The 72089-nt window shown below is 41.4% G+C and overlaps 2 protein-coding genes across 6 annotated transcripts in view; one reads left to right on the forward strand and one right to left on the reverse strand.

Moving 5' to 3' along the window:
* LOC149869362 (uncharacterized) overlaps positions 1-7423 on the reverse strand; it is an 8613-nt gene extending 1190 nt beyond the window's left edge. Inside the window, exons 1-5 of one of the 5 annotated variants that reach the window (XR_016441096.1) lie at positions 7322-7423; positions 6631-6758; positions 6384-6539; positions 6053-6211; positions 4051-4122 (exon numbers count right to left, since the gene is read on the reverse strand). Coding sequence is in view for 3 of the 5 variants with exons in the window: in XM_090037344.1 (XP_089893470.1) it covers positions 4051-4122; positions 6053-6190 (210 nt within the window). In the remaining 2 variants the exon portion in view is untranslated. Of the gene's footprint in view, positions 1-776; positions 868-4050; positions 4123-6052; positions 6540-6630 lie in introns of all 5 variants that reach the window. The other 4 variants (XR_016441095.1, XM_090037344.1, XM_090037341.1 and 1 more) reach the window with 4 other exon arrangements.
* Positions 7424-30817: 23394 nt separating this feature from the next.
* On the forward strand, positions 30818-59333 carry HNF4G (hepatocyte nuclear factor 4 gamma). Its single transcript, XM_090040200.1, has 10 exons — positions 30818-30968; positions 34198-34369; positions 36619-36713; positions 39577-39683; positions 45040-45195; positions 48717-48804; positions 54331-54483; positions 54638-54874; positions 55328-55450; positions 56664-59333. The coding sequence occupies exons 1-10, from the start codon at positions 30854-30856 to the stop codon at positions 56780-56782; spliced, it is 1365 nt and encodes a 454-aa protein (XP_089896326.1). The 5' UTR covers positions 30818-30853; the 3' UTR covers positions 56783-59333.
* Positions 59334-72089: the final 12756 nt, after the last annotated feature.

Genomic DNA, 72089 nt, shown 5'->3' on the forward strand with positions numbered 1-72089 from the left:
AACGACTCATCTTTGGTATTGTGTCCAGTTTTAGGCACTATGCTTAAAGATGTGAACAGACTGAAGAGTCCAGTGGAGAATAACAAAAATGACCCCAGGTCTAAAAATCATGATCTGTAGGGAAAGATTGAAAGAACTGGGTTTGTTTGTTTGAGAAAAGCCTGAGGGTAGACATTATAAATAAGAAAAAGATTACCACAAAGAGAAAGGATATAAATTGCTCTCCATGTCCACTGTTAATAGGACAAGAAGTAATGGTTGATCGTAGCCTGAGGTAGAGAAATGGATTAGATTACTTTTTTGATTCTTCTTCCCTCCATATTTTCTATGATTTTTACGATCATAAATTTCATAGTAGCTCCATGATTTTTAATTGTTTTTAAATGTGGGCTTTTGTAAGTAAAAAGACAGAAAAAGGGACAGGGAACATGAGAGAAGGAAGGTAAAAGAAACAGGAGCAAGGATTACCAATACGAGAAGAAAAGGGAAGGCTGGAATATGAAACTACTCAGGAATATTCAGTCTGGAAATAAGGTGAAAACTTTCTGCTGTTGTAGTAATTAACCATAGAAACAAATAGTTGTTGGGATGTAGTGTTTTTTGGTAAGCTATTTATTACTTGAAATTTCTAAAACAAGTGAAACTACCAATTACTGAGATCTGCATGGTGACATATCTTTAATTCATTATGCATTAAGTACATTATGGTTCTTTCTGGCATTACAATGTATTAATCTATTGACTAATTTTTAAAGTAATAATTGATGAGAAAGTACCTTTCTTTTAAAGCTCCTTAGGTGGTGCTATAAACAATGAAGCAGGGCTTCAGGCAATTACATAGTAAATAGCCCTTTATGTAATGTGGCCCTTTAAAGGGAAAAATTGATAGTAGAGTTACAATAGATTTTAGATCAACATTACAGTGAACATAACAGTATCTTCTATTCCTCTTTCCAAATTAACTTCAACTTCCCTTAAAATATTCTGAGCAAGGAGAAAATAACTGTTAATGCAATTCAAAATTACACCTTGGGATTTTAAGTAGAATCCTTGCCATTTAATTTACCTCCTTCCTCCCACCCCCACATGCAAAAAAAAGCCTTAAGTAGTTTTTTAAAGAAAAATTTTCATTGTTTGAAAATCCAAGTCCTACCACACGCACACAATCCTCCTGCCTATGAGTCATCCCATTTGTCTGCTTTATGTGAGTACAGATTTGAAGCTTTGGACACTTAATGACATTTGTAAGTCATAGCATAGCATAGCCTGGATTTTGAAGTAGAGGAAAATTAGTTGTGCTGCTGCTGAGCTCCAGGTATTGCCAGGTACAAAGGTCTCTATCATTAAGCACCACAACTAAACAAACATACTGGGATATGATTGCTTTATTGCTGTTCACTCATTTTATGTCATTTTATTACCCTGCTAATGGCTATAGGATTAGGTGTGTGAGAGAGTTCTGAAAATGTAGAAACAAAATAGGTATATAAAAACGTTTGTGCTTCCCACACAGAGTCTAACTTTTCCTAATCATAGATGATGGAGAGACTAACTTACTTTCCATAGATAAGAGAAGGTGAGGGACGGAGGCACAGAAGGACCTAAAGAGCAAAACCATTTCTGGGTTTTATCTTCACTTTGGTAAAGCTGACAATTTTTTATGCAATTTTATAGTGGCCCCAGTGGGAGAGGTAGTGTTATTACAACTACTGCATTTTCTTCCTCACAGTTGCCCAAATGGTGATCCATGGTTCATGTATGAAAATATGCAGTCAAGAATTAACTTTGTATTTTAACTCTTGAATAAGTCCCCCTCATCTCTGATATTGTCAAAATTAATCTGGGATATTGGTGTAGCAGTTTCACTGCTGAGAACAGAGAGTACTGATGGGCTAATAATTTTACTGCTTTCTATTTTGCATGCACTGCAGTTTACCAGATCCATAAAGAATATAGGGCCTCAGCAGACCTACAATTTAGACAATAAGAATCTCTGTTCCAGACTAAAGTCCTGTCCTATCTAAGTAAAGAAAGCTGTTTTCATCCCTAGTGACCAGAATGATTTTCTATGTTGTCATTATTTCCAAAAGAAAGAAAATGATCCATAAGATTTTCAGTGAGGAATGCTTAATTTACGTGAGGAATGCTGTCCTTGCTAAACCTACTGGATTATTATAACTTGGGAAACTTGAAGTTGATGGGCATGTCCCCATGAGCAGGCACGTGCATTTCCCTGGGGACAAACAGCAGTGGCACATATTGTCCCCGGGAAACACTTGTGCACCTATGCGGCATGTTGCCCCAGGTGGAGTAGGGGAGGCTGCGGCCAGCACCTTACCTGGGGTCCTGAGAGATTCTGGGGGCTGCAGCTGCCACAATCCAGCAGCATGGAGTCTGGCCAGAAGCTGGAGTGTGGTTCTGGTCTGCCATGCTCCTGTTTTCAACAGTGTATGCTGCTGTCATATGTGCCATCCTGCTTTTTTAAGGTGCAGGTTTTTTTGACACTCCTGGTGTCAAAAAACACCCCTGTGCTGCTAATTAGCAGCACGGGGAATACCTGCATGTATGGCATATGTGGTGTGCAGTACTGCATATGGTTCTGCGGTGCCGCATGTCTGCATTTGGCTGGACATGCCTGATCTGTTTTGATTTGTTTACTAATAAAAAGGATAGCATTTGTAATCAAAATGTGGAAGAGAATTCATCATTTGGAAACAGAGAAGTGCTTTGTCTGTCTCTGGTCTTTGTTCAAGAGCTGTTCATATACACATTGAACCCTCAAAGTGTTCTCCCCACATAGGACAAGATTGTAATGCCTATGCTTATGTCAAATAGTATCTTCCACCAGGAGCGGTCCCATTGAAATCACCAGGACTACAGAATGTATAAAGTACTCCTCAAGGGTATCAAGGACTGGTCATAGATTCATAGATTCATAGATGCTAGGGTCGGAAGGGACCTCAATAGATCATCGAGTCTGACCCCCTGCATAAGCAGGAAAGAGTGCCGGGCCTACATTACCCCAGCTAGATACACATCCAACCTTCTCTTGAATACCCCCAGGGTAGGGGAGAGCACCACCTCCCTTGGGAGCCCGTTCCAGACCTTGGCCACTCGAACTGTGAAGAAGTTCCTCCTAATATCTAATCTAAATCTGCTCTCCTCCAGCTTGTGGCCATTATTTCTTGTAACCCCCAGGGGCGCCTTGGTGAATAAATACTCACCAATTCCCTTCTGTGCCCCCCTGACGAACTTATAGGCAGCCACCAGGTCGCCTCTCAACCTTCTCTTGCGGAGGCTGAAAAGGTCCAGTTCCTCTAATCTCTCCTCATAGGGCTTGGCCTGCAGGCCCTTAACCATACGAGTGGCCCTTCTCTGGACCCTCTCCAGGTTATCCGCATCTTTCTTGAAGTGCGGCGCCCAGAACTGCACGCAGTACTCCAGCTGCGGTCTGACCAGCGCCCGATAGAGGGGAAGCATCACCTCCTTGGACCTATTTGTCATGCATCTGCTGATGCACGATAAAGTGCCATTGGCTTTTCTGATGGTTTTGTCACACTGCCGACTCATGTTCATCTTGGAGTCTACTAGGACTCCAAGATCCCTTTCCACTTCCGTGCCACCCAGCAGGTCATTTCCTAGGCTGTAGGTGTGCTGGACATTTTTCCTCCCTAGATGCAGCACTTTGCATTTCTCCTTGTTGAACTGCATTCTGTTGTTTTCTGCCCACTTGTCTAACCTGTCCAGGTCTGCTTGCAGCTGTTCCCTGCCCTCCGGCGTGTCCACTTCGCCCCATAGCTTAGTGTCATCTGCAAACTTGGACAGAGTACATTTCACCCCCTCGTCCAAGTCGCTGATGAAGACATTAAAGAGTATCGGTCCAAGCACCGAGCCCTGCGGGACCCCACTGCCCACACTCTTCCAGGTCGAAACCGACCCATCCACCACAACTCTCTGGGTGCGACCCTCCAGCCAATTCTCCACCCACCGGACTGTGCAGTCATCCAAGTCACAGCCCCTTAACTTGTTCACCAGTATGGGGTGGGATACCGTGTGAAAGGCCTTCCTGAAGTCCAAGTATACGACATCCACCCCTCCTCCTGCGTCGAGGCGTTTTGTGACCTGGTCATAAAAAGAGACTAGATTGGTCAGGCACGATCTACCTGCCACGAACCCGTGCTGGTTTCCCCTCAGCATAATTTGTCCTGCCGGGCTCTCACAAATGTGAGCCTTGATAATTTTCTCAAAGATTTTGCCAAGGATGGAGGTGAGACTGACTGGCCTGTAGTTACCCGGGTCCTCCTTCCTCCCCTTCTTGAAAATGGGAACCACATTGGCCCTTTTCCAGTCCTCCGGGACTTGACCCGTGCGCCACGAGCGTTCAAATATTCCCGCCAGTGGCTCTGCAATGATGTCGGCCAGTGCCTTCAGTACCCTCGGATGGAGCTCATCCGGGCCTGCCGACTTAAAGGCATCCAGTTCCTCCAAGTGACCCTGCACCACCTCAGGGTCCACGCATGGAAGTCTGGTGCCTTGCTGCTGCCTCCCTACACTCCCAGTGAGAGACTTGTCATGCCTCTCACTTAGGAACACTGAGGCGAAGAACTCGTTGAGGAGTTCAGCCTTGTCCCCTCTGTCCGTCACCAATTGTTTCTGCCCATTTAGCAGGGGTCCTATTCCTCCCTGGGCCTTCTTTTTACTCCCTATATATCTAAAAAACAATTTCTTATTGTCTTTTACTTGGGTTGCCATCCTCAGCTCCATGGTAGCTTTGGCCTGTCTAACTGCCTCCCTACAAGCACGAGCAGAAGAGGTATATTCCTCTTTGGTGATCTCTCCCTGTTTCCACTTTTTATGTGCTCCCCTTTTGGCCCTTAGTCTGCCCAGGATTTCTCTGGTCAGCCAGGGAAGCCTCCTGGCCCCTTTCCCTCTTTTACCTCGCACGGGGATCATCTCGCTTTGTGCGAGAAGGATAGCTTCCTTAAGGCACAGCCACCCTTCTTGGGCTCCCATCGTTTCAAAACTACTACTCTGCAGTGCATCCTTCACTAATCGCCTGAGTTTGCTGAAATCAGCTTTCCTAAAGTCCAGCACGTTCACCCTACTGGTTACCTTACCCACTCGACGCCTTATGTTGAATTGTACTTTTAGGTGATCACTGTCCCCCAGATGGCTACCGATCTGTAGGTCCCCTACTATGTCATCCCCCGTTGCCAATACCAGATCCAGTAAGGCATTCCCCCTAGTGGGACCATGTACCTCCTGCGTCAGGTGGAGGTCCTGTACACAGGTTAGAAACCTGCGTGAGCGGTGGGACTTTGCTGTCTGTGTCTCCCAGCAGATGTCCGGGTAGTTTAGGTCCCCCATGACCACCGCCTCTTTAGCTTTTATGGTCTCTGAGAGTTGCCTCAGGAGCCCCAAATCTATTTCTTCCCCTTGATGTGGGGGTCTGTAGCAGACCCCTACCACCAAATCCTTTTCTCCTTGCCCCCCATGTAGCCTAACCCACAGTCCTTCTACTTCCTCATCCTTTGATTCTGTCTTGATGAGGGTTGATGTATATTGCTCCTTAACATAGAGCGCAACCCCTCCCCCCCTTTTCCCCACTCTGTCCTTTCTGTACAATCTATAGCCCTCAATATGTACCGCCCAGTCGTGGGATGGATCCCACCAGGTTTCCGTCAGCCCCACTAAGTCGTAGTCGTTTAGTGCAACCAGGAGCGCTAGTTCATCCTGCTTGTTCCCCATGCTCCTAGCATTAGTATATAGGCACTTGAGCCCTGTGACTGGTGCTTTTGCTACCCCCTCGCTCCAAGTCCTAAAGGGCTTTTTGTCTCTAACCTTCCCGTTCCTTACCTGTGCCGTATTGCTGTCCACCCCCTGCCTTTCACGTTCCCAAAGCTCTCTTTCTTCAGGCTGGGCTGTCCTTGTGGGTGCCACCTGGTTTGGTGGTCCACAGCCTCCCCCACCCTCATCTTTCCCTCCCCCCGACGAGCCTAGTTTAAAGCCCGCCGGAGGAGATCCGCCAACCTGGAAGAAAACACACGCTTACCTTTGGGGGACAGGTGAAGCCCATCCCAGCTGAGCATGTCCCTCGTTGTAATGTGTGGGTCATTGTCCAGGAAGCCGAAGCCTGCCCCGAGACACCACTACCGAAGCCGCCAGTTGGTCTCTCGGATGCAGTTCTCATGCCGTCTTCCACGTCCGTTCACTGGTAGGATGGAAGAGAATACCACCTGTGCACCAAATTCCCTCAGCACGCTGCCGAGAGCCTGGTAGTCCGCCATCAGGTGATCGGGGGTTCTCCTGGCCGCATCATTAGTACCCACATGGACAAGGACCATGGGGTAGTAATCGGTGGGCTTGATCCTGGCCTGGATTACCTCTGTCACATCCTGAATCTTAGCTCCAGGCAGGCAGTAGACCTCTCGTGCTGAAGGGTCCTGGCGACAAATGGGCCCTTCCATACCTCTCAGGATGGAATCGCCTATAACGAGCACGCGTCTCCTCCTCTTCTGGGTCCTCTCGGATCTCTTGATCTGTTTGGAATGTGAAGAATGTGGCATTTCCTCCTGCCCAAGGGTTTCCTCCTCCCTTTCCATCTCCTGCAGAGTCGCCAAGGCCTCGTACCTGTTCTCCAGTCGGACTGGAGAAGCTTGTACCTGCTCGCTGCGAGCCGCTCCGGTCCTGGCTGTGACCATCTGCCACTCTGCCGTGGAGGTCCTTCCCTGGGCTGCTTCTTCCTTGGGTGCCTGGTCCTGCAGGGAAAGGAAATAACTGTCAATTGCCTCCTCCGCCTCCCTGATCCCCCTCAGCCTGCTAACCTCCTCCCGGAGCTCCCTCACCTGTGCCTCCAGAGCCCTAAGCCGGGCACCTGCCGGACAGGTGTGGGGGCTCCCAATCTCTGCCCCCCCCGGCCCTGCTGGGGATCCCCCGCAGGCCGGGAGGTAGGGGGACATCAGCTTCCCCATGGGCTCGGTCTGGGTGGAGGCCTCAGACCAGCCCTGGTTAGCCTTGTCCCCCTGGGCAGAGGCCCTAGCAGCACTCCTCGTAGACACCATTCTAAGCTGCTGTTTGTAGACCTGTGTGGTGTCTACGTCCTACCCGTACAGGAGTCCCACTCCTGGCCCTCCCAGCCCGCCCGCCGGCGCGAACGCCTGCGCAAACGCCGGCGCGCTCTTACAGAGCGCGCCTGTTTGCGCGCTCTGTTCGCGCTGCGCGGCTCGGGAGTGCGGCTCCCTACCGGCTCAGCTATATGGGACCCGGAGGGCTTCCCCTCCGGATCCGGCTCAGCTGTGCCGAGGCCCTCCGCCCCACTTACCTTTGGGGGATCAGCTGCTGCTGCCCCCGCTGCCGATTCCTCTGCTGCTGCTGCTGCCGCCGCCGCCGCTGCCTCGGGTCAAAAGTTAGTTATGGGGCACACGACATGGTCCTTTGTCTTTGGAATGAACAGGAATGGTTTTATTTTCTAACCTGCTAACTTTATCCATCTTGAAACTCTCTGTACATTGTCTAAATTAAACCTATATTTCTTTCAGGGTTTAGTACTACAAATCCTATTTCAGAATGTAGATTACCCAGCACCTACGCATTAGAGCCTCAAAAGAGCTGAGGATCTTTTATTCATACCCTTCTCTGTGCCAACAGTTCTATGGTTCTGAAAATATTTTCTGTTTACTTTCATATATGTAATTTTTCCAGATAGTATTTCAAGACATGACAGACATTCTGTGATGCTTCTCCTCCCAGTAGAAGAAAATTTGACAACACTGTATGATGACTTCAGCATTTTCTTTAAGTTTTTTAAATCTTCAAGCTTTTATAACTTGATAAAAGAGCGAAAACAATGCATTCTTAACTTTTATATTCCAAATGAGATGGCAGGATTTTCGTTTAGCTGCACAGTTGCTTGGTCTGACGTGAGGAAACTGTAGTTTAACATTAAGTTACTCTTAATTGGCTACAAATGTTAGCTAACAAGATGGGCCTTAGAAAACTGACACACATAAATGCTGAATAAAATTTAGTGTCCTCTCCTGTTTTGTTGTTAAATATATTTATTTATTTCCTGTACTTGTTAATAACCTACTTGTTTACTAATAACTTTACAACTTACCGTCATTCTGTGCTATGATTTTGTGTGTCACTCTCACTGAAGATGACTGTTAAGTATAAAAGCTGACATCAGGATGTTGTTGTGAACAACATTTATCTGTTTTCCTGGCCTCTCTCCCTCTTCTCAGCTTTATAAAAAATGATATTTTGTCCCAGTTTTTGGAAAATACTCAGGTGTGGGAAGGAGCTGCTGGCTTGTTGAACTAATGAAACTGGTAATAGACTGCCTGAAACCATATCTACCTCAGTGAGGTCATCCCAACTGCTCCCTCAGCTTGAGTCCCTCCTTTCAGTCATTGCCAAAATGATACAATTTCCTTCCTTGAATACACAACCCAGGAATGATGAGCTGCTTCTCTAAAATGCAGCCTTCAGTACTTATCTACATTGGTTTATTTCTGTTGTTTTCAAGTTGCTAAGGACTTTGCAACCATAAATTGCACTGCACTCTCTCTGTCCTTTCCTAATGCCCAATCCTGAGAGGCAGTGAGTTTCTACAGAGCTAAGTGATCAAAACCTTTCTGGTCCTCAGCCTTAAATTTACTTCTAATGTCATCAACAAAGCTGCACTTAGTCATGTTGTGATATATGCCTCCCATACATTTTCAGTTGAAATATGCCAGGTAATGTTCAAATGAGAATGTAATTCTTTATCTGAGTTTGTATAACACCCTTTAGACTTGTTGCAGTTTGACTTTCTTTTAAGCTCAGTTTGAAAGATGAAGAAATGATGGACAGGGGAAGTGGTGCTTGTTTATATTTTATTTGAAATTCTAATACAAATTTTATGAAGTTGAATTTTTCAAATAAAGTATACTCCATTGAAGTGCTCATTGCTTAATTGAAGAATCAGCTAAATGTGCATGAGAATAATGCAACCCGAATCTGGTCTCATTAGATAACATAGCTTGCTACACTGGTTAATTACATATCAGCTACAATAACAGCATAATTTGGTTAATTGCATGTCAAACTGAGGTTAAAACGCTGCCATTTATAGTAATTGTTCTTGACTCACTGGAATACGAATTCACAACATTTTGGTCAGTAACCATTATTCAAAATCAAGATCCCATTGTGCCGTTCCTTGCATATCTGGCAGGGGCCACACATACACGATAAGGAGAAACTTAAGTGGAAAGAAACATACCAAATGCATCATTTACATCTACACCACCCTACCCAAACAGGAAAATAACTATATAATTTATTGTTGTTTTACATAAATCCAAAAAACAAATACTGGATTCCTTCCTATATGTGCTCTGTCTGGACACACAACACTTTAATTTTTGTGCACTAGGCAGCTGACAAACATTTGACTTCATCCAAGATTTAGGATGACAGCAGGGGCCTAGAACTCCAAGAAAGACTGCTTGACCACTAACCTCTCTCTCTGAATACTAAATTCCAGTGTCATAGCTTAAAAAAAATCAGATTTTCAAGTCACTAGGAAAACATATGTTGCATACAACCATCAAATAACTGAGGCGAGGGCATGCAGCACATAGCAGAAACCAGGGGACAGAAAGGGAGCCCTGAGATCCTGGCTACTGCTGTTGTCAGAGCAATATGTGCAGCCATGGCTGGGTGGCAGCGTGGGGGCTGCATGTTAACCCCCTGTGGCCTGCATGCAGTTAAACAGTTTTGTAATAGAGCACAATCAGTCCTTACAGTATTTTCTTCTCTTGAACTTTGAAGCTCAGAAGAGAACATTAAGGTAGCCCCACCAAAGATTTCTTTGTTCACTTGTCTTAACAAAGAAAAAATTACTTCACTTAACCTTAATCTTAGAAATTAAGTCTTACAGGTCAGGGCTTGTGTCTTCATGTCTTCTTTAAAAGCCTGGAATTCCTACTTATGAACCTGATTGGTGTCTCTGGAACTCAATTTAAGGTAAATATTTCTCATAAAAATAATTTAGGGATCACCATCTCTTACATTTTGTACATTTCTGTTCTCAACATTCAAAAGAATGTTGTACATTTCTGTTCTAAACAGCAAAAGAAGCATTGTATTTGTATTTCCTTTTCATAAATTCATAGATGCTAGAGTTAGAAGGGAACTCAACAGATCATGGAGTCTGACCCTCTGCCTAGGCAGGAGAGAGCACTGGGTCAGATGACCCCAGCCAGATGTCTATCCAGCCTTCTCTTAAAGACACCCAGGGTAGGGGACAGCACTACCTCCCTTGGAAGTCCATTTGAAATTTTGGTCACCCTTACCGTGAAGAAGTTTTTCTACATGTTCCTGCAAGCTGATGTTGGCGACCAGCATGGACAGCTAGAGACCCTCTGGGTAAAAATTCGTGGGGAATACGGCACAGGGGACACAATGGTGGGAGTCTACTACAGACCTCCCACTCAAAGTCCTGAGCTTGACCAGGAGTTCGCCCGGGAACTGACTGAAGCCACTTGCTCCAGGACCTTGGTTGTCATGGGTGACTTCAATTACCCGGACAGCTCGTGGGAAGATCACTCAGCAAAATCCGAGTGGTTGCAAAGCTGTCTCTTGTGCATGGATGACCTCTACCTAACTCAAGAAGTCTATGGGCCGACGAGAGGCAAAGCGCTGCTTGACCTGGTACTGGCTACGGGGGACGACCTAATCGGCGACCTAGTGATCGATGGGAAGCTGGGTGACAGCGACCACGAGCTGATCACCTTCACCATCTGCTGTAAAGCTGGCAAGTCAGTCAGCAACACAGAAGTCCTTGACTTCAGAAAAGCCGACTTTGATAAGCTCAAGAGGCTTGTCAATCAGGCCCTTAGGGACCATGACCCCACGGAGATGGGAGTTCAAGAAGAGTGGTTGCTTCTCAAGGAAGCGATCCTCAATGCACAAGCTAAATCTATTCCAACACGGAAGAAAGGCAGCAAGAAGGCACAGCAGCCCTCCTGGCTCTCCAGGGACCTAGCGGACCTCCTGCGGCTAAAAAGAAAAGCCTACAAAGGGTGGAGGACGGGATTCACCTCCAAGGAGGATTATTCTGCGCTGGTCTGGTCCTGCAGGGAGCAAACCAGGAAAGCCAAGGCTTCAACTGAACTCCAACTAGCTTCAAGCATCAAGGACAACAAAAAGTCCTTTTTCAGATATGTGGGGAGCCGGAGGAAAAGCAAGGGCAATGTTGGACCCCTGCTAAACCAGATGGGGAAACTGACAACTGATGCCCAGGAAAAAGCCAACCTATTAAATAGGTACTTTGCATCAGTCTTTCATCAGTCCCATGGGACGCCCCTGCCTGCTATGGGACAGGGAGAGCCGGGTGATGAGGATCCCCTACCCTCCATAAATGCTGACCTCGTGAAGGAACACCTTGAGAAGCTGGATACCTTCAAGTCAGCCGGCCCTGACAATCTGCACCCCAGGGTACTCAAGGAGCTGGCGAGCGTCATAGCCCAGCCCCTGGCACGGATCTTTGAAAACTCCTGGCGCTCTGGTGTAGTGCCAGAAGACTGGAAGAAGGCCAATGTGGTGCCGATCTTCAAGAAAGGGAGGAGAGTGGATCCGGTTAACTACAGGCCCATTAGCCTGACTTCTATCCTGGGGAAGATCTTAGAAAAGTTTATTAAGGAGGCCATCCTTGAGGGACTGGCCCTGGCTAACATTCTAAGGGACAGCCAGCACGGGTTTGTTGCGGGTAGGTCTTGTTTGACCAATCTCATTTCCTTCTATGACCAGGTGACCTATCACCTGGACGAGGGAGAAGAGATTGATGTCATATATCTTGACTTCAAAAAAGCCTTTGATCTGGTATCCCATGATCACCTCTTGGCCAAACTGGCCAGTTGTGGCCTTGGCTCCACCACGATCTGCTGGCTGGGAAATTGGCTTTGTGGTCAGACCCAGAGGGCTGTGATTGATGGCAGTCACTCATCATGGTGCCCGTGACCAGTGGGGTCCCTCAAGGCTCTGTCCTGGGACCCATCCTGTTCAACATCTTCATTAATGATGTGGACATTGGAGTCAGGAGTGGACTGGCCAAGTTTGCCGATGACACCAAACTTTGGGGCAAAGCATCCACGCCAGAAGATAGGCGGGTGATCCAGGCTGACCTGGACAAGCTCAGCAAATGGGCAGATGAGAACCTGATGGTGTTTAACACCGAAAAATGAAAGGTTCTCCACTTTGGGAGGAAAAACCTGCAGCTTCCTTATAGGCTCGGCAGTGCTACGTTGGATAGCACTACAGAAGAAAGAGACTTGGGGGTCATCATTGACCACAAGATGAACATGAGCCTGCAATGCAATGCTGTGGCTAGTAAAATGACCAAAACGCTGGCTTGCATCCATAGATGCTTCTCGAGCAAATCCCGGGACGTCATTCTCCCCTTGTACTCGGCCTTAGTGAGGCTGCAGCTGGAGTACTGCGTCCATTTTTGGGCTCCACAATTCAAAAAGGATGTGGAGAAGCTTGAGAGAGTCCAGAGGAGAGCCATGTGCATAATCAGAGGTCAGGAAAACAGATCTTACAATGACAGGCTGAGAGCCATGGGACTCTTTAGCCTGGAAAAGCGTAGGCTCAGGGGTGATCTGATGGCCACCTATAAGTTTATCAGGAGTGACCAGCAGGATCTGGGGAAACGTTTGTTCACCAGAGCGCCCCAAGGGATGACGAGGTCGGACGGTCACAAATTCCTGCAAGACCGTTTCAGGCTGGACATAAGGAAGAATTTCTTTACTGTCCGAGCCCCCAAGGTCTGGAACAGTCTGCCAGCGGAGGTGGTTCAAGCACCTACACTGAACACCTTCAAGAGTAAATTGGATGCTTATCTTGCTGGGATCCTATGACCCCAGCTGACTTCCTGCCCTTTGGGCAGGGGGCTCGACTCGATGATCTCCTGAGGTCCCTTCCAGCCCTAATGTATATGAATCTATGAAAAAATTGATATCTAGCCTAAATCTGTCAGTTTGTGACCACTGTTCCTTGTCACCACAAGAAGCGCCCTGGTGAACAGAGCATCTCCAATCCCTTGCTGCGTCCCCGTAATTAATTTGTAGACAGCCACAATATCACCTCTCAGCCTTCTCTTGTGGAGGCTGAAGAGGTCCAGGTTCCTCAGTGTATCCTTATAGGGTTTGTCCTATAAGCCCCTAACCATATGATTGGCCCTCCTCTGGACCCTTTCAAGTCTATCAACAACTTTCCTGAAGTACAGTGCCCAAAAATAGATGCAGTACTCTAACTGTGGTCTTACCAATGCCGCATAGAGGGGAAGGATCATCTCCTTGGTTCTATTTGTCATGCATCTGCTGATGCATGATAAAGTGCGGTTAGCTTTGCTGATGATTTTGTCACACTGACGACTCATGTTCATCTTGGAGTCCACTATGACTCTGAGATTACTTTCCACTTCTGTGCTGCTGAGAAGGTCACTTCCCAGCCAGTAGGTGTCCTGGATATTTTTTCTCCCTAAGTACAGCACTCTGCACTTGTCCTTGTTGTACTGCATCTTATTGTGTACTGTCCACTTTTCTAACCTGTCCAGGTCTGCCTGCAATTGTTCCCTACCCTCCAGAGTGTGCACTTCATCCCACAATTTAGTATTGTCTGCAAACTTGGACAGAGTACACTTCACACCCACATCCAAGTCACTGATGAAGATATTGAAGAGTACAAGTCCAAGTACCGAACCCTGCAGGACTCCACTACCCACATCCTTCCAGGTCAATACTGACCTGTCGACTACCACCCTCTGGGTTCAACTGCTAAGCCAATTTGCCACCTACTGGACTGTGTAAACATCTATGTCACAGCCTCTTAATTTATTAATGAGAATAGGATGAGATACCGTCTTGAAGGCCTTGCTAAAATTGAAGAAAACAATATCTACCTCTTCTCATGTGTCTAAACATTTTGTGACCCTGTCATAAAATGAAACCAAATTGGTCAGGCATGATCTACCCGCTATGAATCCATGCTGGTTTCTCTGCTGCATTATTTTTCCTGCTGGACTCCCACAAATATGATCCTTCATAATTTTTTCAAAGACCTTTCCAAGGATGGAGGTGAGACTGACTGGCCTATAATTATTCCGAACCTCCTTCCTCCCCTTCCTGAAAATAAGGGCCACTTTGGCCCTTTTCCAGTCAACTGAGACCTGACCTGAGTTCCACGAGCTCTCGAACAGCTGTGCCAGTGGTTCTGGTATGACACCGGCCAATTCCTTCAGTACCCTCAGAGGCAGCTCATCTGGGCCTTCTGACTTGAACACATCTAGTCCATCCAAGTGACTCTGCACCGAGTCAGCATTGACAGTTGGTGGGCTAGTGTCCCTCTGATACCCATCTAGAAACCCATTAGGAGACTTATCTTGAGCCCTGTTCAAGAACACCAAGGCAAAAAACTCATTGAATAGCTCAGCCTTGTCCCCCTCATCTGTCACTAATTGCTCCTTCTTGTTCAATAGGGGTCCTATGCTGCCCTGCACCTTCCTTTTACTCCCTACATACCTAAAAAAAGACTTTTTGTTATCTTTAATTTGCATTGCCAGCCTCAGCTCTGTAGTTGCTTTGGCTTTTCTAACTGCCTCCCTGCAAGTGTGGGCCAAGTAGGTATACTCCTCCTTAGTAGTTTCCCCCTGCTTCCACCACCTATATTCCTTCTTTTTTGCCCTTAGGCTCTCCTGGATTTCCCTGTTTAGCCAAGGAAGTTTTTTGGCTCTTTTCCCCCTTTTCCCTTGTACTGTGATCATCTCCCACTGCACCTGATGGATTGCTTCCTTTAGAAATGACCACCCTTCCTGGAATCCCATCTCACTAATACTCTTATCCTGTAGTATGTCATTAACTAGACTCCTAACCACACTGTAGTTAGCCTTGCTAAAGTCAAGCATTTCTACCCTACTAATTATCTTACCCACCCTATACTGTATGGTGAATTCGACTGATTGATGGTCACTGCCCCCAAGGAGAGACCTTGTTTCCCCTAGCACCCCCTGGCATAACAAGGAATAACCGCCACAAGTTGTTGGAGAGAAGGTTTAGATTAGACATCCATAAGAACTACTTCATAGTCAGGGCAGCTAGGATCTGGAACCAACTTCCAAGAGAAGTGGTGCTGGCTCCTACTCTGGGGATCTTTAAAAGGAAGCTTGATGCCTACCTAGCTGGGATCATTTGAGCCCAGTTTTTTCTTCTGCCCAGGCAGGGGATCGGACTTGAATATCTACAAAGTCCCTTCCAACCCTACTTCTATGATTCTATGACCATGAATCTGCAGCTCCCCTACCAGGTCCTCCCCAATAGCCAATACCAAGTCCAGTAAGGCATTCCCCCTAGTGGGACCGTATACCTCCTGCATTAGATGAAGATCCTGCACACAGGTTAAGAATCTACGTGAACAGTTGGATTTGTCTGACTGTGCCTCCCAGCTGGATTTGGCTGACTGGGATTTGGCTGCTCCTCCCAGTTGGATTTGGCTGACCGCTCCTTTCCTTACGGCTGTCTTTTTGTGAAGCTGGATAAATGACTGATGCTACCATCCTTTAACTGTTTTCTAGTTTACCAAGAAAGCCATCTTGGAGAAGCCAAACCAAGTCTAGCTTCCATCCTTTTTAACATCACTTCAATGTTTTTCACTTCATATTGTCCATACTGTTCCTGGACAATTGATAAGAAAACAGTTCCTGTTGCTCCTGCTTTTTCTTTCTCCAGATATAGCTCCTACGAGCTGAAAGATTACAATGTTATTTTTGTAATAAAATATCAGCATAAATTAACCCACCCAATTGTGACCCTTCCTTCACCTAAGTGATCTCAGTTTCCTTGCACTCAAGCTCTCCTGACTCAATTCTTCCTGATTGCTAAGCAAACAGTTTAGTTTTTCTGTTCTTGCTGATTAGATGATTATTTGCCACTGTTCTTTTTCTTGGTTTTGTGTGTTGAAACACAGACTTTTCAAAGTAGGCTCTTTACAGTTCCCCAAAACAATTTATACACAGAATTAATTATCTTTGTATGTTTTTTTACAGCGGGTATTAGTTCTGATATCAAGTTAAAGTGGAGTGTTGTTATTTAGGGGAAATGATAATTTTTAGTTAGAAAAGGTTAAAGAGGTACCTGATTGGCTGAAAATACTGCTCTCAGTTGCCTCTTCTCTTAAGTGGATGGCCTCTGTACACCATACAGGACTTGTGTGTGTGTGAATTTATATTTATATACACACACCTCTTTCTCTCTCTCTCTGACACACATGTGCATGCGCGTGCGCGTGCACGCACACACACACACACACACACTTTCCTGGGCCATTTATATAAGTTACCAAAAATCTGGTTTGCTTTAAATTTGAAGTGTCTGGCCCAATGCACATTAAACTGTTAGAAGTGACATTTTCCTTTTGTTCAATGTGGAACATATGATTCACTTCTAGATAAAAGCAGGTCCTGTTAAATATATTCTTTATTGTGTCTCCACTTCAGTCTGCATGTGCACCATCTCTTGTTTTTTACTAAGGATTTCATCACCTCGCTTCTCTTGGATTAAATTACACAGAGGTGTATCAAATTCTGATTTTATTGCAAATCCCTTAGCACTGTGCTCGTTACTTGTTGCCCTGAAGCAACATATTTGTTAGCAAGTTTTTTCTGAATCTCAGGTTTTCTGTAACATGCCCAATTATGGAAAAGAAAAGCCATTTTTTATGACCAGATGTGTGAAAGTTTTGGATTTATATTAAACTGATAATGAACATAGATTCAAATTTCTCATGGTAAGATGGGCCTAGAACCCAAGTCTCTCATTTCTGTGGTAAGTTCTCTTTCTTGCCTGTAGGCTAAGGGTGGGCAAAATGGCAGATCTGGCTGGCAGCCAAACTCCATTTCCCAGCAGCCCTTGCCTGCATGGAGGGCCAGTCTCCATGGAAACCCTAGCTGCAGCTGTGCTTGTGATAGCATAAGACTATCACACTGCTGGCTGGATCCATGGGCTGGTCTTTGCCAACCCCTACTCCAGGCCCTTATAAAAAAAAAAGTTGGTAGCATTACCACTGCACCTCCTTTGAGCTGAATTCCATGCTGTTGATGTTGGGCACTTAATGGGGTCTTTTTGGCTACTGAAACAGGTGAATTTGATTTGTCTTTTAGAACTTAAGCAGATAAGGAATCACTTTGAATCCTCTCCTAACTCTCTCTCTGTCATGATTCTTCCTGCATAAAATGAGGATTATAACCCTATGTCACAGAGGTATTATAAAGATAACTACATTAATGTTAGGTACAGACATTACATTTATATTGGTATAAGTACTTGAAAACTGGTCTACATACATAACCGTACCAAAGTTCAGCACACACAGACCAGTTTAAAAATGGTGGACACCAGTCTGAGATAGACTTGGATGGATGTAGTATCAGACATAAACAATTTAGGTTACACTGGTCTATCAAATTTCTGTAGGAGATCCCCTAACATCTCAAGTTAGGTAACATCCCAGGTGCCTTGGTGCCCCCTGCTTCCTCCCGCCCATGGAAATGTGCTGGAATTTGGCTCAAACTCAGCAGCTTTGGCTGAGCGCCTAGCTGGCCCCACCCCCAGGCTGTCACAGTACCAGGGCAGCAAAGCCTCTGTCTCCAGCTCTGCATCCTACTTGCACCTGTCAGTTGGGTCAGACAACAGGTAGGGGCGGAGACTGGAGAGAAGGGCTATGCTGGGCAATCGGGGGTGGCATTCTCTGACAGCTTGCTTTGAGGCATGCAAGAGAAGCACCAACCTGCTGGCCTTTGCCAGTGCAAGCAGCTTGCATGTGTGTCCCTCCTCCCCAACCACAAGGTGAATGTATGTTCTGTTTGGTCCCAACCTAACCTAAAGTAAAGCATGAAACTTAGCTTCTGCCTTGGGTTTTTTGAATGTCTGCACCTGGCCTAAAGACTTTAAGGTGCTGAAATACTATGGCAACAAGAGCTATATGAATATGACCCAGGGTATCGTATGACCCAAGGTATAGTGTTGGCATCTGAATATACCCCCTTTTGTAGTCCAAAAAAACCATCAAAATGAAGGGCTACCTGGAAGAAGAAATTAATTTTCAGCCTATGGTTTTGAAAGTCTAAGCCTAGCTCTTAGAAAGTCTATTTAGACCAGGGCTAGCAGATACATGGTCTGCAGGCTGGATCTGGATATGATCTGGCCCTTAAGTCTCTGGACCTACGCCACACTCTAGCATTGGCCCTGCCTGCTGTATGTGGGCTGGACCGGGCACTGTGTGCACAGGGGGTTCGTTCAGGATGTGGGCTGCATGTACTGTGCCAGAGCCAGCACACAGGACCAGTTTGGTGGGACACCTCATGCAGCAAGTGTTCTGTGCTGGGTGCAGCATGCCCAGCCAGGCCAACCCAGCTGGTGCAGCTGGGCAGTAGCCACTGGTCCTGGGGCTTACTGAGTATGTGGCATTCAAGGCTGGCATAGAGTGCATGCTGTCCATTGTTCATGAGCTGGACCTGGTACTGCATATGGCTTGGAAGGTTTGTGTCATAGGCTGCATGCCATATCTTGCTGGCCTGGCCTGGCACACTGGCTCCACCATGGCCCAATCTAGACTGGCCCTAGAGCTAGAAGTTCTAGCAAGGTACTACATGCAGCCCTTGTCCCAGACTGACCCCCCTGTACTGCCTTCAGCACTGGGTGCAGCCTGTACACTGAGGAGAGCTCATGTCCCATGCTGCACGCACAAAGAGCCCTGGGATTGTATATGCTGTGTGCAGCCTGGACCTGGTGCTGCAGGACTCGGCACTGTACAGGGGGTTGGTTCCAGTCCAGCTCACAGACTGGCCCAGTGATTGTCATCCACCCTGCAGGGGGAGGTGAATTTGACAGCCCTGATTTAGATAGTTACTCACTTTCCTTATTAAAGCTTTGACAAGTTCCCTTGAATAGATTTTGATCCACTATTCTCCCAACAGTTTTCACAAAAAGCTCCCATGCTTGCAACTCATTATGCAGTTATCTTACTGATAATGTAGACCCCAGCATTTTCAGAGAAACTTATTTATTTTGAACTAACAAAAATGAACAATAACACCTATAGTAAGATTAGCTAAATGTATACATATATTCAGAGTTATCCAAATATGCGTTTTGAAGTTGAGCATTATACAATCTTGATATTTCAGATTTTCAGCAATTCTAAGTCCCTTGTTCTCACTGGGGTAAAAAACAGTTGAAAATCAGTCCACCTTATTTTTATGCCTACCTGAGAAATGAGCAATTTTGAAAATCTGCATATCAGTTTAGGGCCTAAATTAAACTTATTGGGTACTTTGAAGATCTGGCTCTAAATGTCTATTAAATTTATGTTTATATTATTATCTGCTTTCAGGTTTCTGAATTTAAGTGACAAAGTTTTGGATTTCCTATCAGATTATGGCATCTCCAGCTTAAAATTATATTATCAGTTGCATGGTAAACTTCTGATTATTACTCTTAATAAAAAATGAGAGAAGCTGTCCAGCTAAGTTTAAGCTCTGAATTTTTTGATATATGCATTTCAATTGGGCATTGTAAGAGTTAAATGGTTAGTGGTGACATAAATTTCTTTAAACAAGAATGCGATGACTCAGTTTAGACACTAGTTAAACTTTAAAATTTTCTGAGTAGAGTAACCGAAAATAATAGATTCTGGTGACTACTTAGTGAATTAAGTAGACTGTCCTATAAGAGCCAGAGTTATAGAGTTACTAACATTGGATAGGATTGTATTGAATTTGTGCTGAAACTTTGCTAAGAACATATTTTAATTTACTCTGCAAGGGATGAATTATAGAAATCATACAATTTGATATAACTAATACATTACAAAGGAAAGAAATCTAGGGAGGCTAGTAAGATCACTGTTGTCCTGTTTTCATCTTTTTGGGCTGCTTAGTTTTGTATAGCCAAAGCTAGTTGTTTTACTTATCTGTGGGAAAAATAAAATATTAATCCCTGTATGATACTAGATATTTAAAAGTTACCTAGCAAGCTATATAAAACATTTTTTATGAGTAAGTTTAAGTAAAACCCTGCCAAGATGAACTATTAAGAAACAGCTAATTACCCAAGTATTCTTTTAAATAAGAGTGTTTTATCTTGCTTATCAGTACTATGAGGTAGTTGTTTTTATCTTATACTTGAACTTTCTCCTCTTTTTCTCCCTTTTCATTTTACTCTCCAGAACAAGCCTCTGATTAATTTTTCAATGTAGATCAGGAAAAAAATAAGTTACCTGATATAAGCAAATAATTAACAAGCTGCACCAGTCACATGTCATTTAACTATAACTCAGCAAATCTTACAACAAAATCCTACCACACACAAAAATTGACCCCTACTAGGTAGTGAGAACTTCTTGGATGACATGAATATATAAGGACAAGAGAACTAAAGAATATTTTTTTAAATAAATATTTGTAACCAAGTCCTTTCCAACTTTGTTATCTATTGTCATATAAACAGGAAAAATTCAACTTATTTCTCTGTACAATTATCAAGTAGTCTCTGATGGAAAAGATAGGATTAGTAAATATAAACTGAACAGGGCACGCATGAGCATAAAGGCAAGAGATGGCCTCAAGAGACAGAGTGCAACTTTATTAATTTTAACTGCTAACAGGAGGAAATGTACACACTTCATAGGATATTGGGAAACAACTGGGTCTGCTGCAGAATAAAGTATCCAAACTGATTCGGAAAGCAGGGGTAACTTCCCAATCTAACGACCTTTCTACACTTATACATAAGTTTTAACACTGCTGCCAAATTTTGGTGCACTTCCCAACAGTACGTAAGAAAAATGTAACTACAGAATATAGGTCTCTGCATGATATTTAAAACTAACTCTTGGAACTTTGCTTGTCTTGTCCTAATGGAAAAAAGTCTTCCTTAACCCTCCCCACCCCCTCCCTTCCCCACAATGATTTGGTGAAACCCATAGAAAGCTTGGAAATCCATTACAAGAACCACAGGGAGAGGTGGGGCAGAGCTGCAGGTACCTAAGATGGTGGACACAGCTTGAAATGGCTGTAAGCAGAGAGATGGAAAAGGAATTTCCTAACATGTCTGTGAACAGCTGCAGGAGAGGGGGAGACTCTTGTCTTGCCCTTCCACTTGCTCCTAAATATAAGGTGTCCCTACAAAAAGGGGTAGGGATGGAGGTGGAGGTTGAGTGTTTGCAGGCAAAATCTGTAAGTCTTAATTGCTGAACTATAATCATCTGACTTTGTCTCCCACAATCCTTTCTTACCATAGTCTTAAAATACTAAATCTCTTTTTTGAATGTTGCTTGCCAAGCTTATCAAAATGTACTGTAGACAACAATCTATTACTATTTTCAAGAGAAGCCAGTCTTATCTTTATGTTGAGACACAAAAAATGATGCGATCGCTTAAAGTCTGCAATCCACATGTTAAATAAAACACAAAAATGAAAACACAAAAATGATGTGCTGTTGTAACAGGCAATGCAGTAGCAAAATAAACTATCAGAGAATGATGATCCCTCATTAGCCTTTAAAAGTCATGGATATATTATATATATATTATATATATATATTCATCTCTAAGGGAATTCACTTTACTTTATACAACAGAAAGAGTCCATAGCATAACTAAAGCAGGAGACCAGGGCAGGAGCCATAGGCATCAACCTGCTGGAGAGGAGCAGAAAAATAACTGCTGTTGCAGCTGCACAACCACAGCAGTGGCATAGCAGCAGGCAAAAGTCACCGATGGCCCCAGGAATCACTGCTACGTTGGGTGCCCAGCTGTCCTGTTATGCCTACGGGAAGAGTAGCATTTAGTGCATAATTGTATTAAAATCTGAATAGAGCATGAAACCCAAGCTGGTCCAGTGCTCCAGTAGATTCAGGTGAACTTGGTCCCTTCATCTCAGTCCTTGAAAAGAGAGAGCACTTTGTACCCCTCACAACGTGTTCTCCTCTTGCATTTACTTGGATACAGCCTGGCATTTCCAGACCTAGCTTTAGCAAGACAAGAGTGAAGAATAAAATAAATAACGACAAATATATAAAATCCTGCTGACTCAAATTGTTGGGGATGTTTCTAACCAGTCCTTACCATAATGACAGTATAGATGCATCTCTTAATATACAATATCTGCTGAAGTAAGCTCTTGCTTATGAAAGCTTATGCAACTAATTCGGTTAGTGTGTAGGGTGCGTCTTTGCCTTGCCTTCTGCCTGACTTCAGACTAACACAGCTAACTACCTCTCTCTTAATTCTTAAATGCAGATCATTGTAATACTACATGTGTTATTCCTTTAGAAAAAGAAGTTTCTGGGGAATAAATGCTACCATATAGTTGATATAATAATGATGAGTATTTTGAAGAGGACTTGGCAGAAAACAGCTAATGGACCACAGGATATGAATAATTCACCTTATAAGATTCACCTTATAAGTCTACTGATTTCAACCAACTGTTGATAGAAAGTAGCAAAACTTTTCAGTCCAGGATGGAGCAGAAGCAAAAGAATTAATTATAATCTGTGCAGAACTTTAGGTGACTACTTTATGAAGAAAAGTAGAGAAATCTATAATGATAAATTAGTTTAACATTTTAAAAACACCTCTCCCCTGTAGAGGTGTTGAATGTACAGTCCAAAACATGACTTGTACTTTTGAAGAAATTCTTGCTTAACAGCGATTCTGTGAAATGCTTTGTGTGCATACGTGATCGATAAAATTAGGTAAACTAAATAACTTTGTTTATTTTGAGCTTACTTAGATGGTGTAATATTTTCCCATTACATATGTTGCCATTAAGCTATTGTTGCCAAAATGTTAGGCCAGTTATGTGAAATGACAAAATAAACAACTGTATATTTTTTAATGCTATTTTTTGAATAAGATATACATATCCTATAGATATTTGGAACATGGAAGAGTTCTGTAAGTGGCCCAAATTGTTAAATGGTGTAAAGTGGTTTCAAATCCTTTAGTACCATAAAAAGTTTGTCCATAATCCTTCTAATATGTTCTCTCAGATATACACAGCAAAAAGTTATCACCTCTAAATTGAAAACTACAACTTGAAATTAATGAGAACGGTGTGGTTAATTCTTCTAGTTGCTTTTGAACATCTAACATAATCTGAGTACATTGCCATTTGCTAAACTACTGGCAATGTTTTCCAAATTACCAGCCACATGTATGGTGAATACAGCAAGTGTAAAGTCTTTAAATGGTTAATACAATATGACATATCAGAAGTCATCTAGGTTATTTGGTTTCTACGTGGTTTTATTAATGATTATTGAGGTTACAGTTGAAAGATCTGAAAACTGGATTCTTTAAGGCACAGGCAGAAATGTAATGATAATTTAGGCCTCCATTACCTTAGCAACCTGTTCTCAGTTATTACAAAATGAAAAAGCTCATCATTCTTCACTAAAGAAATTCACCTAGTTTTGTCATGTGATACATTGGTACCTTATATAATGAATCATCACTTTAAATGACCATAGGAGTAAGTTAAACACCTGCACAAGTGTAGTGAATGCCTAGGGGTGGTCTCTGCATTTTAAAATGTGAGTAATGAAAACAGGCTCAGAGTACATTTCCCACAAAGATTTGTACTTATGTTTCACCTGGCATGATTTCTTACATCTAATCCTATTGCCCAGCCTAATCAGTGTGCTGAGAAAATATTTCATTACATTCACATATTGACTATGGTTTTTGAAGTTTAATTTAGCTGCTAAACTTTTAGGACAAACTTGAGATGAAGTGGGAAGTATCAGCATTGAAGTGACAGAAAACTGAACTTATCCCACTTCTAAACCAAAGGTAGCAGTTGATACTATGTTGAGAAGATTGCCTTATTTTATACCTTAGATCAGCTTAGTGAGAGGAGCTGTTCTACCATGCATTTAATCCTATGATCCACAGATTGTTTAGTAAATTTATCATTAATCAGAAGCCAGCCTTGTCCATGTTTAGTTCTGAAACTTTTGTCTTTGTATTTTAATGTTTCTTATGTATTGCAGTGTTTAAGAATTGAGACATTATTTTTCTGTCATAGTACAGAAGTCCTTCCTTATGCACAAGAACAAGCTTGTCACACAAAGCTACTAAATGCAATAATTAGCCTTGCTTTTGCAGCTCAATTAAGACCTATATGATTAATTTTTTTCTGATGTTAAATATTACATTCAAAAGAAGTTTTAATTCTTCGAGTGATCCAGGTGATGCTCTTCTTTCTGCTACCTGCCCTGTATTCCCTACCCTATTTGTCACTGTGATGCATGCCCGCTCCCAGATCTACCATGTGCCCCATGTACACAAGGTATCTGTGCCATTTGTGGCATGTACGCTGTAGGCTGGCTATCCTCACACTGAAGTATACAATATTTTCAAAGAAGCAGCCCCTCCTCCTTCATTAGCTATAAAACAATTAGTGATGGGCTTGAAGCACAAAGCTTGTTTAGTTGCTATATACAAGGATAACAGTGATGGTTTTGGTTTGATATATGCTGAATACAAGAACCAGCTACAAAATTTGGCCATAGATTTGAATCCTTTTACTTCTCATTTTGGTTTAAGTGTAATTAGTGCATTTTTGTAGTATTTTACTATAAATGTGATCATGTTGTAAAGATATAGGTTAGGGTATAAGTACAAATGCCAGAATTAAATTTATAAGGAACAGCAGCATTTATTTTTTGAGGACCTAGTTATATTAAAAATAAGCTACAAATGAAGAATACATTATTATTTTTCTTTACAGTGAATGTTTTTGGATATGGATTCTATATGTAGGTAATTTTTGTCCCTTGAAGTCATTTGTTAGTAAATGTGAAATGATAAATGCTACTAGAAAAGCCATTCTATACATGGTACTTGAAACTAAAATGCCAACTTTCTTGGATGTTTGTCTTTGAAATAAGTTGGTGATCTGTTCCCAGTACCCATCACATAGTATGGTGATCATTAATTAGCTCTTGTTATCTTTTAGCTGTGAAGCAAATAGTAGTATGAGAAAGAAAACCAGACTTCATGGATACTTTCGGATGGTATGTCCCTCTAGGGCAGATTAAATACATTTGTAAATGTACACATATGAGGAAGTGTCTGAAGAACTGGAAATATATAATCTAGAGAAGAGAAGATGAGGTTTGAACAGTCTTCAAAATACATAAAGAAGCTTGTTGTAATGAAGACAGTGATTAATTATCATCTGTGTCCACAGAGGATGAAAAGTAATGTGACTACATTTCAACCAGGAAGATTTCAGATAGATATTAGGAGGAATTTTCCCACTGAGTGAATAATCACTGGAACAGATTATCTAGAAAAGTTATGGAATCTCTTTCCCTGGCAATTTTTTAATGCAGGTGAGATAAACATTCATTTAGGATGGTTTAGACAGGGTGGTCCTTCCTTGAGCAGAACTAAATGACATTTTGAGATCTCTTCCAGCCATATTTTTTCCATGATTCTGCAATAGAGTAAGAAAATTTGTACTGCTGCTTTCTGTACATAACTGTTAGATATATAAATGAAGTAATTTATTTTTGGCATTTTTACTGAATTAATATATCATTTAAGAACAGGCTTCAAGGTTGGGGCTCAGCATGCATAAAGTTTGCATTCAGCTGCTCAGAGGCTGTGAAGGTTTGATGTCGCACTCCTCACTCTTATGGGTATAATAAAGTGTCCATCCTATCAATTCATTGGGTAACATAGGTATGTTACGTAGTGGGAAGATACCCTGGATACACTTTCTCCCTGCAGGAGTGGAGACATTTGAGATGCAGATTGACTCACTGTTTCTTGCTTAGTATATATTATTAAATAACATGATCCAGCAAAATCTTCCCCAACTCACCACATGAAATATTTTTAGGGATCTAACTTTGTCAATTCAGAATAGGCACACATGAGAAGTTAGTGCTACATAGTATTTTGGCTTGCCACTTTGAAATGGCAGGTTATGGCATCAGTGGTGCCTTTTTCAGCAAGACTTTTATGGAAATAACCTTGATTTTATTAGCTTGTGTTCTGTTTTACACTATGAACAGAAAGGGTGATTAAATCTAATACAGCAAGCACAACAATTAACAGGCTTAATAGTGTTAAAGATAAGATAAGAATAATTTCTGCTTGAGCCTTCATCAGTTCATAATGAGTTAATATTAAAAAAAAGTATTGTGCAGTTTTCCTTTGCCTGAATTACAAATAATTTTTTAAAATCCTTTCTTTCTCTGGTTTACAGATTGCATATCTCAGAGGAGCATTGTTTTGGCCCAGCTAGTCATTCCATTTTTAAACTTTCATATTATCTAAACTAATATCCCCTAGCTGTCAGAGCTGGATGGTCTGACTCAGAATCTGAAGGAACATCTTATGGTACTAGTTGCAAGGTCAGGCAGAATTTGAAAAGCAATGCAGGTGCTTAATAATAGGAAAAGAATATTGCTCTGTATGGGACGGAATGCTAGCAAGCATTACAAAGCTGGAACTGACTGTGGCTGAATGGTGCCATACATCATCTGGCACATAGATTTATGGCAGAATCCTGTTTTATTTTATGTGCCCAAATAGCAGGTATCCAGCCAAATAACTGCCATTTTTAGCACTTTGCCCTCCTCTGGAAAGTAACCCTTAGGCATCCATGACAGGAGAACCACCAGGACAACTAGAGGGTGGCTTGTTAAGTGTGATGGAAGCTACTCTTGAAGGGAGAGGGCCCTAAATTCAAGCTGGCCCTGTGGGGCAGATCCAAAGGAGATACTTGGCTGTGTGGCACGTGAGCTGTGACAAGGTCTGCCCAGAGCAAGCCCCTGCTTTCTTTCTGAGCTCCAAGCCCACTGCTCATGCAGAGCTTCAGCAGGAGCCTGTATTGACCAGGCAGTGAATCTAGAGCTTGCTGCATATGTGGCATAGTCAAATGGGATGGGGGCACCCCCCTCTTGCCCTATTCCAGTATCTGCTAATGGCTAGCCCCAAACTTCCTCACAGCACTTCCCATTTTATCCAATGAATATTAAATGCAAAGTACAGTGGCTTCAAGAAAGAGGGGACTAGATAATGACTAAGCTGTGTCATGGTGGCACAGTGGTGGAAGTTTGAAAGAGGCAGGATCAGATCCATCCTTGGCAAGCACCCGAATCACTAAGCTATTGAACAGAGGAGTGCCTCTTTTCCACATTTTTTCCTGGGCTATAATTCTGGCAAACCTGCTTGGGGATGCATGTAGAAAATTCTGTAATTACATGGCTCCCACTGCTGCACCATGGGGGCCAGATGTGTGAACAGGGCGAGGGCGAGCTGCCTGCTGTACATTCAGGGCCAGGGGCTGTGCTGGCCTCTTCCAGGCAGGCGGGGGTGGTCCAGTGGTGCACTTGGGGAGGGTGGGGTGGGTGGGCAAGCAGCAGCAGTGCTGGGGGCTAAGGGGTTGCTATGGAGAATTTTGTGGTAGCTGTAGCCTACCCTGTAACCCACCTCCCAGCACCACTGCTGCCTACCCTGCCCACCCTGAACGCAGCCCTGGCCCAGCCCCCCTGCTGGGAAGAGGCTAGCACAGCCCCTGGCTCTGAGTGTGCATCAGGCAGCCCACCATCACACTGCACACAGATCCAGGGGGCACATACTCCTCATACCTCCCCCGGGGGTATGCCCAGCAGCTGGAGCTGCCTCCCCTCATTGTGACTGCTGGATGAGCTGCCCATGGCTCCTTCTGGTGCCCCACTCCACCCCAGCTGGGCAGTGCCTACTGCTGCCCCAGGCCTACTCCTACCCTCACCGTGGGAGCCTTGATCTGCCCCCCTGCCATGCCTCTCCCCCCACCACAGATTTACCAACCAGACGCTGCTCTCCAAGCTGCTGGGTTGCATATCAGCAATTGTATCAGTATCAGCTGATATGCCTGGTTAATGATTGGCCCAAAAAATCTTTATTGGTGCACCCCTAATCACTGAGGGCCCTGATACAGCAAAACGAAGGTTCTACTGGGGAATGGATAGGGGAAGGGCAGGATTTGCTCACATGGTGTATGACTTCTTTACTTTCTGTCTTAAATTCTGAAGACCTCTGGTTAGTAAACGTTCTCTGTGCCCTAGCATATCATAAAAATCATGGAACCAAGAGTGAAGACAGATAGCACTGATTAGTCCCTTTGAAAATGGCATGTATACTAGCCTGCAGTACAGTCCTAAGTCTTCATCAGTGGGTGCCATGTAGCCATAGCCAAATCCAGGACTTGTAAAAGGAGTGTGTAGGAGAAGTGACTGGTGCTACAAGGGTGGCTGCACTTTTCTTTCCCCTCCTCACACCTAACCTCACCAACACCTGAGTATCCAGATCATGCTTCAGGAACAGCAGATGGGGATTTTTTTGAAGCCCCATAATCGGGTAAGAAGCTACACAACAGGTCTTGGTACCACCTACCTTCTTTTCTTAGTGGCACCTCCTCCCCTTTCCATTCCCTCTCTTCCCCTCTCTATTTACACCTCTGGGGACAGGAAAGGGGAACCTGCCCATCAGCACCACTGTCCTGGCTACTTCTGCCTCATCCCAGCTGTGGTTGTGGGAAGTGGCTGTGCAGGGAGCTGGGCTCATTTAGGGACAATAACAGGAGTGGAGCAGGTTCCCTCTCCCTGTGATCATAAGCTGTGGAAAACACCTTGGGGTGACCAGTCAGGGAGATGAATCCCACCTTCCACCAGTGCTACTGTTGAGCCCAGCTCCATGCAGCCATTGCTGGAATGGAGCAGGAGTGATTCTATGGCTTCCCCTGCTCTTGGGTCAGTCGGGAACTGGTTGGATCTGCCCTTCCTGTGCCCAGAGGTATAAATAGAGAGGCAGAAGAGGGGGTGGGGAAGGGAGGTGCTGCTAAGCATGGAAGGCAAAGGACAGGGTGACAAGACAGGGCAGTGCAAGATTTTTACCTCTTTCAGGGACTTAAAACAATCTCTGGCTGCTTGCCTTGCAGCATGATCTGGACTCTGCAAGGTCCCAATCATTCAGGGCTGTGAGGAACCAGAACCACTGAGCTACGCTGCAGAAATGGGGGATGTCATGAAACTACCTTGACACTTTTTGACCCATAAGTGATGGAGAAAAAACTCTTTTCCCTCCTCACTTTGAAGTTATTCTTGTTCCTGAGAATTTGTAGGATTGGGACTTTGACCTTGTAATTTAACTATTCTTAATTTTTCTTAAATTGCGCAATTGGAAGGTTTGGTCAAAATAATCCAATTATAACTTACAGAAAGATCACAATTTCATTCAGAAATCCTGTCTGAAGTGTGGGACACATAACTGAGAGAAAAAGGTAATTAACATTCAGAACTTTTTATACCATTTTAAGTAATGTGAGGCAATAACTAGTGACTAATTAGTTTAATAGCAATCGCTGCATTACTAAGATACAATTAATGAGGACCATTTGGAAAATGAAAACTTATGTGGAATGGTGTTAGTGTACAGCACTTCCTGGAACTTTTCTAAATAAAGGGGTATTTCAAGTGGATATTATTTCTTCTGAAATCCTATTTTAAGAACATTCTAAATTTGCTTTTAAAAACAGACAAACCTTTGGGCAAAGTGCTCTTATTCAGGACTGGGAAACTAAACATTTGTAGCCTGTAGCAAAATAAGTAGCAGCCTTTGCAGTTGTTTCATGCTGTCCTAGTTCCTGTGAGTCATTGGTGACTGGATTGGAGAGACCCACAGAAAGTCCAATAAAAACAAACAGTAGAGTGTGATACCTACTTCTGTGTGAATGATGAGTACCTCTGTTCTATTGTATGGGATTTGGGGACTAGATAGATTAATATTGAGAATACTTTGGTTCTTCAGGATTGTCCCTCCCTTGCTACGTCTCTTGTAGTTTTTTTCCCAGTGGAGAAGGTAGAATTTCCTATCCTCCCATTGTTGTTTTTTGTTATTGTCAAAACTGCTTTTCATGGGGTCGGTTTGTGACTATATTTGGTAGAACAGTCTCTTAATCTTTTTAGTAACCATGTAACCAGTTACTGGAGAAGATTAATTATATGCTAGTCAGTTACACAACTCCGTATATATGGTGTGTAGAGAAATTATATGCACAGTGAGCATCTATGATGAATTGCCTAGATTATTTCCCACAAAGAATCATTTTAAAACACATTGTTCATCTGCTGCCTTCTCACCTGTTTGCAAAGAATGCACACAAGTGGTTTAAGCTAGGTGTAGGAAGAAAGAATCTCCCTGTAGCCTATCTGGTTGGTATGGCCAACCCCAAAGCAATTTATCTATTGAACAATAGCCCATTATATCCTCAGCATATTCCACTCCTTTTCTAGAAAGCTGTGCAGAGAGAAGAGCATTTGAATGAACATACAGACTACATTCCTATATGGAATAAACAAAGTGGTTTTTCATTTAGGATCTTTCATGCTCCCACAAGTTGTGAAGTAGAGGTCAAACAGTGGGCAGCATTTAGCACTACCTTACTAAAATGACTAGACTTATCTATTGGGTACTCCTTTCAATGTACTTACGAACTCCTGATAAGACAGTTCCATGAACATTCCAAGATTATCAGAAGAATTGCCTGGTCTACCATAAAAAAGAAAAAAGTACAGGCAGAATATGGCATGCAGAAGCAGTTTTATAGCTCCTCCCATTGCAGGACATAAGTGACACGGTTACAGTTAACTTTGGATTATCAATCACTGGTTCCCAGCAAAATAGAGTAGATCTCATCATAGTACAGTTGTACTTTTGAGCTGCTTTTCTTTAGTGTGTCCACACTCAGTGATGAGGCTGTCGGAACCAATATTGGACATGGAAATAGCAAACTACAGTGAAGTGTTAGATCCAACGTATACTTCATTGGAGTTTGAAACTATGCAGATTCTGTATAATGGCAATGGTGAGTTCTTATCTGCTTAGTGATACAAAATCAAGGAAGAAGCTAACAGAAAAAGTAACATTGAATAATGTTGTAAGGTGTTAGTCAGATTTCTTATTTATGTGGAATTTGTTTGTTTTCAATGCTACAAATCTGCTCTTTTACACTTCATCATTAACTCTAAAGTAATAACATTATAACTGTTCTATATTAAAGAAAATAAATACCAGTTATGTGTAAGAAAGTGACTGACATACACTGTCGTCAGTCAATTAATCAAAGGAAATGGGTAGGTTCAGGAATTGTTTTATTTACTGTAAGACAAATGAATAACTAGTATTGATAGTTTTTGGCATGAATTTATATTTTGTAAATAACACTTAAAAAGAACAAAATTATCCAATGTTTGGGAAATATGATTGATTATGAAGAAAATTATCTCTTTGCTTTTGATGTCATTTCTAATTGATGGACTGATGTTTTATTTATAAAATGTTAATCTGATCTTTCCAGATTGTGTACATGTAAACCAAAATGAGGTTATAATCACATTGACTCCTTGCAAGCTAATGTTTAGCAGGGAGAAGTTCTTGGTATTTGACTAATGTAACATTTTAACTCCAGAGGGAGGTAGCTAGTTGCATTAGTCTGAAGTTAGGTTGGAGTTGTTTATGCTGTGGTTTTATGACAAATTCATCTAATGAATTGTGACTCAAATATGTAGCATCCTGTATTTAACTTGACCCAAACTGAATATTATCCAACAGATATAAAAGAAATGTCAGTCTTTGAAAGTGAATATTTTAATTAAAGACCATTAATTATAACTTGAAAACTGTTAATGTACTTTTCGTTGCCTTAGTCATTGTTTTTACTATGAAGAAGCAGAGCCACTCTTAATTTTTTTTTTAAACTAGAACAAATATTTCATGATCTGTGGGAAGTTTCATTTGTATCTGTATCTTGTTCCCAATAACTTCTTTCTGAAAAATGCTCATTCTGCATACTTCACAACATCCAATATAGTACTTATGCAGCGCTTTATAAGTATGCCTTGAAACTTTTGGCTGAAATGGTAAAGTTATTTTGAAGCTAGGTTAAGTAACAGAAATGTAATTTGGTCTTTGATTGCACTTAAGTGGAATTAAAGAACAAGAAAAAATTCTTCTTTATCCATCTTAAGTGCAAGGTTTAACAATAGTTTCTTCATGTTTGGTTCATTCTTTACTTTTTTAAAATATGTTTTTAACAAGGATGATTCCCCTGGTACTTTTTAATTTTTGCTTAAAATAATTCCTTTACAAATCTGTTAATACTGTATGAAGGGGTGATGGAGGTCATGAGAGGAGGGGTGGGGTTCTTCCTTGAAACACAGCTGGTTGAATTATTCATTATAAATGCTTAGTTAGCAATTATTTTTTGTTAAATGTGATAGTTTTTGCTGCTGGCAATTCAGTTATGAACTTCTGTTAAGTAACTGCTGGCTAATGTGTACGTCCTTCTGGCTAAGGCACCAGATTGGGACACGGGAGATGTGGGTTCATTTTGATGTTCTGCTACCTATTCCTCTTCTGAACTTGAACAAATCTCTTAATTAGGATTGGTAAAAGGGATTTGAACCACATTCAGGCAGAAAAAAAAACACTTTTAAAAATCAGGTCAATAACTCTTTTATTTCAGAAGAAAATTGGGGAACAGGATGAAAAAAGAAGATTGACACTATTATAACATTTTGCATTGACTTTTTTTTTAAAGAAATGTTTCAGGTTTTTTTCATTTTGAAAGGACTTTTCTTTTATTTATTTGATATTATTTTACTATATCATAATGCTAAATAAAAAAAGCCTAAAGAAAAATGTTTCAATTTTGTCAAAAATAACCATTTCCATGAACCCCAAACATTTAAACAAAATGTTTTTTTTTCAATTCAGAACAGAGCTGTATTTTCAAATATCTAAATCCATTTTAAAATGGAAATGACATCCTCTGTACAGCTTTACTTTTAATCTATGTGGGTACTTCTACAAGTGCAACTAGTATGTCTGAATAAACTCTGGCGCAGTTTGCACTGAAATTTATTGCTCATGGGTGCACTGTTTGCATGTGCACCTGAGACCCCTGCTTGCTGAACTGGGGTGGACAGCCTGTCAGTCTGGGGCTGCTTTGACCCAGCTCAACTTGCTGCAGAGGGGTTGGCTGGGGCTAGTGGGCAGGCAATCCCTGCACTGAAGCACCCTCATACCACAGCCAGGCCCATCAGTGTCTACATGTGCATTGCAGCTGAGTAAATATCTCTACTGTAGGATGGTACCTTTGTCTGGCAGTACTATCCTATGGCAGAGTTAATTATTTGACTCTGTCCTAATAGCACCACACCTGTAGATGGTGACATTTTACTGTGGAGCTAATTAAATAACTCCATAGTAAATGTCTCATGTAGACCCACCCAGTATGTCTTAATTCCCTGTCTGTCAAACATGATTAATAATGCTCCCTTTCTTTCACTTTTTAATGTGTCTGTTTAGATTGTAAGTTGTTTGGGACAGGGTCTATGCTATCTTGCATGTACATGCAGCACCTTGACTATAGGACCTCAATCTCAGTGAACAAATAATACGTGTTAATGATGATAGTTTGTGTGAACAACTTTAGCTTATGGATTGAATGCCAGTAATTCTGCATGAGCCTTTCAACAAACTTTACTTGCAAGAAAATATCATTAAAACAATGCTCACTATCCAGTTTTATATGCAATTCTATTCAAATTTTCTCTTTATGCCTTTGTCAAAAAGAATTTATATTCTTTGCAGAGAAGTGACCATCATTGCTGAATTTTATAAAAAATAATTTATGTTTCATCAGTTAACCAGAAAAAATATTGTCATCTCAATCTCTGGCTTGCTTATTTGTTAGCACGAATATTTCACTAAATGCACACAATACAGTTAGGTATTTTTATACTTTAACTTTCAAGTAACTGCTTCAAATCTGAAAGAGTTAAGACAAAAAGTTGTTATGAGTATGTTTTTATAAGTATTATATATTCTGCCAATCAATGATAAGCTTGAAAGTGCTCTTTAGAACCACATGCCATTACATAGAGGGTGTCTTTGAATTGTCACTAAATAATACAAGCCAATTTAAAGACATAAGGCCGGTAAAATCACCACGTGAATGTAAATTTGTCCTGGTGTAGCAGTCATTTCACTGTTTAATCATAATTACATTTGTTGTGCTTGTCCTTCATCAGACAGTTCTACAGCAGAACCGCTCAACATGAACACTGCTGACAGTGGAGCCAGTGGGTTTTGTGCAATATGTGGAGACAGAGCAACTGGCAAACATTATGGTGCCTCCAGTTGTGATGGATGCAAGGGATTCTTCCGACGTAGTATACGGAAAAGTCATGTTTATACCTGCAGGTATTTTAAATGTTCAGCCTTAAAAAATTTAGTTCATTAAACCAGCAAAACAGTAGCAAACAGTGCAAAAATAGCTTTCAGGCCTAATGTGCACAGTAAGATTTTCAGTCTTTAAATAATAAAGAGGATAAAACAAAGTTGTTTATTAATGTTAATAAGGGAGAAAAACACATTCACTGCAGACCACTCATGTCTGAAAAAAATACTTTAATACTTACCTTCCTCTCATGTGGAAGTTGCACTGAAGAAAATCAACTTTAAGACAGTATCTTTTTATTATCCTACCATCACCTTCCACTATCTTTCACTAATTATATTTTTCTATGTAGACTATATGCCATTCATCCTTAATAGCCTCAGGTTTGTTCTATCAAGACAGATCCTTGCCTTCTTCTTTGGTCTGAAAGACATATTGACATCATTTGAGTTAGCCTGACTTACAAGAATTAGAACAAGAATTTCTTAAAGAAAAAAATCTGGATTTGTAATAAGCAGAATTTTGATGATTTCTTACTATATTTTTGATGAAGAGGAAATTCTAAAAAACTTCTTATGACTCCTAGGCTTTAATTTAGAATGTATAAAATATATATTTTAAAGAACTCCACACTGCTGGAAATAGTTTTCTGTTGTCCTTCAGTTCTACTGTGCTTTTTCTTTTTTGCATGCACCAAACTCTTATATGAACTAAAATGGACACTCAAGGAGCCCTACCTTGATCACTGTCAGCCAAGTATGGCGTTGAGCACCTCTTTAGAGTGCTCAGGGAGTTTTTCGTCTCTGAGGTAGTGACAGAGGCAGACCCCCCAAAACTTCCTCAAACAAAGCATATTTGTTTCACCCATCATTATGCAAAGCAAAAATGAGGAAATAGACTTTAATCTTGTTTCCCCTTATATTCACTGTATGTTCCTTTGCATACTTTGGTAATTTCCATTCAGCTATCTGCAACCTGGACTGGGTAAAGCAGACCACGTTTTTCCATGTATAAGCATAAGGTGTGCTGAAAGACTTTCTTTACATGGCTGCCTAGGTTAGCATCCTAAGTGTTTCAGTATACCCTTTGATCTGAGGTTCAGCCTTGTTAGAGTAAAACCAATAATTCAGGATTTGGGGCATGTGTAGATGAAACGGGGGCCCTAAATTGAAACAGTGAGTTTTAAAAAACACTGCTTCAATTTAGGGCTGATTAAACCCCCATGTCATGCATGCACCCCTTTGACTTACCTGCTTCTCCAGCGGGGAGGAGAGGCAAGGGTGGGCTGCTGATGGGTGAAGCAGTCCCTGGACTGCAGTGGGGGGGGGGGGGGGCTGGTGCTTCCCTCTGCAGCAGTGGCAGCTCCCACTCCCCCAGGCAGCACCCCCCTGCAGGTACCTGGCTCGGGCAGTCCCAGGGGGCACTGCAACTGTGGAGGGAATCACCAGGCCCCCATGCAGCTCAGGTAGGCTCCAGAGGGGGGGCGGGGCGGGGAGGGTGTGGAAAAGATCAGGCTCACTGCTTTTCTTGGGCAGAGCTGTTTTCCCAGGCTGCTGCCAGGCTGCCTGCAGGGCTTTCTGCAGAGCCCCTGAGCTGCACGGAGCCCAGTGTTTCACTCAGCAGCTGTAGAGGCAGCAAACTAAAATGCCTCAAAGAAGTTTTAGTTTTCTGCACCCCAAGTCATTTAATGCACATTATGCCACTGAATTTCCTACAGTGGCTAGATTTAATGTGCAGTACACCACCAAACACCAACACCTTTAAAGTGTTAGTGCAAAAGCAAATGCAAAAGTATTTAGCCTGCTTCAAAGTGTTGTGCACACATGCCTCTCATTTTGTCTACACACATTATTTATTATTTTCCAAATAGTAGCTTCCTCAATATAGATTGTGAAAGGGCTCCTGCTATTCTTTATGATTGTCCCTTGCTTTTTTGCGATTGTTTGAATTCCAGTGAATTTCCCCAGTACTGAACCCTTTGCTTGTGCTCTATGCTGGTTAATATCACACAGGTAAACTGAAATGAATATGACTGAAAAAATGATACACATGGTTCCATCCGTTTCTACCTTTTCTCCTTATGAGATACTATTCCTGTCAAATGAATAGGTCAGAAATATCTTTCAGGGCTAAAATACAGAATAAAGGTTGGCGAAGGATGATAGTTGGACACATTGTTTTAAAAGCTTGAATGCCTTTTTTTGCACTTTTGTTAATCACGATTTTGTCTTATTCATGTTCCATACCATTCATCCCTCCTTGTTTTTAATAGATTCAGCCGACAGTGTGTTGTGGACAAGGACAAAAGGAATCAATGCAGATTCTGTCGTTTAAAAAAGTGTTTTCGAGCAGGAATGAAAAAAGAAGGTAAAAGATTTGTTTAGTACATATTAAAACAACCTTTTTCTCAATAGGGGTTAAAAAATTAGTACAAAACTAAATGAAACCCAGTTAGAAGTTTCCCATAGTACTACCATAATGGAGAGTTGCTTTTGTTTCTCTAATTTTCAAGTTAGAACAACTCTGGGAAAATATAAATTCAGTTCTGAATTTTGGACCCATATATTCAGGAATGTTCATCTATGGTATTGTTTTTCTTCCTATTATAGAGATATGAAGTTTGTATCCATACTTGTGTCTGAATTTATGTCTAGCAGTACTTTTAAGTCTCAAACTATTGCCTCTTAAATTCAGTTTAGATGTTGGAAGTATATCAGTGATGTTTTAAGTACAAGTATATATAAATTGAAAAAGAGTGTTGCCAGAGACAGCATGTACCCTTATGTGAAGGTAGCTAGTTTTGAATTTGTTAGGGCAACAGCAATTTTTGCTATCTACATTTTTGCAGGATAAAATCATCTGAACACAAAGTTTATACCATCACTGAGCTTTTATCCTTAACAAGAAATAGGTGAAATATAAGAATTTAGTACATTGCCCCATTTTGCATGAAGTTTTACTGATTGGAAAAATATTTTGCCACAAATTTTCACTTTATTTTCAGGTCTCAAATTTGATTGGTTTTTATTATGTTGGTGCATAGATCTGTTACTTAGGCTTACTGTACCCTCTCTATTCTTGTATCATCCAAGACAGAGATGCCTGTGTGGCACTATCTAAGGTCCATGGGTCTGCCATCAAAGCAAGAGAAGCAGACCACTGTAAAAAGACCACAATATCAGAAAAACATGAGTATCATGGTGGAGTCTGCCCCAGGGCCTATTGATAAAATGATCATTTTGTGAGGACAGAAGGATATGTGGCATGGTTGGAATCCTCTAGATGTTTAAATGAGCAACAAAAATCAGAGTCTTTTTATGGTTCCTATGTCCTTAGCTTTAAATTTTCTGTGAAGCTGTTTTGCTTCTGTCATTGGCCATTAAGTTTGTTACAGTGAAATGGGTTTACAATACTTCTACATGTAGTTTTGTTAAAATAAGACTGATGCATTGTATATTTTTCTTACAGCTTTTCTTAAATAATATTAGAATTTGGGAGTATTTTTTTTTAAATATAGTCCTATGGTCAAATTTTGTTCTTAGCTACATTAATGTAAATATGACAAATCTCCATCAAGTTCTGTGGTTTTATTTTGGATTCATACTGGTATAATGGAACAGAATTTATTTCCTAGCATGTAGATCATTAAAATCAGTAATGCACGAGATACCTCGTGGAATCCTGATGTGAAAAAAATGTGGTACTTAGAATTTTTTTCAGGACGCTCAAACGTAATGAAACAAATGGATGAAAAGTGCCAAACTTTTTGCCAAATGTATTGATGGGGAGGTTTTTGGGAGGGGGAGAAGGGGAGGAGGAGAATAGATTCGTCCCCATATCTATGGTCTAAAGAGTTAATATATTAAGCCCTAAGCATATGCAATAGTAATTTGAAATATCTCCCTGGATTATGAAAGTTCACTAACTTTTATATATGACTATCAGAAAAGTGGTTTGCTTCAGCTTCTGGTTCAGTTCATTGCTGACAGTATTTTAATTTTTTTAAATATATTTAGTACTTTAGTTGCCAAGATACTAAGTGAATGGGGTCTGTATATCCAGTTAAAAAATGGTCATATTTCTAGTTTCATCTCTACATGAACATTTATTACTTAGTGTTTATCACTGCACAACATTTCTTATTATGACCTTAATAAAAGCCCCATCAGTAAATGTCCTTGGCAAGAAGTTAGTGCACCTCTAAAATAAGATCTGTTCATTCTTCATATAAACTACAGGAAACTATGCAACGTATCGAGAGAATTTTTATTGAAGCTTTTGGTGCTACTCCTAAACTTCTGTAAAGCAGACTGTTTCTCACAAAATAACTGACATATTGGAAATAAAGCTGCTTCTTTTAGAGATGATGAGATTCTTTGCAGAATAAGGAAAAATGTTGATCAGCACAATACTTTTTTTTCCCCTCTCTCCTTGGCTTAACCTTCGATGTGGTCTAGGTTTTAGAGACTGTGATTGATGGTTTTATTTATCCTGTTTATTCCTAAATTAAAAAGTAAGCTCTGTTGTTTCATAAGTCATTTTCTGCTCTTATTAAGGGTTTCTTATTGCCTTTGCCACCCTCCCTGGATCTCAGAAGACAAAGCCCGTCACCTTGGAATTTTTAATTTTTTTTTTTTTTTGGTGCTTATTTATTGTGATAAAAACTGGCTAGTAATTACAAGTCCCTGAAGAGGAGCATAAGATTTCAGTTTTACAATTACTTTACTTTTGGATTAAGTTCATTATTCATTCTTGTTTCAGTGTCTCTCATAGGAAAGGGTGAGCATGAGCACAGCTTTCAGAATTTCTGTGACTCGGACATCCTGTCAGTGATTGTGCTGCACTCTGTGACCTATTCAACAGGACTGGGACATCTATTTCTATCATTGTCATAAAGCCTCGTTAATTAAGGCTGGTGGAGTGGCAAGCCAAACAAATTACTAAATGTTGTCAAGCTTAAAGAAGAAAATATGAGATGCTGCTGTTATAAAGGTGGTCACAAACACGCTGATAACTTGGTGTCCCACAACAATTAGAAAAGAATAATTTTAGTGACAATTATTATTAGACAAATAAATGTACAAATCTACTGTCACCCTTTTCTTATGGCTCACAGAGGTGAAACTCCAAGGTCCTGCTCTTGATGGATGTATTTATATAATAAACCTCTGAAATTATGTTTGACGACATTGACTACAAGCAAATAAATTGGATGTTTATTCTTTTCTAGCTGTACAAAATGAGCGGGACAGGATAAGTACGAGAAGAAGCACATTTGATGGCCGCAACAGTCCCTCTATTAACACGTTGTCACAGGCTGAGGTGCTTTCCCGTCAGGTACAGCAATCCACAACAAAGTTTTTGAATATAGCTTCTTGATTTTTTCCATAATTATTTCTCATAGTTAAATATTTTCTTTATTGTGCAAAATATAGTGCCAGAGGCTATCCAGGTATCCTGTTAGCTTCTCCTTCCTAATGTAAGAATGCTATAAGAAAATATAAATATGCAACATTTACAAAGTCAGTGAAATGGTCACTTGAGAAAATCTACTTGCATTTTGTACATTATGTCCTAAACCTCTCTTTAGTAACATTTTATGATTTTTGACCTTCAAATTAAATACTGTTTTAAACATCTGGTGACATCAATCTATTCCTTGAGACTGCATTTTCAATGAAACAGATATCGAGTATAATTACATTTCAATGGGATTTGGGTATCCAATTCCCTTGGATTCCTTTGGCAACTCTACCTTTAATTATTTGGATTTTATAAATGGGGAAGTTGTCATCTCACACAGTGTTTATGAACACTCTTTAATCTGAACCAAAATCCCTCTCCACCTTTTATTCCAATCAGTTGTTGAGTAGAATGGTATTCAGTACTTTCCTGGAACTCCAGTAAATCACAGCCATTGATTACACATTTTCTTACTGCTTAGCAATTTGCTCAGAATTTAACTGCCACCATCTCTATTTTATAATTTCATCCTGACTGATTTATACTAAGCCGTATGTCCACAGATATTTTGTAATCTTGTCCCTTACCAGCATCTTCGCTAAGAAACTGCTGTCTCTGAGAGACTTACATAGCCATAACGCTCCTTTGATCCATCTTTGTTCCTCACCTGACTTAGAGACTGAAATGACCAATTCAGAACTAGGCCAGTACTAGTGAGCTAGTTGTAGAAGCCAGAAAAAAAGCTCTCAAAGCTTTTTGCATTCTCTTATTAAATTCTAGGTCGGATATTAAGGATGTTTTATCTAAGCCTTGTACTTTTTCTGTTTGTAATTAACAGTAACAAGTCAGTAAACACAGTCTTATGCTCAGAAACAATATGATAATGGGCATATTAAAAATGAGTAGAATAAGCAAGCAAGATGCATATTCACGGGAAAATCACCACCTATTCTTTGTTGATTATCTGAACAACAGATAAGCCTGAACTGACTATGTAGTTTTCCCTAGTTTGAGGAAATATTCTCATCTTGGTCTAAGCCACACAATGCTGCTGCTTTTATTTCCATAATGTCCTAAACAAAGGCTCTAAAACCAAATAAATCTGCACTCTAGAAAATTTGGATCCCTACTTTGGAGCTTCTGTTCATCTCTGTGACAGACTTATAGTGATAACCTAATTAATGACTAACTTCATCTTTGAGCTCGGACTTTTGGGTGCCATTCCAGACATCTTGATAGCTGAAAATGTTTGGATATTCAAGACTGATTCAGAAAGTTCCCTGGCCCACGCAGGAGGTCAGACTGAGCCAAGAGGTTATGCAGACAGTCAGATTAGATGATCATGATGGTCCCTTTTGACATTTAAATCCACAGCTATCTTCACTTTCCTAACATTGCTTTGAATTTATTGATAGTACACTTCTGTATATTTTTATCCACCCAATAATTGCTAATGGGCATGAACAGTTATAAGAGTGGTTTCTTAGCTTCATGCTAAATATCCCACTGATATCATTTTCTTTCACCAACAGGTATTTCCCATCACAAATTATACCTTCCAAAGATGAAATATAAATATCAAGCAACACGAATAAAATATTTCAATAACATCCAGATGCCCTTAGATGGATCAGCCCCCACTGTTTCAAGCATAATACAGATAATACAGTCCCTGTCCCACAGAGCTAAAATGATGCATAACACTCCCAAAATACAAAATATTTTTCTCTGATCTTCAGTTAAACATGTTAATATATCATTATATTGGTATTGTGGGTCTCCTGGAAGAGGGCAATGAAGAGATTGAAGGGAAGGAAAAACAATGAAGAAACTACAGAGATAGTTTCTTCATTGTTATTTCTTTCTTTTATATATAAAAGATTTCTCCCTGAAATTCCTGTCTACATAGAGTTCAAAAGACCTTGCTCTTCGTTGCTTCAGTTCAACAAAAACACTTCCACCTCAGGTGTGCAGGGTTTATGCTACATAACTGGGGAAGAACTGGCCATGGTCTGTTAGGAGTGAGGCAAAGAATCATCAGCCTTTAGGGATACAGTGCAAAAAGATAATACTCATTCACTCAGCATGACTTACCACCTCTTCTTTGTGGTACCCTAAAAGTTAGGGAGGTTGGGACAGTAGGCAGGGGTCAATAGGAAGGCCAGGGCAGCACAACTATAGGGAGAGGTTTAATTTATGAAAATTCAGTGATTCATCTATTTTAAATCTAGAACATGTTTTATCATCCAGACTGGGTACAGACATTACACACAAACTAGTATAAGTTATCAGAAACCAATCTAAACCGTGGGGGGAGGAGGGGAAGGAAGGAATGTGGAGGGGTTCACCCCATCCCCTACAACTGTGCTAGCTTAGGGGGGCAGGGCACGGCAGGGCAGAGGGCTCACCCTTCCCCCGTTCCCTTCTCCATCACTGGCAGCTGGCAAGGAGTGGGGATGTGGAGAGAAGCCACGCTGACCAGGTGGACCAGGCAGTAAGCAAAGGAGGAAACCCCGCCATGTGGATGTGGCCCTCCCAGACCCAGCCAAGGCAGCTGGGGGGCCAGCACAGTGGAGGCCTCTGATTTCCCCCACTTCCCCATTCTGCTGCTGGCAGGGGAGGGTAGGTCTGGGGAGAGATTCTGTGCTCCCCCTCACCCTCTGTGGCTACCAGCAGGGTGTTGGGGATGTGTTCCTAACAGCTGATCAGGGATGGCCCCCACTTGGCTGCACTCAGCTGCCCTTGGCAATCTCCAGCAAACTGGGAGGTGAGTTAGAGTACCTTCTACATTCTGGCTTCAGTCAATACAGGCATCTGCATGCCCCCTTGCTCTCCACTGAAGGATAAATATGTTCTGTTCCCTCCCAAACCAATCTATGTGGCTTAGAAACCCATGAAGATTTAAACAATTCAGCCTCGGTCTTCTTGACTGTGTGTATTTAGCCCAAACCTGACTTCCTATATAACACAGACTGTTGAACCTTATAGAGTAAGTTCTAAAGCCTATTACTCCTTGTTTGAAGTTACAGAATTTAGAAACACATCAGGTTTTGATTTAAAGTCAGTGAGGGATATTTTACCAGTCTCTAAATTACACTAGTCCACACTGTTAAAAAAAAATCTCTTTCTTGTAGTCAAAATGTGTCTACTTTCAGTGTTCAAACACTGGATTTCATTTGCACTTTTTCTGTCAGGTTAAAGAGTCATCTGCTATCAGAAATATGTTCCCCATATAGGAACCTGTAGACATTGTTCTAGTCATCTCTTAGTCTTTTCTTGGGCAAACTAAATAGGTTGAGCTTCTTTAGCCTCTCATTTTAAGTTACATGTTCCAGATCTCAGATCATTCTTGCAGTCCTTCTATTAAATTTTCCAGTTTTTCAACATCCTTTTTTTGTAAGGTATACACTAGAACTGCAAGGTATACACTATATATTAGAACTGTAGACAGAGGTAACACAGCCTATCTGTTCTAATCTGCTATTCCCCTGATTATTCATCCAAGGACTACATTCTTATCTTAGCTACAGCATTGAACTTGGAGCTGATCTCCAGGGGACTTTGTACACACCACGTTTCTTGCCTTTTATTGCACTGCAACTGCATGAATGTTTGCATGAGAGGGTTTTCTGGACACTTTAAAAGTCTTTCTGGCTCATTAAACTAAAACTCCTTAGATGTAGTTCAGTTTTGCTTGCTGGGAATAAAAACATTGCATCCATGGATTCGTTGTGTACAAACACAAAGGCACCCAAAGACATGTAACGAGCCTCTTTGTACACCAGATGGCACTGCAACTTTTTTATAGTTCACCCCTTCAAATTGCTTTTGCTTTCAAATTGCTTCCGCTTTTTCTTTTCTTGTGTGGTTTGTGTGCTCCCTGCTTTCACAGCTGCATAGCAGGGCATGGGCATGGGGGTGGGGCCCAGGCTGGGGGGGAGGCAGTGCTGGATTGTCCAGCTTTTCTGTGTTGCTGGCCAGGCTCCTGGGTAATTCATTCAAAAAAAGAATGTGTGTAAGCACAGATGCGGCACTCCAAAATAAAAAACTTTAAATTTTATAAACCTATTTAATTTAATAAGGATTAAAACCGGTGGTGTGTACAGACACCCCTGTTGGTTACCAGTCATTTTCAATGAATTTTATTTCAGGATACTGACCTATATAGAATCAGTGAATGTCAGCTTAAAAACTCAATCCCTATGAGCCGTCCCAGATCATGATTTCACTGTGAGTCACTATATAGTTGCAGCGTTAGGTTCAGGATTAGGTAGGCATGAAAATATTTGGTAGTCAACATAATGCAGCACTAAGAAGCACAACTTCTCTAAAATGACATGCACAGAGAAACACATTAAGATAACTGCACTGCTTCTAGTTTGAGATATAGCACATGAAGGACAGACATGGTGTGTTTCTTGGCCTCTATGTATGTTTTTATAAAAATTGGCATGTATCTTAGTGAAAAGTGTTTCCTAGTTTCTGCATAGTTTTGTCTTCATTTGCTTTTATTATGACAAGCCTAGTACTGTTTTGGTTATTTTTTTTTAAAGAAATTGTTGAGGATTTCAGTATTCACCTCACCAGTCATCCAAAAATGCTCCAGTCTTAGCACCAGAAAGATACTTCTTTCTCCGTATTTCACAGAATGCTGTGAACTGATGGTAGCCATACACAGAGTTGATATACGTTCTCTGAAACATCCATAATGGTTCTTTACTTCAAAGTTTTCTCTTTAGACATTTAATCCTGTTTTATATTTTTAAGTTAAACATATATATCTTTTCACTGAATCTTAATACTTTCTGTAGATCTTTCTGAGTGCCTATAACTTTATTATATATTCCTCTGAGCTTTTTCTTTGTAAAATGAGATGAAGGTCTACTTCATTCAATGCAATAATAAATAAATAAATACAAATGAAATAAACCAAAAATAATAAGGACACTAGTATCTTAAAGACAGTCATTGCTTAGAAGGAGGAGCTCCTGTAATGTTTAATAAGCATAATTCTTATTGCAATAAAATACAATGCTAAAATAGTAACAATGGGAGATTAAATGTTATAATTTATGTGCAAGATGATGGTCTCTGTTTTATCAAAAAATCAATGATGTGTATGATTACTTTTATATGTTTTGTTTACATTTAAATGTACTGTGAATCAGTGGAAACATATGAAATAATAGCATGATATATTCTTGATATTTTTTTTTCTCAATGTGACCAGATTTCTATGTCAAATACTAGTGTTAATACTGACATAAGTGTAAAGAAAATTGCCACTATTGGTGATGTCTGTGAATCTATGAAGCAGCAGCTTTTAGTCCTTGTGGAGTGGGCTAAATATATCCCAGCCTTCTGTGAACTACCACTGGATGATCAGGTATATAAGTATATATATATTTATAGATAAAACAGTTTGAGAAACTTGGTTATTTTTCTGTTATTCATTCAAGTAGAAATGCTGTGTGATAATTCCTGTCTGGTCTGGCTCGTCTTTTCTGGGTGCTGGATCCCTGTTTTGAAGCAGCTCTTCAAACACCCCACAAAAACTACCAGAAGTTGAAGTACATTTTGTATATTAGGGCAATGACAGTAATGATATCTGTCCATTGAAAGTACTCTACAGCCATGCCCTAACAGAAGAGCATGGCTGCAGAGTGCTTTAAAAGTGCCCAATTGCATGATAAATTAATCCTCATTACACAAGGGTTCTGAGGAAGGAGCTCCAAAGCAGAAAACCTTCATTAACTTCTGTCTGATCAGGCATCAGCCCAGTCCCTGCCCTGCCCCTGTGAGGGGGAATGGAGCTCTGGGCTGGGATTTGCCCAACCTGTGCTGGAGGGGGACAAGGGAATGGGAGCGCCAGTCTGTGCCCCCCACTCCAGTGCAGGCTTGGCAAACCCCAGGCTGGAGCTCTGTTCCCTGTCTTATCTCCCTCCCATCATGCAGAGAGCACCAGAGCTAGGAAGACAGTGGCGGGGGGGGGAGGGCAGGGGACAGAGGCTGCATACATGTTGCTCTTTCTGGATAAGCTCCAATGTGGAGCACAGTCCTGCCCCCCTCCCCACACCAAACCAATAGCAAAAATCTGTTGGGTTGAGAGGGGAGGGGTTGCTGTAACTCATGGCATTTTTCGTGAAGTGCTGTGAAGTACAGTGGGGAACTACATATCTGTCAGTGCCCTTAGAGAAAAGGGTAAAAATCTTCTCACTGGACATTTCAAAAGACCAGCCCTTCTCATAAAATGTTGTTATTTTCATCTTCACCAGAAATTCCAAAGGCAGGCAAATATAAAAAATAATGGTTTTAAAAAACACCATTCAAATATTTCAAACCTTGATGGACATTTGGTTCATATTCAACTTCAACTGCTTATAAAGTATGAGACAGCATGCTTTTTAATTTGAAATAGCTACCACATACTTGCAAGATATATATGCCAGTAGAGTCTTCAGCTGCAATCAAACATACTGATGCCAATTCACAGCAAATAAGTTGCCATAGAATGCAGTATATTAGGAAATAGCATTTTTAGCGTTGGAAATGCTCTTGTGACATTTTTCTTAAACTGAGTCAACGATTTATTCTAAACCTGTATAAAGTGCTTGCATTCTCCCACTGACTGGAGAATGAGAACCCTAAAGTGAATTCAGAAACTGTATCTTCATGTTGTTTTAGGTTGCACTGTCATGAAGCAAGAGACTAGGAGGTTAGCTTACTGCTAGGAAGAAGGCAGGGCAGAGTGGCACCGTATGGATTCACTTGTGACTTCAGAGAAGCATGAGTTTCCTCAGGCACTATGAAATATGAAATAGAGTCTGACAAGGTGTAACTTACAAAAGTTTATGCTTCTCTGAATGAGTTAGTCTCTAAAGTGCCACCTTGTCCTGCCTTCTGCCTGACTTCAGACTACTATGACTAACCACATATTTTGCTAAGAATCTCCTGATTTTCATCTTCTGAGCTAGGTACAGATATTCTCAAAGCCCAAAGTGGAATCAGTCTAAGTTAAGTGATTTTTTTGTGAGTGGCATAGGTTCAATCAGTAACTAACAGAACACACATTTGCCTTTTGTGGGGGCACAAATCTTAGATCAGGTTCCGCCATTTTAAATCAATCTATGTGTGCTGAACTTCTGTTCTGTTATGGGTCACTTGGTAATTTCTGTACCTGGCCTTGAAATGTGCTTCAACACTGAAAATGCCTGTAAAAATGGCTTGGTAGAATTCCAATTTGCTGTGTTTACAGCGTCAAATATTTCAAGTTTGCAATGAAAAGCATGGCGAGAATATTACGTCAGTGCTACAATTTCAGCTTTGGGTCAGAGAGTCAATCTTGGATCATTCCTCTTCATCTTCTCCAGTAATACCAATGCTTCAGGCCAAAGAAGACCCTTTCAAATGATGATCTCAGTAATTCTTGTGTAAATCTGGAGTAGAGAATGGGTTTTCACACATGTAAAAGACTTGAATAAAGAATTACATTAGAGAAGAAAGAATGGAATCCAGATTGGCCTTTTAGTTAGGTTGATTGTGCAGGGGCAGGAAAAGAAAAAATAAGCAATATGACTTGCTTTAGTAGCCTAGGCTGGCATGAAGGAACTGGAAAAAAACTAGATTGCTGACTAAGAATCTGCTTTTTTTAGAGTAAAAGTCTACCTTGGAACAGATCTTAGTCTGGTTCTTTACAAAATCGAACCTACATTTAAGACCACAGAAATATTTCTCAAACTCTAAAACTACCTCACAAAACCTGATCCTTTCTCAGGTGCTCCTGTATATATGATAACCCTTGGCTGCATTTAGTTACCATTTATGCTGCAAAGAGTTTGTACAACTCTTCCTGACCTCAGAAGCAACCAGGTTTACAAACAACAAAACAAACAAAAGATGTGTTAGGTCTGTTACAGCTGAGATTCTGAAAGTTTCTTCATTTGAATTCTGTTTCTTCACCCAGCTTTGAACATCTCACACTAAAATCACAAAAGGCAAAAAATGTATTTGCATAATGGAAAAAGAAAAAAATCCATAAGAAAATAGGTCTTTCTGCCAAGGCTCTAGAAGGTCATTATAAACAATGGAATGTAAATAGAAAATGTAAAATGTTAAACTAGTGAGCATTTTTTAACTGCCTTCCTGGTATGAATCAGGTTTCTTCTTTATTGACTATAAGAAAGATGCTTTGTTTTATAAGTTTTGCCAGGATTTCCTTACCCATATACCACAGCAAAATTAGCCTGTTTGACTGCAATACTAAATGGTTTTCTGTTATTCTTACAGGCATTCTATTTTTAGTGTTGTGTGTGGTGTTTCTTAGTTGTTTACTTATTAAGAATTAGCAGTTGTAGCAAACCTCTTTGTTGGTTGAATTGCCCATTTACTTCAGGTTCTCTAAAAGCTAAAATGAGAGGCCTTGGAGCTAGTGAAATTGCCTCAGTAGAAGGTAGATCCATGGTACTTTTATACTTTGGAGATGTAAGACAGGTCAAGTATCTTTGGGATAACCGATTCAGGCTGAGCAAAATGCAGTAGTGTATGGTAATACTTGCCATAATAAAGCATGATAACCTTATTACTACTACCTCTGATATAGACATAAAATTCAAGAGTTAACTTATATGTAAAGGAAAGGGAGATTATGAAACTGAGGTTTTATCTTGTATTCAGTGATAAACTTCAAAATCATATACCATGTTCAAATCCAGTTTATTTATAATGCTCAGTGATAAAAGTTACATGTTTTAACAAAATTACAGTGAAGAACTATGTTAATGTTATTAAAAATGAAAATAAATGCATTTTAAATTGTAACTGGGATAGTGTATTGACTATGGTGCATTTTTCATTTTAGCATTAATTTATTTTTCTGCTGATTCTTTTATTTATTTATCTTTTTTAAAGGTTGCCTTATTAAGAGCACATGCTGGGGAACACCTGTTGCTTGGAGCAGCAAAACGGTCCATGATGTACAAAGATGTTTTACTTTTAGGTAAACATTTATTTTGTTTAAATTAAGAATACTGTTTTATACTGCATATAGGCTTGGCAGATTTCAATTTTTATTTTTTAATAATATTAGTAGGTAAAATGAATGTTTATTTTTTAAACATTTATTATGATTTTTATCAATTTAAATGTTCAGGATTGAATGAAATTAAAAGTGTGGGAAGCAGACCATTTAGTAATAATAATAGTTTCATAGTTTCATAGTTTCTAGGGTCAGAAGGGACCTGAGCAGATCATTGAGTCCTACCCCCCTGCCATGGCAGGAAAGAGTACTGGGGTCAAATGACCCAGCAAAGTGTTCATCTAGCCTCCTCTTAAAGACCCACAAGGTAGGAGCCAGAACCACTTCTCTTGGAAGTTGGTTCCAGACCCTAGCCGCCATGACCGTGAAGTAGCGCCTCCTGATATCTAACCTAAACCTACCCTCTGCCAGCTTGTGACCGTTATTCCTGGCCACTCCTGGTAGTGCTCGGGGGAACAGGGACTTCCTCAGTGCCTGCTGACCCCCCCCGACTAGTTTGTAACAGGCAACTAGATCCCCCCTCAGCCTTCTCTTGTGGAGGCTGAACAGGTTCAGGTCCCGTAGCCTCTCCTCATAGGGCCTACCCTGCTGCCCCCTGATCATGCAACTGGCCCTCCTCTGGACCCTCTCCATGTTGTCCACATCCTTCTTGAAGTGCGGTGCCCAGAACTGGATGCAGTACTCCAGCTGCAGCCTGACCAGTGCCGCATAGAGGGGAAGTATCACCTCCTTGGACCTGCTTGAGATGCATCTGTGGATGCATGACAAGGTGTGGTTGGCCTTCCTGACTGCATCCCAACACTGCCTGCCCATATTCATCTTGGAGTCAGTGATGACTCCAAGATCCTTTTCTGCTTCTGCACTGACAAGAAGGGAGTTCCCCAACCTGTAGGTATGGTGCCGGTTGTTCCTCCCCAGATGCATCACTGCCCTTGTCAGTGTTGAATCCCATCCTATTCTCATCCGCCCACCCCTGTAACCTGTCTAGGTCTGATTGCAACCTATTCCTCCCTTCTAGTGTGCCCACATCCCCCCACATCTTAGTGTCATCAGCAAATTTGAACAGGGTGCTATTTACCCCCTCGTCCAAGTCGCCAGTGAAGATGTTGAACAGCGCAGGCCCAAGGACCGAGCCCTGCGGAACCCCACCGCCCACGTCCCTCCAAGTTAAAAATGACCCATCCACTACCACTCTCTGGGTGTGGCCCTCCAGCCAGTTGGTGACCCATTTGACTGTGTGGGTGTCGACACCACAGTCCCCCAGTTTCTTAATGAGAATGGGGTGAGAGCCAGTGTCGAAGGCCTTCCAAAAGTCCAGGAAGACTATGTCCACTGCTACCCCTGCATCTAAGGATTTGGTGATCTGGTCATAGAAGGCCACCAGGTTGGTCTGACAGGACCTGCCGCTAATGAACCCCTGTTGGTTGCCCCTAAGCATAATCTCCCCTGCTGGCCCCTCATGGATATGTGCCAGAATAATTTTCTCAAAAAGCTTGCCCTGGATCGAGGTAAGACTAACTGGCCTATAGTTTCCCGGGTCCTCCTTCCTCCCCTTTTTGAAGATGGGAACCACACTGGCCCTCTTCCAGTCCTCTGGCACCACACCAGAGCACCGTGAGTGCTCGTAAAGCCATGCCAGGGGTCCCACAATGACCTCAGCCAATTCCCTCAGTACTCTAGGGTGAAGATCATCTGGACCGGCTGATCTGAATACATCCAGTCCTTCCAGAAGTTCCCTCACTAACCTTTGGCCTAGGTGCACCTCCCCTGGGATCTAAGAGGGGCCCAGCAGGGGGTGGTGACTGTTCCGGTTCCTGCTTATGAAAATGGAGGCAAAGAAATCATTAAATATTTTGGCTTTGTCATCTGGTGTGACGACCAAATTTCCCAGCGTGTCCTGCAGGGACTCCACATTAACCGGATCCTTCTTTTTGCCTATGTATTTAAAAAAGGACTTTTTGTTGTCCTTGATCCAGGAAGCTAGTCCCAGTTCCATCTCCGCCTTGGTCTTCCTGGCTGCCCCCCTGCATCCCCGAGCAACTGCAGTATAGTCCTCCCTGGTGTTGGCCCCTCCCTTCCATTGGGTGTATGCCTCTCTTTTGCTAGTTTTTAATAGTATACTGTTAAAAAACTTTATAAAATCACATGTCAAAATATTAAAAGTAAACTTTCATAAATCAATAAATGCATACCTACTTCAAATCGTTCTGTTTATTTGGTAGCACATTCATACCAGGCTGGAACCTGCACTCTCACAGAAGACAGTACAGGGGCAGGAGCCAGGGTAGGGGCTGCAGCCTGAGGCTGCTGGTGGTGCTCACTCTAGGAAGAGGCTTATAAGGGGACTCCTGGCTGTCAAGTGCTACTGAATGCCCTGGACACTGCACTGCGTGGGAGACAGCGGCTGCCCAGCCCAGCTGAGGGGCAGTCCAGCCCCTTGACAGTCATAGTCTCCTATTCATTCAGGCAGTGCAGGGGCAGCAGGTGAGCCCCAGGAGCACCCCCATGGGACCAGGTCAGGATCTGCAGGAGTTTGGTGTCTTCTCCCAAGCATTCAGGAGCCAGGTCAGGCTAGGCTTGGTGGGAGGTTGGTGCCTGATCACTGCCTGGGACCTGGGAAGAGTGAGCAGCCAACAGCACCAGTTCCCAGGTGCCTACAGCCATTCCCCTTGGCAGCAGGCCCCCATAGCAATGTCCCTGCTTCCATGCTTTGTCGCCAGTAGCTGGCATCCAACCAACCCTCAATGCCAGGATTGCCCTCCAAGCATGCCCCAGTTCCTGTGTGGGTAGTGCTGGGGTTCCTCCAACCCTGCCTGCAACAACTCAGGCCTGCACTGTTCAACATCTTCATCAGCGATTTGGACGAGGGGGTAAAAAGCACCCTGTTCAAATTTGCTGATGACACTAAGATGTGGGGGGATATGGGCACACTAGAAGGAAGCATCAGGCTACAGTCAGACCTAGACAAGTTACAAGGGTGGACGGATGTGAATAGGATGGGATTCAACATAGACAAGTGCAAGGTGATGCACCTGGGGAGGAACAACCGGCACCATACCTACAGGTTGGGGAACACTCCCTCTTGTCAGCACAGAGGCAGAAAAGGATCTTAGAGTCATCATTGACTCCAAGATGAACATGGGCCGGCAGTGTGGGGAGGCAGTCAGGAAGGCCAACCGTACCTTGTCATGCATCCACAGATGCATCTCGAGGAGGTCCAAGGAGATGATCCTCCCCCTCTATGCGGCACTGGTCAGGCTGCAGCTGGAGTACTGCATCCAGTTCTGGGCGCCACACTTCAAGAAGGATGTGGACAGCATGGAGAGGGTCCAGAGGAGGGCCAGTTGCATGATCAGGGGGCAGCAGGGCAGGCCCTATGAGGGGAGGCTACGGGACCTGAAACTGTTCAGCCTCCAAAAGAGAAGGCTGAGGGGGCCTGCTATAAACTAGTCAGGGGGGATCAGCAGGCACTGGGGGAGTCCCTGTTCCCCCACGCACTGCCAGGAGTGACCAGGAATAATGGTCACAAGCTGGCAGAGGGTAGGTTTAGGTTAGATATCAGGAGGTGCTACTTCACGGTCAGGGAGGCTAGGATCTGGAACCAACTTCCAAGAGAAGTGGTGCTGGCTCCTACCCTGTGGGTTTTTAAGAGGAGGTTGGATGAACATCTTGCTGGGGTCATTTGACCCCAGTATTCTTTCCTGCCATGGCAGGGGGTCGGACTAGATGATCTACTCAGGTCCCTTCCAACCCTAGAAATTATGAAACTATGAAACTGCTGTGTGTATGTGTGTGTGTGTGTGCACGCGCATAATTGCAGTATCCCCTGTCCCAGATTTCCTTACCCTATCCCAGAATTTTTCTTTCCCTTATGTCTCTTTTCTATACTTTTCTATTATTACTGATGGAAATACGTATTTGTCAGTCTGTGAATGTGAGGTGAAATTGACATTTCTCTATGTTTAGCAATAAAAGTAGAATCCTGCCAAGCCTGGCGATATGTTACTTATTTTACTAACTACTAGGGAATCAGCTTCCCAATAAGCAGCATGCTCAGTTAACCTGGGAAACTGCCATAGCATAATCAGCATGATTCATGCCAGTGATTCCAAACAATTTGCAGTGACAAACTTACATTGTCACATGCCATGCTGTATGTAAAGCATGGGCAACTGCAAATTAAATTTACTGCTGTCCTATTGACACCAGAAGCCTGAGCATGCTTAGTACTTTCAAGTGATGTCCTTACTCTAGTAAAATGTGTGCTACAATTGTTCCATGTCGTAACACACTAGCAAGCTTTATCTAGGTTAGTAATCTACGTGGTACTTGGTAATCTTTTCGAAAACTTTCCAGAGGTCCCCAGAAAGCATCTTCATGTGGGCCAGGGTGTAGAAAAGAGGGGGCCTTGGGCAGTGATTCTCAGCCTTTTTAAACTTGAGGCACCCTGGATAGACCCCTAAAAAAATGCCAGTGGTTAAGGTATTGCAACTGGTCCCCCCCGCCCTTTAATACCTGTATACCTCATGGGGCTAGAATCTATTCTACTGAGAGGGTACCTAATCTTCCTCAGGGAACAGGGAGGGAACAGAATCTTCCTCAGTGTGTGTACATAAAGCCCTACTACCTCCTTTATTACTTTACTTGGAAGATGTCCCAAAAATGGCTTCCTTGTATACAATGAGGAAAAAAATCATTTTTAAATGCAAGTTATAGGAGTATCTGAAAAATTTAAGCCAAGGAAAGTCACTATTATGTGTTTAAAGGAATGTGTACTGAATAGTATCCTTTATCAATACAGTGAAGTATTGAATAGTACCACTTTTCAGACAGAAGTAAGCATTTTATTTCTGTCTAGACATTTGCTCACATTAACTTCAGCAGGATCAGGATTTAACCAATTTATATTTTTCTTATTAGTATCATCCATAATGATTGGGATGCTTCAAATATATAAGGCTATCTACCAGAAATAAGAGCCCATAAAGCTATTACTTGCTGTATTTCTTCTAAATAAACTAGAAGCAAAAATTTTTAATATTTCAGTGAATTATAATATTTCCAATGACCACATTTCAAAGTGGCCTTTTCTGGCTCTTAAAACTGTGCATACAGTTTTCCGGAAGATTTATTGCTTCTACTGGATCAAATATGCCAAGATAGACTTGTGATAGAAGGCTAATTGGAGGACAAACAAATTTGTGCATATAATGTAGGTTTTGATCCCACAGTCACTTCTACTATTTAGTAAATGTATGTATAATGAAGTATTCACCTTCATAAATGCTTACAGGATCAGGCTTGTAATTTGCACATATATATTTAAATGTAGTTTTGTTGAGAGAATTTCTGCTATAAAAAATTAAATGTGCAAACATTTGGTTATCTAAAATGTAAAAGCTGATTTTGAAAATTTGTTCCAAAAAGCTCTTTAGATTGAAAACTTTATGTAATATCAATTTATAAATGAGTATATTTCTTTTCAAGGTAACAATTATATAATCCATCGCAACAGTTCCGAAGTAGAAATCAGCCGAGTGGCCAACCGGATTCTAGATGAACTAGTCCGGCCATTCCAGGAAATCCAGATAGATGACAATGAGTATGCTTGCTTGAAAGCAATTGTGTTTTTTGATCCAGGTACAGTTTCCAGAAAGTCTTTCAAAATAATTGTTCCAATACTGATACTGAAAATTGTCATGATGATGTAACATTTATTTGCATATTATATGTATCTGAACAAAAAATGGCCATTCCATGAATTTGCCTTACCTTGAAGTATTTTCTTTTCAAGATGCAAAGGGACTCAACAATCCATTAAAGATTAAGAACATGCGATTCCAAGTCCAGATAAGTTTAGAGGATTACATTAATGATCGTCAATATGACTCCAGGGGAAGGTTTGGAGAACTTTTGCTTCTGTTACCTACACTCCAGAGTATCACCTGGCAAATGATTGAGCAAATACAGTTGGTCAAACTATTCGGAGTGGTGAAAATTGACAGTTTGCTTCAGGAAATGTTACTAGGGGGTGAGCATATCACTATTATCATATTATACTCCATATGATATTAATATGTTAAACACTTTGGGTGGGTGGGGGGAACCCATGAGATTGCTCAGGCTTAGTGGGAATGAATAAAGATTAGCTGAAGTCACTTAGGCTCACTAGTCATGGTCTTACAGTTTCAAGGTGCACTGTGTCCTCAGGCATACCTGTCTGCCTGAGTATATCTTGATAAGGGAATCATTACAAGCTTAATGAAATCCACTGTTAATACAACTCAAACAATGAACACAAACATGGTACTTAATATGGATGAAGTCTTGCTAAATTGTTTAATGAATACCCCAAAACAACCATTCAAATTAGCAATCAAAAGAATATTTACCTAATGGAACTGTAATTATCACAGTATAGATTACACACTGTAAATAGCAATGTCTTTATTTGAGCTAATATACGTTCATATTATTTTTGCAGGCATTTCTAATGATGCTAGTCATATTCATCATCCAATGCATCCTCATTTGGCCCAAGATCCATTAACTGGCCAAACTATCCTCATAAGTCCAATGTCCGCCCCTGTACATACAGAACAGATCTGTAAGTAGTTGCAATTTAGTTTTTTATTACAAAAATGTCACTGTCAGGTTGAAGCAACTGCCAAATTCACTAAAAGAGTAGCCTATTAATGCTAGTGTTATTTTTTTTCATCATATTTCCTGGCATGTAAATAATCATACATTAAAAATACCTGTAGGCTAAGTACAGATAGTCAAAAAGCCTGAGGCTGAATTATTCAATCTTTGCAGGTTAGTCTAAAATGCATAGATTGAACTGATAAACAAGTGAACAGATATTCACCTTTTGATTCTGGAAATGTAGCCACATGCCTGCAGTGGCCCAGGCCAGAAGCCAGGCAATGCTAGAGCATGCCTCCCTGCTTGGCTGGGGCATACAGTTTTGGCCAAAGTTAAACCACCAACCCTGAAAGGGGAGGCTTGCAGGGGAGGTGCAAAGCATTTTTGGATGCTAGGAGATTGTGAGTTAACTTGGATCCGTAGGGGTCTGGGACAGAAGTTCAATACATTGATTTAACCTCAGTCAGTTAAGTTTGATATTTAGGGACCCACCGATTCAGCAGATTTCACAGATTCTGCAAAATCTAGCATTGCCTGTGATATCCAGGCAATGCTGCAAAATCCACAGAATTCATGGTGGGGGCAGAAATAAAATAAAATTCTTACTGGGAGGGGGAGAGGGAAAACAGTGCTGCCCGCTCTAAGGTATGGGGGTTGGGGGGGGAGGGAGATTCTGTGCTTTGCTTGTGAAATGGCTGCCCAAGCAGCCTCTGTGAATTACATACTTTCCTACTGATAGTACATCCATCTAGGTTTATCTTAAATGGGTTTTGGCCATTTTGAAAATTATTTATGTGCACTGAACTTCTGTTGTGTTACAGATTTGAACCGGTTTCCGATCACTTACACCATTTTATGTGTAATGTCTCTCCTTAATACTGTTATGTTATAAATTTGAGCCAGTGTCTGATCAATTATACCAGTTTATATTTAATTTCTGTCCTTAGCCATAGAAACAAGGTACTAAGCAATATATTTTGGTTTGGTTTTAGCGTAAAACACTTGACACTTTTTAATATTATCATGGGTGAAATGTTGATTTAAAAAAATAATATGTACCTCATGAGACTAATGCAGAAATTTACTTTTGTAGGCTATAGCAATATGTGCATCCTAAGTATGTATAGAGATTAATTAAGATTATAATACATAATTTCCCCTTAATTCTTTTTCAGCAACTCCAGAAACTCCATTGCCATCCCCTCCACAGGGCTCTGGACAAGAATACAAAATGTCTACAAATCAGGCTACGGTCATTGCACATCAATCTATTTTGAAACAAAAGCCATTGTGATAATGTTTCTTTTTTTTTCTTTTATATGCACTGTATAAATTTTTAGGACACCTGAACACTGGAAATCTCAAGATAATAAATTATATCTTGTTCTGTTTTAAATCTTAGAAAGCAAAGCACACTATGCAGATCATACTGCAGAGTACACACACACACACACACACACACACACACACACACACACACACACACGGTTAACATTTTTGGATCATTTAATTGAACAGGTTCATTTTTTATTTTACATTTGTAGTTGTCATTTGTTATTTTAGATATGTACATACTTTCTTCATTGAGATGTGATTCTGATTTGAGCTTATTTAGCTATGAATGGTAGACTTGAAAGTGTGGGTTAAGAAAACAATAGCCAAGATTCTGTAACAATTATCAGAGCAGGATTTTAAACAGAATATATGAATTAAAGTGAAAGTACTTAATGGAAGCAAGTCCTGATTTATTAACAACTCCTAAAGTGGGGAAATCATGCCCCTGATAAACAGCCTCAGCTTAAGAATTAAATTTGTTGAATAACAGCTGTCATGTTTACCTATCAGTTTGGATGATCATGGTAAAAATGAGAAAGCCAGCAACATAGAGAAATGAGCAAAAAACCCCAAACAAGCAAACCATGAAATGTGTGTTTGTGAATCTTATTTTATTCTGCACGTGCACTATGTTTATGTAGCTAATTGGTTAGTATGCAAATTGTTGGTCTATGATCCACAGAGGTACATGGTCTATAGGTTTCAACTGAAGTGGTTGGGTTGGTACAAGCTGTAGCAGACCATGTTTTTAGTTTTGTCAGTTCCCAGTTAAAACTGTGACATTTTGCCTAAGACAGTGGCCATCGAGCAAGTATGCAGCTGGGCATTCATCCAGAACTGGAATGTCAGTGAGCTTCTATCAGTTGTGATGAGTCCCCACTTCTGTGAAGGCTGTCACCTTGCGTAACACAACAGAAACTGAACTCAGGGCCTCTAAAGCTATCAGCAGGAACTGCTGTAGCTTAAGCTAAAGAGGTAAACTTCTATTGCTAGGACCTGTAACAATGGGTAATCCTCCATAGCTGAACACAGAGGGGGATCTGTAACATACTGACCAGTGGTTACATTTGCACACAGTTAGTATATAATGTGACCCTGTATTCACTGGGATTTAAAGAGACTGTATTTTGCTGCACTGTCATTCAGGAAACAACATCACAAAAATACCACTTTGCACAGTCTGGTTATTCCTAATAGCAGTGATCATTTTTTTTCTATTTAATGGAAACTTTCTCTTCATAAACTGTTAACTAGAAATTGAAAATGCAAAGAACTAAATAATATGGGTTGTTAGATTATTTTAATGAAATTGCACATTAGAGTCAGATATATGGTTTGCTCTGGCTATAGGTGCCTTCATTTATTTTAGCATCAGAAAACTATGTCACCATCATGGTGCCACTAACTTGATGCATAGTAAAACAGTATATACCCATCCTTAAAAACTTACAGTCCCTTTTGTGCAGACAGCCACAAAATAATATAATGTAGGAAAAATTAATTGTTGATTTGAAAATGTCTAAAGTTTGAATGAGTTCACATAGCACCAAACAAAATATATGTTACTTTATGGTGTTTGTAGTTATTTTATAAACTGCAAGCCTTTTTAAAACTATTTTTTCTCTGTCTACTGGATATTTTGCATTTTTTATGAAAGAGCATATAGTAAATTGCTGTATGGAACAGTAAGAACTCCTTGTTCTTCTCTTTTTTGATATGTATTCTTCATTTTTTGTTAGCAGAATAATAAATTACTAACAGTGGCCTTGAATATACTTCTGTTAATGTTAAGAAATTCAACATTAATTTCAGTGGAGCAGGACTATTTGCTTTGCATGCATAGAGAAAAAATTATGAAAAAAATTAGAGCCTGTTCCTGATTGGTACTGACCCATATAACTCCCATTTAAGTGATTGCACTTATTCCTGAAGCCAAGGCGACCAATAGCAAAGCTCCAAGCACTTCTATAGGAATAAGATCTGGTCTACTGTCTTAAGGCTCTGCATATTTCACAACTGAAGTCTCACCCTGTTTTGGTTTGTTCTTTAGTTTCCCAAAATATATTTTTTTGAATCCTCATATAACTGATACAGAACCAGACTTTGAGCTTTGTTTTTACACTGTACTATATACAGAGTATGTACAGTAAAACATTTTCACACACTGCCAAAATACTTGATTAAAGCATGTAACATAGCATTTTGTCTTTCTAAAGGATGTTATCTGTTTTATGCAATATATTACATTGTCAAATAAGACTGTCACTACTGTAATTTATTGGGAAATGCTGATTTATTTTATAAAAGTTACATTATTTTTGTAAACTTAATTATGCAAAATCAAAAATGATTACCTTTGTTAAGCATTAAATTATGCTAAAATGAAACCTATGTTTGAATGATATGTTTGTCTGGTGAGCATGCAGGATAGAAATAGTTGCTGGAAAAGTTTCCAAACTGTTTTTCATCAGTGCTCAATAAACAGATATGAAATGTATGTGTATGCCAAATCTGCCTTCTGGGCATTTTTTGGACTATTTATATACTTTCATGTAAACAAAGACAGTGTTTTATATTGCTTTACAAATAATTACCCAAAAGATAGCAATCTGCATCTTTGCAGTGTTCAAATTGAATTAAAAATATATGATGGTAACATTTTAGGTGCTTGCTAAGCACCACATAGCCATAGTTTTGATTTTTTTAAATTCTAACTCAGAAAAGAATTCACATTAATGCTTAAATCCATCTGTGCTTAAATGTATGTATTTGTTAAACAACCATTTTGATATACAGATGGGTTCACAAAGTTGGGCCTTTTTTGCTTTACAATCTATGGACTTGAAATTACTTGACTGGTTTAATTTTAACCGTTTAATGATAGCACATTTTTAGTAGTAGATGTTTAATTTTTTTAAAGATTACTTGCAACATAATGTATTATGCAATCAGCATCTGCTTGCCTTGGGCAAACTGTTCAACAGTTTGTCTCTCTCAGATGGTTTCTTTTTCAGTTGTTTTTGCAGGATCTGGAGTAATTTGAAGTGTAGAACTGCAGAAGAAAGCTGATTGTGTGTATTTAGGGGCGACTGAACTTAGATTTTTGAAGTTGCCATTCTTCAGGCCCCTTGAGCAACCTGTGTCTGTGACTAATTATTTGAGATCATTCCAGCTCCCTTACTTGTAATGCTGAATTGAATGAGGGGAGACGGAATGGGAGAGACTTTCTGCCTTTCCATGGAGAAAACATGGCATAATTCCTAAATCTTTACTGTACTCAGCACTAAGAGAGAGAGATCCTTTTCTTAGAGCGTCTCTAAGTGCTTTAAAAACACTTGAACATCATAGTGCCACTGTGCAACTCCGACAAGGATGAGGCGTATTGTAGAGTGAGGGGCAACTTGACCACATCTCTTCTGTAATCTCTACACACAATTCCTCCCAGGTGAGGAATTCTGAAGGGTGCTGACTCTACTACTGGAAATCAGGAAACTTCTATAGGAGGAAATTTGACATTGTCCACTCCTGAAAAGATCTTGGTTGATAATTGTAGAGTTGACAGTTCTGTTCTTGAAGGATGTCTGTCCCTGTATAGTTAACTAAAATATTTGTCTTTCTAGCAGACTATGGCAGCTATTTCTACATGGGCAGTTCCAGTTTTTGTATAAACTTTTCCTGTTGCTTTTGAATCAATGCATCTTCCATTGCCCATTTTTTTTAAAAAAAGCTCTTCCTGTTTTCTCATCTTATCCTTGTTGCAAAGACCTTTGTTTACCATTTTTCCCTACTCTTTCCCATCACCCTGACCAACCAAATGAGATTGATTTAAAGACTTTATAAACTCTGTGTTAAAGCTGTCATCATCCCCTAGAAATTCTGTTATAAAAGTGTCAGAGAACATGGCTGTCATTAGGATTCGCTCCTTAAGGTCATATGGATGTAATAGAAAAGTATACTAGCTATTAATAATCCAAATGTATCCTTCTGCTCTGTTAAAATCAAAACTTGATTTCAGCCAGGAATGAAAGAGCCCCCTGAACAGCCCTCAAGTTGGGAAAAGGCAAATATTATTAAAGGAAGGAAAACTCTTTATGCAATAGTAAAGGCCAGCACATGAGAAAGAAGAGTTTGACATCCTAGAAATATAATACAAAAATGTCAGAAACATTTAATACATGTGGGTGCATGGCTGAAAATTAAAATCTTTACTGTTTATTTGACAATTTATGAAGCTCAAAAATGGAAGTGAAACAGAATGCCTGACACAGTAGAAGGGGACCTAAATATAATTGGGTTTTTTTGAAAAAAGGCAGAACAACAAAAATCAGTGGGATGCTGTCATATCTGGGTAGAATCTGTGCAAGGAAGACAGGTTATAAAAACCCATAGAGGTGAAAGAGCAGACCTATGCTGTACCCAAAAAGAAGCACATAACTTCTAATGAGATAGTATTCCTAAGGTTTAAGAATCTTCTTATTAAAATTATTTCTTTTCACTAAGGTTATGGTGGGAGCATCATTGCTACTAAGGGCACCTGGCAGTTCAACAGGGTTTGAAGATGCCACCTGTTTCTTCTGCACATGAATGCCTTGTTCAGTTTTAAGTACACCGGTATGCACTACATTCAGTAACAACAGCAGGTATTCTCCGCTCCCTTGGGTTTTTTTATCTGAACTAAGTCTCTTAAGCTTGGGAAAGTTTCTGGTTGAATTTTGAGGTTTAAAGAGGAAAGCCTGGCAGTGTTCATTTTCTTTTTATATCTGCTAGGCTCATTCCCTTTTAACAAGGCCACTTTTGACAAAAAGTTATCTGCAAAGGTATATGTCACAGTAGAACATTAAGTTGTATACATCTGAGTTACTCCTCTTGAAAGATCCTAGTTCAATGAAAGCAGCTACACTACAAAATAAAAATACAGCTGCTGTGTTCACATAGGTGCTGAACTCACTGTTGTGTGCTGCTAAGTTTTCTGGAGGACTATCATATAGTTCTTGGCCCTGCAGTAAGCTGAACTGAGGCTCTGTGAAGTGTTTCCCAATGAACTGGGAGATGGCATTGGAGCCCTAGCAGTACTCAAGTGGTGTTAGACTGTCTGAATTGCAAAGTAGTTATGTTAGCTGTTGACCAGTTCTCCTAATTCCTGACAGACCAGTAAAGTTACTAATACTACATCAAGTTGAGTGTTTGTCTGTGGATTTAATAGCAATGGATGCAAAATAACTAGGAATCTACTGGACTCAGAGTGGCAGCCAGTTCATTTTGCAGGCAGACCTTAGGGCTGGCCATCATTTTTACAGGCTGAGCATGGCAGGCCCACTCTCTGATTGGCTAAGGGTCCCAGGTAGTCCCACCACTCCCCACAGTTTTTCAGATGGCCCCAAACTGCCACTTAGATTGTGACATGTCAATGGCTTCTTTGGACTTAATCCCCATGGAAGCCCGTGAAAGCCATTAACTGTCACTTATATTGCATATAGTTTCATAGATTTTAGGGTCGGAAGGGACTTATTAGATCATCGAGTCTGACCCCCTGCCCTGGGCAGGAATGAGTGTTGGGGTCAGATGACCCCAGCCAGGTGTCTGTCCAATCTTCTTTTAAATACCTCTAAGGAAGGGGACAGCACCACCACTCTTATTCCATATTTTTCCTGATGTCCAATCTGAATTTGCTCTCTTCCAGTCTGTGGCCATTATTTCTAGTTACCCCGACAGGTGCCCTGGTAAACAGTGTATCCACTATTTCTTGCTGGGACCCCAAGATGGGTTTGTAGGTGGCCACGAGAACACCTCTCAGCCTTCTCTTGCAGAGGCTGAAGAGGTCCAGGTCTCCCAATTGGTCCACATAAGGTTTTTTCTGTAGGCCTTTAACCAGATGAGTGGTCCTTCTCTGAACGCTCTCCAGGTTATTCATATCCCTCCTGAAGTGTGGTGCCCAAAACTGGATGCAGTACTCCAGCTGTGGCCTGACCAGTGCTGCATAGAGGGAAAGTATCACCTCCCTAGACCTGTTTGTGATGCACCTACTTATACAATAAAGGATCCAGTTAGCTTTACTTATTACCTTATCACATTGGTGACTCGTGTTCATTTTGGAGTTGACTATGACTCTGAGATCCCTTTCTGCAGTTGTGCTACTTAGAATATTCCCTCCCAAGCTTATAGTTTCATAGTAGCTAGGGTCAGGAGGGACCCAAACAGATCATCTAGTCTGACCCCCTGCCACAGGCAGGAATGAATGCTGGGTTCACAAGACCCCAGACAGGTGATCATCTAACCTCTTTTTGAATTTACCCAAGGTAGGGGCAAGGGCCACTTCCCTAGGAAGTTGGTTCCAGATTCTGGCCACCCTAACTGTAAAATATTGCTTCCTGATCTCTAACCTAAATAAGGTATTTTCTATCAGCTTATTACCATTGTTTCTCATCACCCCAGGTGATGCTGGGGAGAATAGGGCTGTTCCTATTTGCTGATGAGTTTGTAGGCAGCCACCAGGTCCCCCCTCAGCCTCCTCTTGCCAAGGCTGAACAGGTTTAGGTCCCTCAGTCTCTCCTCATAGGGCCTGTCCTGCTGCCCTCCCACCAAGCAGGTGGCCCTCCTCTGAACCCTCTCCAGGCTGGCCACATACTTTTTAAAGTGTGGCACCCAGTACAGAACACAGTACTCCAATTGTGGGCTGACCAATGTCGCATAGAGGGGGAGTATCATCTCTCTGGACAAGCTTGAGATGCATCTTTGGTGCATGACAAGGTATGGCTGGCTTTGCTGGCTGTGGTCTGGCATTGGTGGCTGATGTTCATCTTGGAGTCAATAATGACTCCAAGATCCCTTTCTGCCTCTGTGCTTTCAAGAGGGGAACTCCTCAGCCTGTATGTATGCTGTGGATTCCTTCTCCCAAGGTGCTGCACCCTGCATTTATCTACATTGAAACCCATCCTATTCTCATCTGCCCACTTTTGTAGTCTGTCTAAATTTAGTTGCAGCCTCTCTCTCCCTTCAAGTGTGTCCACCTCGCCCTGCATCTTAGTGTCTTCAGCAAACTTGGACAATGTGCTTTCAACCCCCTCATCCAAGTGGCTGATGAAGATGTTAAACAGTGCGGGCCTGAGGACCAATCCCTGGGGGACTCCACTGCTTACATCTCACCAGGTTGAGTACGACCCGTCCACCACTACTCTCTGAGTGCTCCCTATCAGCCAATTTTTTATCCATCCAACTGTGTAGGCATTGATGCCATAGTCACTTAATTTATTAATGAGAATGGGGTGAGAGACAGTGTCAAAGTCCTTCTTAAAGTTTAGAAGGACTACATCCACGGTGACACCATCATCCAAGGATTTATTTACCTGGTCATAAAATGCAATCAGGTTGGTCAGGCACAACCTGCCTTTGATGAACCCATGCTGGTTGCCCCTGAGCATGATCTCCCCTGCTGGCCCCCCACAGATGTACTCCTTGATGATTTTCTCCAAGATCTTCCCAAGGACCAAGGTGAGACTTACAGGTCTATAGTTACTTGGGTCCTCCTTCCTCCCTTTCTTAAAAATGGGGACCACATTAGCTAGTTTCCAGTCCCCTGGCACCTGGCCAGATTACTACGAATGCTCATACAGCTGGGCCAAGGGCTCTATGATGACTCCTGCCAGCTCCCTCAACACCCTTGGGTGGAGGGCATGTGGACCTGCAGATTTAAAAATGTCCAGCCCTTCCAGAGGATCCCTAACTACCTCAGAACTGACCCAAAGCCTGTCAGAGCTATCCCCAAAATTGTTCCTACCTCTGGCAGGAGGGATGTCCCAGTCCCTGTTCAAGAAAACAGAGGCAAAGAATCTGTTAAAAATATTGGCTTTCTTGTCTGGCATAGCTATAGGAGTGTTGATGATTCTTCCTCCCTAGGTGCAACACATGACACTTATCCTTGTTAAACTGCATCTTATTCTGTTTGGCCCATTTTCCCAATTTTGGCTGTCCAAATCAGCCTGGATTCACTCTCTGCTGTCTAGTTTGTGTACCTCCTCCCATAGTTTGGTGTCATCAGCAAACTTGGACAGAGTGCTTTCTACTCCCTCGTCCAAGTCACTAATGAAGATATTGAATAGTACCAGTCCCAGGAGAGAGCCTTGGGGGACTCCGCTGCCTACATTTCTCCAGGTAGAAACCAACCTGTCCACCACCACTCTCTGGGTGCATCCCATAAGCCAATTTTCTACCCACTAGACTGTGTAATATTCTACACTGTAACTGTTTAGTTTATTTATAAGAATTGGGTGTGACACTGTGTCAAAGGTCTTTTTAAAATCTAAGTAAATAACATTTACCTCTATTCCTTCATCCAAACATTTTGTGACCCAGTCATAAAATTAAACCAGGTTAGTCAGGCAGGATCTGCCTGCTATGAACCCATGCTGATTGCCCCTAAGCATCATTTTCCCCGCTGGTCCCCCACAAATGTGATCCTTAACAATTTTTTCGAAGGTCTTGCCAAGGATAGAGGTGAGACTAACCAGCCTATAGTTACTCTGCTATGACTTCAGCTAATTCCCTAAATACCCTAGGATGAAGATTATCAGGTCCTGTTGACTTAAATCTATTCAACCCCTCCAGGTGCCCCTTTACTAGGTTAGTGAGAACAGTTGGTGGCTTGGTATCTATACTGAGCTTACCTAAGGTCCCAATGGACTATGTATTGGCATTCATGTCCAGGAACACGGATGCAAAGAAATCATTTACAAGCTCCACTTTGGCCATCCTATCTGTTACCAGTTGCCCTAGTTCATCCTGAAGGGGCCCTAAGTTACCTTGTTTTTGCTTCCTACGTACTTAAAGAATTACTCTTTGTTATCCTTAACTTTTGCTGCCAGCCTAAGCTCCATTTCCACTTTGGCTTTCCTCACTCAAGCTGGACCCAAGCAGGTATGCTCCTCCTTGGTGGCAGCCCCCTACTTCCACAGCCTGTAGGCCTCTTTTTTTCCCTCCAGGCTCTCTTGGATTTCCCTGCTCAACCAAGAGGTTTCTTTGCTTTTCTGTCCCCTTTTAATGTGCTTAATAACACATCAATTAATAGCTTGCACCAGCTTAATCAGCTTAAAGGCAGAAAGAAGCCTTTAATTGATGTGTTATTAAGCAATCTAAGTACTTAATTAAGCTCTAAAATGAAATATGTTATTAAAATAAAGCTATGCAACACCATGAATTGTAACTAATACCAACTACATACACTTTAATACCATCTAAGTACTTAATTAAACTCTAAACAGAAATATCTTATGAAAATAAAGCTATACACAACATGAATTTTAACTAATACCAACTATATACACTTTGTTAAAGGACATTATAAAAAAGCAATTTACTGAAACTGAATGCTAACCTTGAGACAGGTAGTTCATGCTAGCTATTAAATGCAAGTATGCTGCGCCCATCCACAGTAACTGGTGGCATTCTTTGTCTCTTTAGGGTAAATACTTTTCCATACACCACGATGGCAAGCTCAGTATCCAACATGTTCATTGGAATAGTGAGGCAGTGTCTTGCCAGGGCATAAAGTGTGGAAACTGGTCACAGGCAAGAGTCCCAGAACACAGGTACAGGCATCCTGCACTTCTTGATGAAATCCATGTAAGCGGCACATTCATTGTCATGCACTTTCTCCCATGCTGGGTTCCTTTCAGTAGCTGAGAGTCACAACTCGGAACAAATACCTGGCTGAGGTCTAAAACATAAGCAGCACTAAGGAAGGGGGCAGCTGGTTGTCTGAACTCTGGTGGCAGTGATGGGTCATACCTGTAGCACTGATTCAACTTCACAGCTATTGCCTAGAACAGGTCCCTTCACTGATCTTTCACAAGGACAGCTTGGCAGTTCTTGTGGTGGTGTCTTCAACCCAGCTTATCAAATCCATCAGCTTGTATGTGCAGTGGATCACAGCCTGCCAGTCTTCAAACTGTGTCAGGAGCTTCAGGAACCAGGTGGCATTGTCAGCCACAAACATCACTCAAACCTGAACATTGCCTCAACCTAAAAGATTGTGAAGTTTAAGCATGCACTGTCTGCTGAGTGTGATTTCTAGCTTCTCACTTACAAACTGCTAGTAGTGCTGCATATGCTTGGCATGGTCACAGGCTGCCTGAACCACAAATTCCACCATGTGAGGACAGGCTCTGGTGGCTGCAGCACAGTATAATGTGAGTTTCCACCTTGACTGACAGCAGACTCCTGTACTGGACCTTACAACCTGGACAGGATTTGAAGGCTTTCTTGAAATAAGACACCAAGCTATCCACATCAGGGGACTGTGTGTACAACATGTCACTTACTAAGGAGAGAATGTGTGTGTTGCGGGTGACATGAACAGCACTGGGCAGCACTCTGCAATAAAGATAAATGCAGAGTGCTTCATCTGGGGAGAAGTAGCCAGAGACATAAACACAGGTCAGAAGATGTCTTGCCCAGCATGATGGCTCAAAGGGACCCTGGGGTTATGGTGGATCACAGGATGAACATGAGCCACTAGAGCAATGCTTTAGTGAACAGAGCTAATAGCATACTGTTAACTGTCACCATTATGTTCCTGATGGAACCCTGCTCAGTCAAGCTTGCTGGACTTACAAAGGACTTTTTCTAGTCTGCCCCACCGCCCCCCACCACACACAGCTCATCTACCCAGAACTAAGCAGAGAAAAGTTTAATAGGCATTACAGGCCATACATTCCCTGGTCCCAGTATGGGAGGCCTATTTAAACTTGATTGACTAAAGCTCGGTTGCTGGGTTAGGGAATGCTGAGGCAAGAGACCGAGTCAGAGGGGGTATGGGCAACATTTGAACAATGGTTCAGGGTTCATCACAGCATCCAGCCCATTGGAGCCCTGACCACAAATGCTGTCATACTTTTCCCCAGATGACTGGTGGAAGTCCTCCCCACAAAGTTTATGAATGCTCCAAATAATCCCCTTAAGTCTGTTAAAAGACTACAGTAAAATCTGAAAGGCATGCTAAACTGAGGCTTATTCACAACAGGAAAATACAAAATACTGATGCTGACTTCACAGCACAAGCACAACTAGGCCATCTGAGAAGAAATCAATGAGGTGTCCCTTCCAGTATATCTTCTATATTCATAATAATTTCAGGCTGGCTCCTAGGTATCTGGTTACTCCTTAAAACTTGATGTTTTCCCTGGTTGTTAATCAGTTTCTTGAGCTGTTCCAAACCTGATAACCCCTTGTCACTGAGAAAGGTAATTCATTTAAATGGAAACTGTTTACATAACAGGATTTTCCCTGTCAATTATGGCTTAGGACTCTTCTGATTTGCACAATTAAAAGAATGCTTTGAAGAGGCTAGACTAAGGGTATAAGAAAGCTGTAAAGCAGCAAACAGTGGGCTTCAAGAGAGAGAACTCTCTCTGACACCATCACTGCTGTGCTCAAGAAGCTGAGCTAAACAGATCATCCCCCTTCAAAGATCGTATTAGAAACTTTGCTTGTCAACAAATAACCCAAGTACCTTGATCCCAGCTCTTGTGTTCTCTCTCTCCCTCTTTCTCTCTCTCTTTTTCTTTTTCTCTCTAGGCATAGCTTTCGAAACCTGAATTTTATTAGTTAAGCTTGAGCTAGTTTCCCTAAATGCTCAATTAAACCACGGTTATATTGTAATTGTTTTTGTTTGTTTTCCCTTGCATGTCTATTTCTACTAGGACCATTATACATTTCATATACTTAGCAATAAATAACTTTTATAGTCAAACTGGTGGTAACCAGGATTTTTCCTTCTCTACTAACCCTTCCCCACTTGCTCTGCAGCAACACTTCTTTTACCTATGCCAAAGATCCCTGTGAAACCCAGAAATACTGTGGGGTCCACTCATCAAGAGGCTACGACTACCAGGACAGTTAGGGCAAAAGATTGGGATGTGCTGACTTTGAGACACATAAGGGGATCAGCTTGTACAGGGTGATTGACCCAGTTTGGCTCAGATGTGCCCTAATGAACTGAATGCTGGCCCATGAGGGTGTCAGCTGGATTCAGAGGTATTTTGTTCACCTGTGTGCTTGTGTCTGACTGCATTTTATTGTTACCTTAATGAACTGATTCCTGGCATATGAGGGTGTCAGCTTGTCCATGCTGATCAGCTGGCCAGGTCAGGCATATCACATTAATCTGGGTGTGTGTATTTGACTGATTTGGGGGCTGAAGGAACCCAGCCCCATTGAAACTGAGTCCTGCAAGATAGCTCCATTGGGGGTGAGGACTTGCAGAAGAGAGAGAGAGAGCTCCATATAGAAACACAAGTAACACAAGCAGCATACTGATAGAATTACAAAGACCCTAAAAACGTACCCATAATAAATGAGCACACCCCAAAGTGATGGGCAAATCTGGTAATAATACTGGGATGCATTAGCTGATGCATTGCAAGCAGGGTTAAGGAAGTGATCCTTCCTTCCTAAATGGCACTGGTCAGGGCGCAGCTGGAGTACTGTGTCCAGTTCTGGGCACTGCACTTCAAAAAAGATGTGGAGAATCTTGAAAGGGTTCAGAGAAGGAGTACCAGAATGATTAAGGGCCTGGAGGACAAAACTTAGGAGGAAGGACTAAGGCATCTGGGACTGCTCAGCCTGGGGAAGAGAAGACTGAGGCGGGTCTTGGTGACTGTCTATAAGTATGTAAGGGGTGACTATTAGGAGCTGGGAGAAAAACTGTTCACTGGGGCACCCCAGGGGAGGACAAGGAGCAATGGCCATAAACTGTTACAGGATGGTTTCTGGTTGGATGTAAGGAAGAGCTTCTTTACGGTAAGGATGACCAGAATCTGGAACAGACTTCCCAAGGAGGTGGCGCAGTCCCGAACCTTGGAAATCTTCAAGAGGAGACTGGACAGATACCTCGTTGGGATCATTTGATCTCAGCAGTATTCCTCCTTAAAGCAGGAAGGCTGGACTCAATGATCTTTCGAGGTCCCTTACGGCCCTTAATTTCTACAATTCCGTGATTCTTTGGAATACATCAGAGAAAGCCTTGTACACATCCTTGGCTGTCAGGCAGGAATGCTGAGATCTTGTTAAAATCACCATAGCTGGCAATGACCCCCATGACAGCTTGAGACAGTGGAAAAATGAACAGACGTGAGGTGGACTAGTTCATTTTGAAGCACGGGCAGGTCCTGGCTTGTCCAGCTCCCTGGTACAAATAAAATATGCAACATATAGTTATCTTCAGTGTCAATGCCTTCATCAGTCACAATGGAGAAGGAGCCAGACTCTGCCAAGGCAGCCTTTGTGGACAGTAGAGGCAAAGCAATTGCTGCAGGGAGATAGTTTTGGTGAAGCTGGTTGGCATGTGGAAAATTGCCAGCATTTGGCACATTTCGGTCCCGTAGCTTTGAGTGATCAAGTTTGTCTGGCAAGATGGTCACAGCCGTAAAAGCCTCCATGGGGGAAAATGCCAACTCTTGCCTTTCCAAGTTGCTTTCTGTGGTCCTTTTAAAAAGCAAAGACACGGTCACTTGCTTCTTACTGTGACCTTTAGACTCTGCAACAGCCTTCCACTTCATGTCTGCCTCAGATTGTAAGTGTGGGTCTACACTGGTTTTCCTCGACCCATCCAGAGGTACACTACAGGCAGTACAGAAGTCTGCCTCCATCGGCCTGCAAGGTCCCTGCAGGATACTGTCTTACACGGTCCAGTGCTGAAATGTATTTGGCTGTCTTAGAGGCTTTCTTAGCATTCATCCATGCTCCTCCTCAGGTGGCAGCATGCATGCTGTAGCAGCATGCCTGTGGGTGCTTTAAAAGCCAGCACCAAAACTGTCCTTGCTTCTGTAGCTGGCCCTGGATTGGCTCCTGGACTAAGTCTATGTCAGGGGCTCAGCCTCAGATTTCCTTCCTCTCCCTGCCCCTTTGCTTGAGGACTCCAGGGCTCCTTATGTCTTCTTGAACCCTTTTTTTCCCTCAGTGAGCCAGCCAAAAGCACAGAGCTTGAGCTTTTTCATCGAGTCCATGCTTTTTTGCAGAGCCCATCCAAAATCGCACTGTCCACAAAAAACACATCATCGCAATTTCATTAGGTCCCTAATTATATAACTCATCTTTGATTTGAAGATCTGTCAAATGATAAAGCAACATGTTAGCAAAATATAATGATTAAATAATTTATTTTCTCTCACATAACATTGAAGAATACACATCTCCCATTTTAGTGGTTCTTTTCTTCTGTTTGAATAAATCAGCTAAGCAGAATGTTTATAATTGATGTCTAACTAAAACATGAAATATACAGAAAGTCTTGGTAACTTTTCAGTTTTTAAAATATTGAAAGCACAATTTAGCCAATGCATTTTATGATATACATAGAATAGTGCAGCCTCTGCTTATATTTTAAACAGCAAGCAATTTGTCTTTTTTTTGACCCCTTTACGATTGAATGAATTTTCATGAATATGACTGTACAACAAAGAATTCCATTTTTCAGATGCCTGCCTTTTGTAATTTAAATAATACAAGCATCTGAACATAGAGATTTTGCATTGAGGCAAAAGCAGTCTTACCAAAAGAGTTTATTCAATATGTTGCCCACATCATCTATTTTAAAGATATAATTAAGATTACCATGGTCCAAGACTAATTTGCTGTGGTTTCCAAAAAGTGAAGTGGATAGCAATAATAATAGAGGATAAGGATTTGCCAGATATGTTTTTTCACTGTAATATTAGATTTTTTTAATGAACATTACTGTTGATCAGAAATGCAGGATGAAGAACAGTAATATAAAATATGAAGAGAGATGTATTATAAAATACTATATTTGCCTAATATATACACTCTGGATAAGGTTTTTCTTTTGCTATATGCACATTTTAGCTATATTTTAATCCAGTACTAAAATCGTCATTTAAATATTTCATAATTTAGGTTCTGCTTTAACCTCTTTTCTCTGCAAATTGTTGAAATTGCATCACATGATTAAATATGTTGGCCCAGGCACCCCATTCAGGTAATAGAGTATTATTGTGGAGATTGGACCTTCAAAGGGCTGCTTAAGCTTGGTCGATTTGACTTACTATTTGACTTCCAGTTTATGGGAAGGAATTATGTTTTTTTATCTATTTTAGTTGTAAGGAATATTATTTCTCACACAACACACTGTTGACTTCTGTGATAGAGCATAAGTGTCTGAAGCAACAACACAAAGATATTTATGAACTGTGAATCATGTAGAATGCAAGGAGAAGCCAGTTTTATGTTAGCTCCCAGTTAGTTGTCCCTCACAC

The sequence above is a fragment of the Crocodylus siamensis genome, chromosome 3 (assembly GCF_052110815.1).
Source record: "Crocodylus siamensis isolate JL-2025a chromosome 3, ASM5211081v1, whole genome shotgun sequence".
Classification (NCBI taxonomy): domain Eukaryota; kingdom Metazoa; phylum Chordata; order Crocodylia; family Crocodylidae; genus Crocodylus; species Crocodylus siamensis.

Excerpts from the sequence above, each read along its gene's own strand:
- HNF4G (XM_090040200.1), top strand. The coding sequence starts at position 30,854 with ATGAGGCTGTCGGAACCAATATTGGACATGGAAATAGCAAACTACAGT. Across the intron at positions 54,484-54,637 it reads AATTGTGTTTTTTGATCCAG|ATGCAAAGGGACTCAACAAT; the intron begins GTACAGTTTCCA and ends TTTCTTTTCAAG. Across the intron at positions 55,451-56,663 it reads TGTACATACAGAACAGATCT|CAACTCCAGAAACTCCATTG; the intron begins GTAAGTAGTTGC and ends ATTCTTTTTCAG.